This window comes from Miscanthus floridulus, chromosome 14 (assembly GCF_019320115.1).
Source record: "Miscanthus floridulus cultivar M001 chromosome 14, ASM1932011v1, whole genome shotgun sequence".
In the NCBI taxonomy this organism is placed as follows: domain Eukaryota; kingdom Viridiplantae; phylum Streptophyta; class Magnoliopsida; order Poales; family Poaceae; genus Miscanthus; species Miscanthus floridulus.
In genome coordinates this window covers 21,299,105-21,360,052 of record NC_089593.1, presented here as the reverse complement: position 1 = coordinate 21,360,052, position 60,948 = coordinate 21,299,105, and the positions used below count along the sequence as shown (strand labels likewise).

The following is a 60,948-nucleotide window of genomic DNA, read 5'->3' as shown; positions in this document are numbered from 1 at the left end:
CGGGGAAGCTTTCTCCTTCCGGCGCACGCCATCCCGCAAGTGCCTTGTTGTGGAGCACTCCCATGGCGACGAGGTCCTCGATGGTCTGCTCGTTGCTCCGCGACTTCCACCATTCCTTCGCCATGACCCCGCCTTTCTTCTAGGCGTCTCTCTTCGCCATTAGTTCGTCCTTACTAAGTGGGTGGATGCGGGAGACCGAGGGGATTGGCGATGATTTTTGGGGGAATAGGGTTTCGGCAGGAGGAAGAAGAAGGTTGTGGCGGCGGATGGCAATGGGGAACGGTGTGAGTAACTTACCAGATCTACATTATATAAAACAAAGAGCACCGTCGTTTCGTCCGCCCGAGAATATTGGGAGTCGTGCGCACGCGCCGCAGACGGTTGTTCACACAACCTCGAAATCTGCGCCAATAAACGCGCTCCTTCGTTAACAGTGTACGCGCCTCTTCATTGATTGTGTAAGAGGGCCCACACTGACACACCTCAATACAGGTGTCAACCGACTGTTTGCAAAAAAAAAAGACAGAATGACGTACTACACCTATTTACTTTTTTGACCAGACGTGTCAGACTGGACTTGGCAAAGAATAGAAAAATAAGTACACCAAATAATAGTACAAGCAGCGCAAGTGATCGTGGATTTGCCCAGACCACTACTGTGCTTGGATACTTCCCAGACCACTTTTGTGCTCAGGGACTGCTCCGACCACGGCCGCGCCCGGGAACTACTATGACCACCGCCGTGCTCGGGGACTCTCCCGACCACTTCTTATAGTTTTGCTCTCCTCAGCTACATGTGATTTGTACTCACATACAGTTAAGAGACATTTCTTTAGACCTTGCTACAAGGCTCATACATCGCCTTCCAGCAAGCTCGGGGACTAAGTGGGCACACTTCACCTTGCGGTGAATGTGTTTGTTTAAATCGACCCCTGTGCTCTGAATTATTATAAGGATTATTAATATGCTCGGGGACTGCCCCGACCACTGCTTGAATAATGGTTCTCCTTGGCTACATGTGATTTATACTCACATACAGTTAAGAGACATTTCTTTAGACCTTGCTACAAGGCTCATACCTCGCCTTCCAGCAAGCTCGAGGACTACATCGGTACGATGCACCTGTTGGTGCATTTCGTATCGCCTGTACGACGATTGGATTCTCAATTTAACTGGGAATTCTTTTTAGACCCTGGCACCACGTGCCTAAGTCACCTACTACCAGGCTCGGAGACTAAGTGGGCACACTTCACCTTGCGGTGAATGTGTTTGTTTTCCGACCCCTACGCTTCTGATGTTCAAGGACGTTATGCTTCAAGACCACTTACATTTCTTATCAGAAATACAAGTGGGCACACTTCTCAGGACAGAAATCTTTTTCTTTTTTCTTAAAGAGCACCATACATTCTTCGGACAACCTACTTCTCCGGTGATGACGGTGGTCGGAGGCGTCAAGGATTCAAGCCTCGTTTGTCGGAGAAGGTTAAAATGGCGTGTCGCAGCATAATACATGATGCTCGGGGACTAGCTGTGGGGGTATTAACCCCTATACCCTTACGGCTAAGCTTGGGCTGGCCCGGATCGATGGGTTCAGTCCACCCGAAAGGCGACGTGCGGCCCAGTTAACCTGATCGGAGTCCCGCACAAGGAATCAAGACGGATTTGGCGACCAAGCAGGATCCTGGTCGGTTAGAATAGGAATCCTTATCCGGCCATATATGGCAATTGTAACTGACTAGGATTAGTTTCCAGATCTGTAACCCTGCCCCCCGGACTATATAAGGCGGGCAGGGGACCCCTCTAAAAAACATCTCTCATTGACATACAGCAATAAAAATCAGACGCAGGACGTAGGTATTACGCCTTCTTGGCGGCCGAACCTGGATAAAACCTTCGTGTCTGTCTTGCGTCACCGTCTTGTTTGGGGCTTGCGCATCTGTCTGCCGATAATCTACTACCTTGGGCATACCCCTAGGTAGACTGCCGACCATATTTCGTCGACAGCTACAGTAGCCAAATTTCCAAATTTCGCGAACTAAACACAGCCTTATTTTCTTATTAGCTACTCCCTCCGTCCTAGAAAGAATGACATTATGGGGTGTGTGCCTATCAAACTTTCTTAAGTTATATTGAATTTATAGAAAATACTAGTAACATTTATATCTTCAAATATATTTTATAATTTATCTAATAATACTAATTATGCACTATAAATATTAATATTTTCTTATATACACTCCGTTAAAGTAAAAAATGTCTGACTTCACGGAAAGTGAGAATGACATTCTTTATGGGATGGAGGGAGTATTACTCAATAGATGTCTATCCACCATGAGTTTAAGGCACATTTGGTTCTAGCAACGCCTCGCCTCACCTGGCTAACACTGACAACCAGGTGCTCACCCAGCCCAGCAAACCAATTTCACTCTCTCGCACGAGCAAGCCAGATCTCGCTTGCTAAGGCTCCTAGGCACGCAGGGCAAAGACCCAAACATCTGAACTCACCCAATCCTTGAACCTTGATTGGCAAGGCCAAACAGTGCCGAGCAAAGTCCAAACGTGCCCTAAGATCTTTGGCCCCCACTGAGCTTGCCTACTCATTGTATTTTTCTCTAAAACTTTTGTTAAAAGGAATATAAATTTATAATAATTACCCCTTTCGACATTAAAACATGGACACACTTTTACGAATTACACAAGTACAGACGCAGACACTCAACACGCACGCACACTCACTCCTATAAACACACGTACGCAAATCTAACCCCTATGAGCACATCCGAAAGACTGTGCCGCACATCTCGAGATTGTCGCAGTCACCATATGTGCCTCGCTGTCGACGGGGACATCGCCTACCACTGAAAGCACAACGCCGTTAAATCCTAAAATAAATCTAAGAAAATGCGAACATCCATACCAAGTCAAAGTACTTGAATCCGAGTAGGTAGGTTTAAAAAAAAAAAACCAAACCATCTGAGGTAGGCTCAGTTAGCAACGTTGACACGCTTTTACTAAACTTTGAATTAGGCTCAGTTAGCAACGTGGACACGCTTTTACTAAACTTTGAATTGGCTAGCTTTACATCTGAATCGTTTGATGAAACCATAAAAAATCATACACCTATAATTAAGAAATAATCTACTATATAGGTCCATGTCCAAAGCAGTAGGCAGAGCACTGCATAAAAGTACTCCCATCTCAACAGGCCAAACCCAAATCACAGCTCACAGTCTCACACGAGCTCACCTCCCTCCCTCCCACTCCTTGGCATCGTACCGTTGACCAAGACCAGCCGGCGACGCCGAGGCAGCCGCAGGCTCCCCGGCTCCTCCTGCTGCAGCCACCATGTCCGGCAGCGGCAGCCGCAGCCGCGAGAAGAACTGCTGCGGCAGCTGCTGCACGCTGCTCGTCTCCCTAGGCGTCGTCGTGCTCATCTACTGGGCCATCTTCCAGCCGCACCAGATACGCGCCAGGGTGGACTACGCCGAGCTCTCCAACCTCACCGTCTCCAACTCCTCCTCCTCCGCCGCCGCTGTCGCGGTGTCCTACCACGTCGCAGTGAACCTGAGCCTGTACAACCCCAGCAAGCGCGTCAACATCTACTACGACACCCTGGACGCCGAGCTCCGGTACCGCGGCGCCGTCCTGAGCCCGGCCGCGACCGCGACCGCGGCTGCGTCCCCCGCCGAGTTCTACCAGCGCCGGAAGGCCGAGCAGGTGGTGAGCCTCGTGTTCGACGGGAAGGGCGTCGCCGTCCCCGGCGACGACGTCGGGAAGCAGCTGGAGCGCGAGGTGAAGGCCGGCGTGAAGCTGGACCTGGAGCTCCACGTCGACGCGCGGGTGAGGTACGTGTTCGGGAGCATCAAGATACGGCAGAAGCCGACGGTCTGGTGCGCGCTCAGCATCGCGGTGCCGTCGACGGCGGGCGGCATGGGCATTCTTGGCTCCGGCGACTGGTGCTGGGTCAAGTACCGGTGATGATTGGGTTGGGTTCGCTTGTTAATTGTTATGGTGGATTGTTCAGTGGCCGGTTTTTGTCTGATTTATTGTTCAGAGATTGATTGATACAGTATTGTTTTGGGTTAATTGTTGGTGTGTAAAGCTGATTGTGCTATTGCATTATTCATTTGTGAGTGGTTACAAATAAAAATCACATCAACAAGTGTCTGGTCTGCAATTCCAGCCTGAACATGGCTACTTCTACTGTCAGCTTCTTACAGCCCGCAACTGGGTCTTATAAAACTTGGGCCTCCTCTTGCATTTGCATTGATTGGAGGCTTAGGTCTCAGCAGCCAGGTGTTTAGCCTTGCGATTAGTATTAGTAGTTGGTTCATCCAGACCAGCAAATGCAGCTCACTCGGTTTCTTCCTCGGCTAGGCCACAGTTTGTGCGGCCGTTGACGTGAAATTTCTCTAGTCAACGGGCCGGACTGTGCTCGGTTCCTGTTGTTGCCAAGCCACGAGACGTCGACAACGACACGCCAGGCTGGCAAGGCCACACACGACACGAGTGCGCACTTCAGGGCCAGCCCGACCGGTCGTACATATGCGTCCCCGCGTGTGCTTTCTTGCAAATGACGGCGATGAGCTGTTCTGGATTTGAACGCGCGCGGCGCGGTAGCTGTTCTGGAGGAGCTCCCCAGGTGAATTTGTGCCAAACGGACCCAACCTCAACCAAACAGGATATAAGAACCGTCGCACCGTTGCTACTAATGAAACAGAGAAATTGAACATGTTAACATAAAAAAAACATATGAGCATAGATACATGAATAGTAGGAAAGTGTGCAGAGTTCAGCTGTTTCTAAAGAGCTATGTACTTAAGTTTTTTTTTATCATTTTTCCTCTTTCTTTCGGTATGAAATTAGATATGAGTTTACAAGTTGAAATATTTAATATAAGTTATCAGATCAGATTTGATATGATTAGCAACGTAAAATGGAGACAAAGTTAACATCAAAGTTGTAGTACTCGACAAGATTTATAAGTTTGCAGTTAACATAGTTAAAAGAATGGAGTCAACTATATATAGCCCAATCTGTTATGTAGCTCAGTTGGTAGGTGCACGCGTTTGAGGCAAATATGAAAATTGAGATCTCAAAAGTTTGAATCCGGGAAATCACATATTGATATTGATGGTCTTTTTGTGGTAAAGATAAGATAAAGATAAAGAATTTGGCATGACACTTTTTTCGGACCTACCCAAACCCGATCTACTCGGCGTATGATCAGGTCTACACAAAACCAATAGGATTTGCTGGCGCCCAGACGCCCGATGGGATAGGATTCCGTCGGATGGCGGCCCATTAGAAAATGCCATCGCGCAACCCCGGCTTCGGTCGCCAGCTCGTCCGCCCACGCCTGCCGATGCGCCGTTCGCTGCTGCACACGCGCGTCCATCCCCGTCCGCCTCGTCCCGCCCCCGTATGCCTCGCCCCGCCCCACGCCGCCGCTCCTTTCCCCTGACCCCCTCCTCTCTCTCTCTCTCTCATCTCTCTCTCTCTCTCTCTCTCTCTCTCTCTCTCTCTCTCTCTCTCTCTCTCTCTCTCTCCGCGTGGGCGGGACCCCGGAGCCGGGATGAGGATGAGCACGCCCCGTCCGCAGGACCCAAGCGCGCCGCACACCCCATTCGCCGGCTCTCGGCGCCCAGGCCATGCCCCCATGACTCTCTGAACATACCTCTTGAAACATAAAGCACTTAAAATGCAACATACGTATGAAAGTAGATGAAATATGTGGAACATGCACTTGCAACATGTGTGTGAAACATATGCAACATTCAGATAAACACTTGCAACAGGAAAACACTTATTGCAACATAAGACTAAAATAGGTAAAACATTTCGAACATACTCTTGCAACATTGTGTGAAACATGTGCGACGTCTATATTTAAAATGCTTGCAACATACGTCTGAAACATATGAAACATTTTGAACAAACGCTTGTAACATGCCTCTGAAACGCTTGCAACATATGCAACATCCCGATATACTTTGCAACGTCCATATGAAAACTTGCAACATACCTCTAATAACATCTGAAACACTTAAAACATACATTTACAACATAGGGGGAGAGAGAGGTCAGGGCCAGTTGATTCCAGCCTCGGAGTGGGAGCCGACGCCAAGCAGCCGTGCGCGAGCACCACCAGCACGGCCCATGCTCGCGGGTACCCTTGGCTCGGTGGGACCGACCCGAGGTGCGCGACAGCACCACTAGCACTAGCGGAGGTGGGCGGCATGCCCGACGACGCGGGTTGGACTGCGGGAGCAAGGAGCGAGAGCGCGCGGGTGAGGTGTGCGACAAGCAGGAGCAAGGAGCGAGCAGCGCAGGATGAGGGCGCACGAGGGGAGATGGGCGCTGCGGCGAATGTGGGTGGGATGGGCAGATGGCCGCACGGCGTTGTGAAGCGTGCGATGGGCCATACTATTTCAGCGAACGAATAATATTTTTTCTCTCATAACAAATCAGGAAACAGTACTTTCAGCCATGGCTTTTCAGCAAAGCCTCAGTAACCTCCATTTGCCATTTGTTGTGTGCTACTCATTGCATTGCTGCTAGCTGTTGATGACTGTGCCAAAGCTTGCACCATGTTCGCTTGAGCTACTTGTTAGCCATAAAACAATGTTTTTCTCTTATAATATTTTAGCATAAGCGTTAGCATAAGTCAAATTTCAGGATAATCGATCAGGGTGTTGATCAGTGGTATCCTTCTTTTCCACGTGATTGATAGCTGCTCGCTGTCCCATTTGTCATTTGAGATGGCACATGACAGGATGGCTTGCGGGCTTGCTGGCCCTTGTGGAAGCTAGGCCCCTGGTATAGCGCCCAAAGACCGAAGCCCTCGGTGGCCTGAGCCCGCATTGCCACCGTAGGACTAGGACCGAAAGCGATGCGAATCGATCAGGGTGTGTCGGTGTTTCTGTTTCGGCTGCACGGGCTCTGACTAGGCCAACTTTGGAGAAGAGCGCAACGAGACCCAGCTTGCATTGGGCTTGAAGCCTTGAACCAAGCTGCTGGCCCGGCCCATTTTATATTGCAGCGTTATATATGCGGCCTTGAAGAAGAGATCGAACTGCCACTGTTCCCAGGCATGCATCATGGAAAAAAAAAATTGTACGCGGCACTGTCGCATTGTAGACTGCCGTGCGACACGGCCTGGATGCCGTCCACGTACTGATCCTGAGAGCATCTCGCGGAAGCCCCGTACCCGCGTGATAAGCCTCCGCACTTTGATTCACATGCCAAATCGAAGAATGAGCCCCCCAGGCCCCAAAATCGATGGCCAAATTGATTCGGCAGTCGTCGCCAAAAGAACGTATGCACAGGCGCCTCTCCATGGACTCCATCCGGCTTCCTGCGTGCCTGAGCTCACCGCGTGACGCTGCCCAGGTCCGGCGCCTCGACGAGTTTGTCGAGCTCCGGCGCATCGTCGCACCATCATCCCCACCTTCTCCGCCGGCTGCAACAAGAACCATACTCGTCCAAATGGGCGGCCTGCTCCGTGCCCACCGCCTCACATCTAGACGCGAGATCCAACTTGTCCTCGTTTCCCTCTCTGAACTCCTACTGCACTTGCCATTAAACTTGATTAGTACAGAGTACTAGTACTAGCGATTAATTTTTTCGAAAGGACAAAAGCTTTGCAGCGAATTTTATTAGACGAAGAAAAAAAAAACGAGCAATTACAATTCACTATTTACATTGGCGTGACAGCTAAAATGGAGAAAATACGACCGGCAATTGACAGAACTGCAACAGGTCGGGAAAAGGAAAATCCAGGCTCGTGCACCACCGAAAAACATGAAAACCGTGACTACACGAAAACGAAACGAAGAAGGGTCTACTGCGAGATTGCCGTATTATGCTTTATAGCCGTCGTCAAAGAAAATTGATTGATATCATCTTTGCATAACATAGGCATTAATGTTCTTTAATTCAATTATATTGATCAGAACCTGAGCCTCCGGAGTTAGCACATTTAGAATACGTGCTCTTAGAATACATGTGATGTATATTTGTTATCTTATCTTACTATTACTAATTAGAGACCTCAACGGAGCCTCCACGTTCATCCTCACCAGATGCGCTAGAAAAAAGATAAATACTAGAAATTCTCATGTTAATCAGAAACATCTAGCCATTAATCAAAAGACTAACTATCCATAACCCTTGGATCTTATTTTGTTTTCTAAATAAATATCAACCCCACAGTTATATAGATAAAAAACATCTTAAAATCTCAATGTCCGGCGAAAAAGCCAACTTCGGCCCTACGGCGAGATTTCCCTAGGGCAAAAAAAAATCTTGATAGGCTGTACGACGTTCACAATTATTTATAACTAATAAAATATCTAACCGGGCTGCTCATCGCATTTACGGTTTGTTAATATATTAAAAAAAATCCGATCGACAGTGCCCATTCCCAGTTGGTTATCCATTTATTAATAAAAAATCAAATAGAGGTTAATCTATCTATTAATAAATCTTCGAATAGGTTATATCAACCCAACATTGCATCTATTTAGTTTTCTAAATAAATATCTAACTCTGCTGTTATAGATAAAAAAGAAATCTCAATGTCCGGTAAAAAACAATTTTAGCCCTACGGAAAAAAAAGTCTTGATAGATTGTACCGACGACGTTCACAGTTATTAACTGATATATCAAATATATATCAGATCGGGCCTGCTCATCACATTTACTGTTTGATACAGTAAAGATGTATCAAATTCGCAGTGCCCATTCGCCGTTGGTTATCTATTAATAAAAAATCAGATAGAGGTTAACGTTAATCTATTGATAGAACATCGAGTAGAATCCATCAGCATATATGCACGTGTGCCGGACTGCCGATATATAAATAAGTGCAAATAAATTGTTACATGTCTCATGTAATGCAATAGAAGATTTTGTGATGTGAAGTAAAAAGAGGAAGGTGAAATAATCACCTCATAAGCTAAAACTTTATACTATGAATCCCTATTATATATACTATTGTATGAGTTGTTGTTATGTGTAACACCCAGTTTTAAAGACAAAACCAGATTCGTTATATATGTGTCCAGGAAGTCCACATATACAACAACAGCATGTGAATAGTATCAGAAACAATGTTATTAGTAACGTACATATATAAATATCAACACTTACATCTAATCGGAGTATAGCGGAACGAATATTAATCTTCTCTTTATTCTTCATTCTTCACAGGGACGGCTGACTGAGGTAACATACGCCTAGCACTTCCGTTAATCTTCTAGGAACTCCTCCATGTCTTCTTAAATCTTCTGAGTAGCTTCTACTAGAGACTGGGGTGTGGAGGAAATAGCAAGGGTGAGCACATGTCGTACTTAGCAAATATAACATGGGGTTCATGAGGCTTAAAAGGTTGACACTGATTTACTGCGATTAACTTTAGTGAGTCATAATTTTAAGCAATTAAGTAGCAACAAATTTATCATAAGCCCATATAAACACATGATCAGGTAAACATGAATAATGAATAGCATAAACATAATTGTCATTAATGATCATCTATTCTATAAGAGTTCAAGGCCGCTCGTGACCGTGAACACAGCTGATATACCAGTTTTACACTCTGTTGAGGTTGTACACTTTCACCGTAAGTCGTGATTTACCCTTTTGCCCGAGGTCGCGAGCCTCTTGACCCACTACCAAGGAAGGTCGGCAGGGTTCACTATGAAGTCTTTCAGAAGTTCGTCTAACAAGTTAGGGCCGCTAGGTTTCCAATTGGTAAGGGGATATAGAGCCCCCTTCCGAATGGCATATTTCGCGTAGGCTATACACATAGGGATAGAGGCCGCACTATACTTAGCTTGGCAAGCCCCTTTTGCGCCCTTTCGGGTAACCACTAAAAAGCTAGAAAAGGTCTTCATACTGAACTAAAGCCAGAGACATGTAGCCCTCACGGTTGTACTGTAAGTCCTGGATGATCGCTTATAGATAAGTCCTTAAGGAGAGAAATTTAGAGCATCACAAAAACTATGCCCTAGCCCCCCTTAGTTTTCTGTTGCTAAAAATCATCTTTTAATGTTTATTGCATAATCTATTAACCAAGTTACAATATCATGGTCTTTAATTGAGCACTAACATCACTACCCAATGCAATAATCCCATAGGTGTCAAGGTACGAGTACAAAGCTAGGAAATCCTTAGTGATAATCAAGACACATGCACATGAATTAAATTGCATTAAGGGTTATTAGGAAAACAAGGATGGTCCCATGCTATACTTGCATTTCCACTCAAGGCAACCGCTTATAGAAATTCTTCAATCCTCTCTTCTGCAGCTTCTTGCCTTTAACGCTTATGTACGGTTCTCTTCTACTCATAGCAAACAGCAAGCACAAAGAAACATACAAAATAGACAAAGCAAAGACAGCTAAGCACATTACACCAATCATAGTAAAGTTTTGTAAACAACAGTGCTAAAACAGGGCTCATTGCTACGATCACGAGAACACAAGAAACGCCAAAAACAAAGCTACCATTACAAAGAACGGTTCATTTATAAAAGAGAAATAAAGACTATGTGCTTGGTTTCTTATAATTAAATAAAACCATACGAAGGTTATAACTCAGATTGGTTAAATTATATTTTAGTTCAAATCCAAGTTAAAACTAATCATATTTTATTTATAAATATGGTCATATAGATTAAGCAAGTTAAATTTTAACTTTGCAAAAGAAATAAACATACATGTGAGAGCATATAATTGAATTGTATATGACATGGGCAAAATAAAAAACATATTTATGTTGCTATTAATCAAGTTAACAGTGGTGCACAAAAAGATGATTGTTAATCTCCATGTTGTTTTTAATTTGGAAAGTAGTGTGAACAGAGATTAGTAAAAATAATATTTAAACTAAAAATTTAGAAAACATGAAGCGTGTTAAACTTCGTTGCCATACAGTAGACTACATCGATTCCGACGCGACACAGAAAGAATAGATTAAAGCAGGGCTAAAGCGATTAAGATATGATGGAAATAAGATAACGACAATGATGGACACATATAACTACAGAGACTGAGTGGCGGCCTGAGCAGCTCCACGACCTGAAAGGTACAATTTCTTGATTGAGGAATAAATAGAGAATGATGATTTATTATGCATGAATGACAAGGCATGACATCAGCACAATATTGGATCACTAAAATAATGGACAATGAGATGATGCTGACCTTTTATTAATCGGCCATTAGGAGTTTGCTAGTGATGTAAGCAACAACGTTGGTGCTGGTTCTGAGCAACGACGACTTGCAAGATTACAGCACAGATATAGCTCGGTTTGCAGGCGAGCGAGTCAAGACTTGTGGCCGCCGGCTTGTTTTGTTGGAGATGCATGGATCGACAAGCCGACAAGTTCAGAGCAACAACTATGATGATGGAGGGATGACATCTTTAGAGTATTCTGTGCATGATTTAGGGCACACAGTTTCTGAAGATTGAATACATGGGAAAAGAATAGTAACCTTGTGATTATTTTGGTTAAGGAAATATCCTGTTTGCTGACCCAGGCGATGACTACTTGCTCGCATGTGGACTGAAGGAGGATTTCGGCTTGTTCATGTACACGCACTACTACAAAAAGCATTTCTAGGAGCGGCTGGTAAGCCTTTCTAGGGGCGGTTTGGCCAGCCGCCCCTACCGAACCATTTCTACAAATCATGTATTTGTAGGGGCGGTTCCCAGGCCGTCCCTACAAATCGATTTGTAGGGGCGACTGTAGTACTAGTCGCCCCTACAAATAGGTATTTGTAGGGGCGGTTCAATCTAGAACTACCCCTATAGTACGTTTTTCCGTCAAAAAAAATTCAAATTTATAATTCAAAATCGCGTTGCCGAACGTCCCGCGACCAACATTCCGAACCACGTTTGCGTTGCCGAACGCCTCGCGACCAACGTTCCAAACCACGTTCGCATTGCCGAACACCCCGCGACCAACGTTCCGAACCGCGTTCGCGTTGCCGAACGCCCTGCGACCGCGACTACAAGCACAAGAGTATTCTATAAACTACAGTTACAAGTCCAATTCACAAGAATATATACAATCCATCATTAAATATACAAATTCCATACACATTGTTATCAACGTCCTAGAGCTAGCCTTTCAGTCTCACGAAGGTGTTGGTACTGAGGATTTCTACCTAAGTCAGACTCTCGGTCATGGTAGGCGCCTTTGACGTGTACAATCTAGTCCAATATGAAGTTGCAAAGGTCGCTGACGAGCTCTAAGAGTTGGTCATCCTTGTATGGGTCTCTTTTCAGTCATTTCTCTTCTTTCCACTACAAGAGAACAAGTTTTGGTTTAGTATTTCATACCATGTACGAAGTTTTTATACTACGGGTGAAGAGGTTCAAACTTACCCTTAAGGGGTGTCTCCTGTAGGCACCGGTGTTACTCATCATAGAACATATATAGTATCCATAATGTACACTCCTAGGCTCCTGCTTGGGGCACTGTGTGTTTTGCATATGAAAATATTAAGTAATGCTTTTGACAGCCATGTAACGGAGTACTAAAGAAGTAAGTTACACTTACCGCACATAGTGTTTTTATAGCCAGCTTTTCCTTCCTTGCTGGATCATGCCTTCCATGATGATTTGTGATATAGAACCTAAATGCCCTATTCGAATTATTTTAGCAAATACAACTTGTTAGTATCCAAAAGTGAACGTTACAAATATATATACAAACATATAAGCTAATGAGGATTGTCGATATGTATACGTCTTGAGAATCGATATGAAGTCTTTGGATGTTCAAATAGAGTCATTTGGATGTTGCAAAGGGTAGCCTCACACACATGCATAAATATAGTCTCACACACATACAAAAATATGTAGTCTTACACACGTACATAAATATATAATCTCACACACATGCATAAATGAAGTATTACAAACACACACTTACACAAACACTCCACGTTCAACAACAAGCTAGCCCGCTGTAACGACTTTCCCCTTGACACCTTTTCGTTCCTATGGCAATATGTCTTTGGGGAGGTTCTTTTCCACAACACTGATCTTCTTAGGAAAGTCTATGAATAGCAGCATCTAATCGTAGTTATTGTAAGCTTCAACATCATCTACGCCCACATGCTTTGTCTTATTCTTTGGGGGGAGGTTACTTTGTGGGGTCAGACATATAGAAAACTTGTGCGACACATGAAGCGAGCACCCAAGGGTCATCTTGGTAGCCTAGATTCTCGAGGTCCAGGACTCTCAATCCGATCTCGTTTAGTTGGTGTTGTTTGATCCAGCGGCATCAAAACAGGGCCACCGTTATATCCCTTCCATATTCAAGTTCCCATATATCTTCAATGATGCCAAAGTATTAGATCTTTTGCCCCAATCCATCAAGAGCCTCTATTCGAACGGCGCTGTTTTGGTTCACATATTTACTATCCTTTGCGTGGGTATAGTACGTATACCCATTGATGTCATAAGAATTCCAAGATGTCACCTGTCTCGATGGCCCCTCGGCCAACCTACTGATGGTAATAGAGTCTGTGGTTTCTCCAGGCGGTATGTTTTGGTCCTTCAACCATGTAGTTAGTCGTTGCTTGTGTTGTTTCATGACCCAATCATCCGAACGGCCATTTCTCTCCGCCATAATGATAGCCAAGTGTTCGTCAATGTACGGTTGCATCAGTTGTGTACTCTGCAAGACACTGTAATGCGCCTGACTCACCTCTTTGTAATCATGGTCGATGAACACTTTTCTACCACTAGTGTTCTTCCCAGTCAGCCTACCCTTGTGACGAGAATCGGGTTTACCAATCCCTTTCTGTACTTTTAGGTACTCTTGACAGCACTCGACGACTTCTTCAGTACTATAACCCTCTATCATGGAGCCCTCTGGGTATGCTCAATTATGCACGTATCGACTTAGAACCGACATGAACCACTCGTAGGACCATATTTCATACAAGTAGCAAGGGCCCAATGCCTGTATCTGATGAACCATGTGAATCATGAGATGTGGTATTATATCAAAAAAAGCAGGAGGTAAACACATCTCTAGTTGGTTTTGTGTCTCCATCACAAATTCATGTAGGTCACTCAGCTCTTGCTTGCCAATCGTCTTCTGTGAGATCTTCGAAAAGAAGTAGCACATGCGGGTGATAGCCATTTTCAAGAACTTTGGCTTTATAGCCCTGATTGCAATAGGTAGAAACACTGTCAGCATCATATGGCAATCGTGAGCCTCGCAGTGTGTTATTGACAAGTCCTTCATCGACACTAGCTTCTTAACATTTGTTAAAAACCCAGTCAGGACTTTGATCCCCCTCAGGAAAGTGCATATAGCTCTCTTCTCGTCTGGTGTTAGGTTGAAGGACGCCGCTGGCAGAGTGTATTTTCCATTAGCCTCATGTACCGGGTGAAGCTATGGCATCACGTTTAGCTGCACCATGTCTTTCCGTGCTTTTAGACCATCCTTTGACTTGCCTATGTCCATCAAGGTAGCAATGAGACTCTCAAAGACATTCTTCTGCATGTGCATAGCATCAATGGCATGGGGGACCTCCAAGTCTGGCCAATAAGGTAGATACTGAAAGAAGATCGATTGTTTCTTGAAAGGTACGCCTTCAATAGGAGGTGTGCTTCTATCTCTGTTTGTCCCATCCGGATTCTTCTTTCCATAGATGACGCGTATGTTTTTCACCATTTTGTACACGTGTTCTCCGTTATGACGTCTCTTCGGAGGGGGTTCAATCTCCGGGGCGTTGTCATAAAATCTAAAGAATAATTTGTTGAGATACTTGTGACTTGTCTTTAAAAAGCAACGGTCCTTAGGTAAACTATCTTCTTGGATGTATCCAGATACACCCATGTAGTACCATCCAAGCAAACCAAGCATCTCGTCTTTCCTTTGATCTGTCCAGACAAAACAAACAGCGTGGGGTAATCATCGGTAGTAACAAATATTATTGCTCTACATATGAAGTCCTCCTTTCGGAATGCATCGTACATCTGCTCCCTATGCCTCTATAGCCTCTCCATTTCTTGCATCAAAGGCTCGAGGAACACGTCTATATCAATGTCTGGTTGTTTAGAGCCAGAAATAAGAATAGTGAGGAGAAGGTACTTTCTCTTCTGACACAACCATGTTGGGATGTTGTACATGGTCAAGATCACTGGCTATGTGTTGTGGTCGCTCATCCTCTCATTGAAGGGATTCATTCCATCGGTGCTCAAGCCAAACCGTATATTTCTTGGATCATCGCTGAATTCTTTGTGCTTCTCATCAAACCTTTGCCACTGACTACAATCAGCTAGGTGTGCAATCTTATCATCATCCACCTTGCGCTCATCATCCCACCATGTCATGAGTGCGACTTTTTTAGGGTTTAGGAAGATACGTCTCAAGCGGTCGGTCATTGGCAGGTACCACATTACCAAGGCAGGAATTCTTCTCTACTTTGTATCGTTGCCTAATGGAGTGTCCTCTGGGGGCTGAGATTCTTGTACCACCTTTTTTGTACCCTTCTTATTCCTCTTTTTCCCTATGGAGGCTTCGTCCCCACCGTAAAGGTCATTGTTCTTGTATCGGCTGGCCCCACACCGAGGACATTTATCCAGTGACTTGAATGTTTCGCCATAAAAAAGTATACAGTGGTTGGGACATGCATGGATTTTTTTCAACCCCCATTATCAATGGACTTATGACCTTCTTCACTTGGTATGTGTTGGCGGGAACTGAGTTTGGTTGTGGCAGCACCCATGATAGGAGATACAATAGATCATTGAAACTACAGTCTGACTAGCCGTACTTAGCCTTCAGGATGAGCAGCTCAAGTACAAAACGTAGCAATGTCCAATGTGTCGGACAACCCTTTTCAACACCATACACAGTCTCCTTCGATGCTTTTGTCACCCTTTCCAAATTTTCTAGACCTTTCAGGCTATTTAGTAAACTCTCTGGTCCAAGGGCTCGAATCATGTCCTCCAAATCATCTTCATCCCCGACACGTGCTCCACCATCATTATTGGCACCATCTTTGTCGTTACCATCCCAACCACCAGCATCACCACCTTGTTCATTGCCAAACTCGAAATCCATTCGTGCATCAAGCTCAGCTGAATATTGGGACATTGATTCTATGGTTTCGTCATCGTATTCGTCCTCATCCTCGTCGTTAACAATAACCGTTTCACCATGATGAATCCACACTGTGTAGTCCTCAACAAATCCTCGCATAATCAAATATGATCTGATGATAGTCACATCTGTCCATGCCATACGGTTCTTGCAATCTTTACATGGGCTAATAATTGTATCCTTATTCTCTTTCAATGTCGTTCCATGCTTCTTTGCGGCTTCAATAAATTTATCCACCTCTCCACGAAAATCTGCCTTGAACCTTAATGAACCATACATCCAAGAGTTCCTATACTCCATCTTTTACAACAACAACAAAATAAACATTAAAGGACTACTTATTCAGATATATATAAAAATAAAACAAATTAATAATTACTTGAGAATAATTGTATATACTTCAGATATATATGAATATAAATCTAATATAATTACATGAAGCATACAAACACACCATGGTAGAGGAAAATTAATTAATGGCCCATTTATCCATAAATAATTAAAATACATATTTATTGATTACAATAAACAATTTCAAAGACAACAATTAGCAACAATTATACTTTACCCAATATCTTTCATACAAACCGTAGTCCAATTTCATCAAACATAAATTTACAAAAATGAAATTAATAAAAAAACCAAACCCTAGATCTAGATCCACATGCACATGAAACATCCATAAAACTAACTAATTGTTCACTAAAATCAAGAAACATGGACCAAATAAGAGTATGATCTTGTTCCCTCCCTAATTTACCCTAGTACATTTAAAATTTGGGTCTAATTGGCTTCATAAGTAGCTCAAGCACCATAAAAGAGAGAGAAAAACAAAACTCTAATTACTCACTAACCAACCATTAAAACTTAAAAAAAAAAGTGTGGAATAGCATTTTCTTACCTTCTACAACCTCTCCACCAAAGGATTTGAGACCAAAACCTTCCTCCCTTAGTAGAGCAATTTTTGGGAGGTGCCTAAGGCCTCCCCACCTTTCTTTCACGGGTTGGAGTGAGTGGCCCGAGGAGGAAGAAGGTGGTGCAGCTGTTTTATATGTCGGTCATTTGTAGGGGCGGCTGGTGATTGAGCCGCCCCTACAAATCAGACCCCATTTGTAGGGGCGCTCGTATCACCAGTCGCCCCTGCTGTTCCATTTGTAGAAGCGGCTGGTGTCTGGGCACCCAAGCACGTCACTGTAGGGGCGGCTCCACTACCAGCCGCCCTTACAAAAAATTTGAACCATTGCTAAAAATTATTTTTTACGTAGTGACGTAGACGTAGGCATGCATCACTACTGGACTCAGTGAATTTGCCGAGTGCCAGGGGCACTCGGCAAAGCCCAATTTGCACTCGGCAAAGGCTTTGCCGAGTGCTGCACTCGGCAAAGAGCACTCGGCAAAAAAAGAGTCGGCAAAGACGTCTTTGCCGAGTGTCTTTTGTCGGGCACTCGGCAAAGCCTTTGCCGAGTGCCGACACTCGGCAAAGTTGGAACCGAAAAAAAGCCGAAAAAATGGGAATTTTTACCCAAAAAAAATGAATTTTTTTTAATTGGTGGAGGCCCCCACCGGTCAGCGCCCATCCATCTCCGGCTTTTTTCGCGTAAATTTCACGGCTACGCGGCCGACGGGATTCGAACCCAAGACCTCCCGCTGCGCACAAACCTCCTCTATCACTACACCACACTATCACTTGTGTCTAGATTCCGTTTTAGTTCCCAATATATTATACTAAATCGAGTGTAAATTGCTTATTTGAGACCCTAAATGAATTCAAATCAAAAAGTGGTCAACTACAAAGTTTCATAACTTTTTGAGATCTACAATTTTCATTTAGTAAGTTTTTCCATCCGAGGTCGTTTGAAAAATTTGAATTTTAAATTTGAGAGATTCAAACGTAGTTTTGCATGATAAGATGATTTCAAATCAAAAAGTTGTCAACTACATAGTTTCATAACTTTTGGAGATCTACAATTTTCATTTAGGAAGTTTTTTCATCCGAGGTCGTTTGAAAAATTCAAATTTTAAAATTTTCAAATTCAAACGTCGTTTTTGCATGAAAAATGATTTCAAATCAAAATGTTGCCAACTACAAAATTTCATAACTTCTCAAGATCTACAAAGTTTATTTTGGTCATTTGTTCATCCGACATAGTGGTAGTAACATTGTTCACAAATCATATATATCTCTCTTCTATTTTCATGAAATTAATATGAGAGATGTATATTTTATGAACAACGTTATTGTCGCTTTGTCAAATGAAGAAATGACCAAAATAAACTTTGTAGATCTTGAGAAGTTATACAACTTTGTAGTTGAAAAGTTTTTCATTTGAATTCATTTAGGGCCTCAAAAATTGATTCGAAAAACTGATTTGCCGAGGGCCAAAAAAATGCACACGGCAAAATACCTCTTTGCCGAGTGCCAAAATATAGGCACTCGGCAAAATACGGCTTTGCCGAGTGCTAGAAAAAAGGCACTCGGCAAACTGAGAGTAAATTGCTTGTTTGAGGCCCTAAATGAATTCAAATCAAAAAGTGGTCAACTACAAAGTTTCATAACTTTTTGAGATCTACAATTTTCATTTAGTAAGTTTTTCCATCCGAGGTCGTTTGAAAAATTTGAATTTTAAATTTGAGAGATTCAAACATAGTTTTGCATGATAAGATGATTTCAAATCAAAAAGTTGTCAACTACATAGTTTCATAACTTTTGGAGATCTACAATTTTCATTTAGGAAGTTTTTTCATCCGAGGTCGTTTGAAAAATTCAAATTTTAAAATTTTCAAATTCAAACGTCGTTTTTGCATGACCAGATGATTTCAAATCAAAATGTTGCCAACTACAAAATTTCATAACTTATCAAGATCTATAAAGTTTATTTTGGTCATTTGTTCATCCGACGTAGTGGTAGTAACATTGTTCACAAATCTTATATATGTATCTTCTACTTTCATGAAATTAATATGAGAGATATGAGATATGTAGATTTTATGAACAACGTTATTGTCGCTTTGTCAAATGAAGAAATGACCAAAATAAACTTTGTAGATCTTGAGAAGTTATACAACTTTGTAGTTGAAAAGTTTTTCATTTGAATTCATTTAGGGCCTCAAAAATTGCTTCGAAAAAATGATTTGCCGAGGGCAAAAAAAAATGCACACGGCAAAAAGCTTCTTTGCCGAGTGCCAGAAAAAAAACACTCGGCAAAGACGTATTTTGCCGTGTGTTTTTGTTTGCCGAGTGTATTTTATTTGGCACTCGGCAAACACGGTATTTGCCGAGTGCCCGATAAAATACACTCGGCAAAGCCTCGGCACTCGGCAAATCGCCGGTTTCCGGTAGTGTTGCATGGGGCATGCAAGTTGGGTTGACGGCATGCCGGACACGAGAGCTCGCGAGTGGTGGCTGGTCTTGCGGAAGATGCAGGCTCGGCTTTCACGCGTGGGCAGCAAGCCCTGGTGGCGCGATCCTGCATGCGTGGATTGACCCCTGGGATGGTGTTGTAGTGCTGCTCAGGCGACGACCTCCTCGAGATGACGGTAGACGCGCGGATTGGATCTTCCAGCGGCGCTGGAGATGAGCTTCACGTGGACAGAGAACACTCCAACCGCAGATCGACGGCGGCACGGAGCTAGGATCGAGAGGCGGCGGCAGCAGCGAAAACTATGTTAGGGCAGAGCGGCACTTCGTTCTGTTGCGGAAAAGAAGAAAAGAAAACAAGGGAGATGACAAGGGCCTTTGGCATTCCATATATATGCAAGCTGACCCTTGATCTGGATGTTCTTTATTTAGAATTTGTGGTGCTGATCGAAATCGAGTTCAACTTGGCTCCCTAATCTGCTGCCGTGGAGTCCCATTTGGGACGAGATGTTGGACAGCTGGTATCTACGTGATGAGGACGTTCTCTGGCTGGCTGCGGCCGTGGCCGGTGGGTTTGAGCCCAAACGGGAGAGACGAGTCGATGATGATAGGCCGAGAGCAAGAATTGTATATTATAGAGTAAAAAGAAGTTTTAACAAAAGCATGAAAATCTCAGAGATAGATTGGAACCTGATGAACCCAAATAAATTATTTGGAGGAGAAGAAAGATTTTTGGGAAGCTCCAACAAAAAGGTTAAGCTTGGGAAAACATGGAGTCTGATTTCCAGAAAAGCTCGAGATAAATGATCATCTTGTAAAAGTGTTTTGAAAACTCCACACTCACAACACATAGTCAAGCAACAAGCAAACATCACATCAAACAAAAGTCTGTCAAATTAATTTACAAAATTTGAAAACCCAACTTTTTGTTTATCTAAATTTGCCGAAACTTAAACTAAACATGGAAAGTTTTATACAAATATTGAAAACATTTATTTTATTTAGTGTTTTCTATGCACAACCTAAAATTGAAAATTTTGGGGTGTGACACCATGCAACCCACAACCGTTCGTTTTGTTTTATGCACAAATTAAAAAATTAAGAGTTACTCTATGACAATTCAAAAGACAATCATTGTCACGTTGTCTGTTAGGTTGTCTTCAAATTACGTGGTACTATATGAAACCACCTATTAGATAACACTAATGTACTTGCTCTAAAGAGTCCAGACAATCTAAAAAACTAAGAATCCATATGTTCGATGTCCATCTAGAAGTTTTCAGCGTTCATCAACTGAAAGATGATTCAAAATAACCCCTAAATTAACGTCTACATTATCCATATTTGTCATTATGAAATATAATTCAAAATAATACTCTAAGTTTATCTCTTTCATTATGAAAGATGATCCAAAATAATAATGTTCTAAATTTATAATTAAACTATCCACCTCTTCCATTATGAAAGGTAAATAAAATAATTTTTTTATTTCTTTTATAAATTATCCACATCTAGCTACCATTTATGAAAGATGATGTATACTAACCCCTGTGCATTTAAATGCCCATATATGCCATTGTGAAAAAAATATAAAATAACACCTTTGAATCAAAGTTTGTCACTATAAAAAATAAATAAAAATATCTCTCAAATCTACATGCAAATACTGATATAATCTATCAAGGAAAATATCATGAAAAATAATCCAATAATTATAAAATATGCCATATATTTTTCTAAATACAAACTTCTACACTCTTAATAAAAAATAAGCATATGCTATGCTCTATCATGTAGACCAAGCAAACGTGTATATATTTGGATAAATGTATACATTTAGACTTGAAATTTATGTCATCAATATTTATAATTTAATTTTGAGCATTCTATATTCAAAAATAATATTATACACATAAGTTTTTGACTAACGAATTCAACATCTTAAGTGCCACATGCAAGCTAAAACACCTATTTGTGTCATTGTAAGAAGTAAAACAGTAGTCTAGGACCTAAAGTCCTTTTTAAAAAAAATTTAAAAGTGAAAATATTGAATGAAAGATATAATAAGCACTAGAAGTTTAACTTTACATGTGGACAAAAAATTGCAACAACTAGATTAAAAGTTGAAAGCTAAAATATTGGTTCATGATGTTATAGGTAGGGATACAACAAGAACTTATATAACTTAAGATCAAGTTTCAACTAAATATATATTATGCTAAAGGGTGATAAATCCTAGAACTTCTGATATAATATTCATTGGATCTATTCTATTTTTCTAAATAACTATACCCGCATTTGTGATTGTGTAAAACAACATAGCCTGTGTACCAAAATTTACATCTAATTGCGTACCTACTATAACGACAGACAATCTATCGTAACTTATTAAATCTGCATCTAAATTAACATTATGTCATTATTTTAAAAACTAAAGATCCCTATGAATCTACAGCTAAGTTATATCAACAACTTCGATTACAAAAAATATTAATTTAACCATGAAAAATATATATGTTTCTATGTGACCCAATTATATTAATATTAATATATTAGAATTTGATACAGTAAACATACATCCTATGTCATCATGTAGATTATGTTCACATGCATGCATGAGCAGTAAATATATATGTTGTGTTTCAGCAATCATGAAATATATTTTCTTAACAACTCAGATACTAACAATACTAAAAAATTATTTATAAGTATATTGTAAGAATGGGACATATAATTTATATAAGTTTTCACTTTAGACATTTAAATTAAAATGTTATGTATATTGATAATATAATCCTTCATATAATTTCTTGAGAAATAAATTTAACATCACAAGAAGTGGGTGTTAGTGCGGACCACATGGGGGTTTACTTTGGTGTAAAAAACATTATATTACTTAGATGTTCATATCCTCTTTAGTTTGTTCTACATCTCACTTCAAGCTCAACCATTGATTTTAAGTGATGTGGAAAATGTTTTAAATGTCTGTTCATGCTATTGTAGTACTTAAGAGTATAGTTTACGACATAAAATTGTTATTTAGAAATTACAAAAGGAAATGTAATAAAAGATATAAGACGAGTTTCAACTTAACTTTAGGGTAAAAACCATGTAGTAATCAATAAGAATTAAGAAAATCAAAATTTTATATTATTCATAGCATCATAAGATATAAGATGTGGGCTGCAACAAAAGCCACAATAGTTTAAGCTAATGTTTCAACTAAATACATAGGTGTGTCATACAAATTTTAAGGAAAAAACCTATGGATATAGATGAAAAACATACAGATTACTAATGATATGTTTGTCACAACTAGATAGAGATTACATAGTATCTTTTGTGTCTATTATATTAGAAAATGAACAAAGTGAAAAACATGTAATTATTATAAATTTTTATTAGTCAGAGTCATTAAAGAATAACTAATGCTTATGTTATCTAAGATTCTGCCCCGTGCGAGAGCACATATTGATGGACTAGTGTTGTTATAATTGGTTGTGATTACTATTTGAATTTGAATATGATCGGCAGGTTTAACAGTAATATGATGGGAAATATTTTAATTTTTAAAATATTTTGTATGGGTGGTTTATGGTACTAAGTTGTCTCTAGAAATTAATTAATAGAGGCACCTACGTTACATAAACTGTCATTGTAAAATGTTTACGCAGGCTGTTGGCTTTATGGTAATAAGTTATCTCTAGAAATTTGCTGTCAGTGTAGATCCATTTACGATACTAGCGACAATCTTAAACTAACATCTTGTGTAAATAGATTTATATATACGATTTTGAAGCTGACACCAATGAAAAACGGCTGTATTTTCACTGCTGACAGTTGTGAAAAGGTGTTAGCTTGACGTCTAGATAAACCTATTCACAAGAGGTTAGCTTAAAAAAGTGGCACCAGTTGAAAGTTTTGGTGTACTAGTGCAATCTGGAGTACCATATCCGCCGCCACCGTACCAGATATGCTAGTACTATACGAGACACGACCGTAGCAGCAGCAGAGTTAGCGCTGCACGTACACTGGCCGCAATTTATATTTGGCGCTCCCGGCTTCCGGCGGGTCCGGCGTCAGTGCTCCACGGCCCTCGCCACGCGATCACTAAGCCCGTAGCTACTAAAGGCTGGATAGCAGCGCCGCGCCGTGGGTACAATACAGTGCAGTTCGACGTACAGTATCATGTACCGACGTATACGTACATTAGTACATACCGTCTCCATCCACAAAATAACGTACTTCTCGTTTTTTGAGAAGTCACACAGAACAGTCATGGTACAAAATAAGTATCATTAGATTAGTTGTTGTAACACTCTAAAATTTACTCCTTTCGAAATAAATATAAATTAATTTAATTTTGTATTTTGTACTCATGAAAATAAAAATTTTCATTAAATTAAAATCCATCATAGGATGTAGCAATATTGTCATGCTAGTGCATTTGTTTCTTTATACTGTGTGGTTGTAAACTAAAGTTAAACCGATTCGAACTTCAATATGAAAATGACTATGAAAATTTCGAAGGAAAAAGAAACAAAGGAGTTTCCTCCTCTCCCTCTCCGTAGGTCTGCCGGTAACACATACTCTCTCTCTCTCTCACACACACAAGCCAGGCCCAGCCTCTAACCCGTGGCCCAGCGCAACCCTTCTCCCTTTCTCGGGCCCGGTGACCATGGGCTAACCCAGACGAAACGCAAGCCACGCGGGCGCCTTCTCTCTCCGTCTTTGTTTCACTGATAGCCCGTCCCCATCGTCCCTATGTTGTTGACGAGCCAGTCCCACGCATCAGCGTCGTCACCCACCTCCGTCATCCCCAATTGGAACACTGTCCGAGTCGGTTGCCGCCGCCGAGCCCGATTCTATGGGATTTTTGGCGTGCGAGCCAAGCCGAAACCCCTATAAATCGAACCCCCGTGTTCGTGCTGCCGCCCCACCAAACCCTAGCACAAGTCGCCGCCTCTACTCGAGCTCGCAGCACCACGTCCCAAACCCTAATCCGCCGCCACCTTCGATCTCCACCACGACAACCTCTTTGCCGACAGAGCTTCGCGTTAGGGTAAGAAAGCGGTCGATATCGCGCTTTTCCTCTCACTATCTCTATGTTGCCTCTACAAGCTCACCAGAGCAAGACCGGTGCAACCGAGCTGCCAATCAGAGCCCCGAGCAGCCACCGTGCCTTCGCCGCTAACCTCGACCCTCTCTTTACGTTCATCGTGCCCAGCGCTTGCTCTCTGTGCAAATCCCGCGGCCAATGATGCACGAAATCGCCATTCCAGTGAGATTCCAGCGTGGTCTCAAGTTTTCCGACCATGGCACCGTCGTCGGGTTCCTGTCCCGCCGACCCCCTCCCTTGTTTCTCGGCCATCGGAATTTAGATCAACGGCCCAGATATGTTGTTGACCGGAGTCAACCCGGTTAATACCAATCAATAGAGCCGCTTTTGCAAAAGAACCCTCCTCTTTTTTGGTTTTCTAACCCGCAGTCCTCCCGCCAGATTCAAAATATTGTTTTTATTTATTTTAATTCAAAATTCAGATCCCGATATTTATAGAACCGTCACTGATCTTGTTTTATGCATAAAATCTCCCTCTAGCTCCGTTTTGACCCGTTCAAGTTGCATTAGATTCATAACGACGTAATCTACACGTTAGTAACAATGTTTGCCATGTCACTATCTCTAGAACTTCATGATTTAAATCCTAACTTGAATAATGGTTGCGCAACATGGTTTATAAATAAAAACATGATTAATTTTACTTTAGTTTTCTAATTCAAATATAAATTTGACTTAATTCAATTTAGATATTTCTCTAAAATATCTTATCCATGCTTTTATATAGTTAAAATAAATGAAGCCTATAGTTTTCTTTTTCAAAGTAAATCCTTCGGTAGTTGCTTCTTATTTACTATAGCTCCGATTAGCGTGTTTTTCGCGTCTGCGTGTTCATAGCAATGTGTAGATTAGTTTCAAACATTTTCACTGTTTGATGTATTATTCTAATATAGTTATATTTGTATGTTATGCATGTTGGTGTTTGGTTTCTTGTGTGATGCTTTATGATCATATCCAGTTGGTGAACTTTACATGGTAATGAAGAAGCAATCCTTTAGAGGTTATGAATCAGAAGAAGATAAGAGTTTAAGGCAAGTATAGCATGGGACTATCCTTGTTTTTTTAATAACCCTGAATGCAATTTAATTCATGTGCATGTGTCTACCCTGTTACCCGTAAAGATATCCTAGCTGATGTTACCTTTATACCCGGGTTATATGCATTTGGTAGTATTTCTACCCCGTAAAGTTCAGCGGTATTCAGCGCCACTGCTCCAATTTTTTTGTGCCCTCCATGCCAATGCCGTCAGTCTGGGCTCTAACGCCGTCAAACTGCAGGTGTGAAAAGTTGAAAATACCCTTAAGTCTAAATATGTGATTAATTTTTTTTAGCATCTTAACGACTTCAAATGAAAAAATTTAAAACTAGAAAGTTGTAGATCTCGTCGAGATCTATAATTTTCATATAAAAATTATTTTTATTTAATTTTGCAAAAAAAAATATGATTTTTCTAAGATATATTAATCATATCAAATCATATTTTTATACTACTTGATTTCATCGACGTTCCTTCACTGTCGTCCTTGTCCGCCTCTCTCATAGCCGCATCTGTATATTCTCTACAAGGCTTCTAGAGGGTTACCCATGGCTTCTGGAGGGTTAACCATCTAGTATCTTTGTACTGCTTCTCATCGACGTTCCCTTCACTGTCCTCCTTGTCCGCCTCTCTCATATAGCCACATACGCCGGGTTATCACCCTTGTAGATGCACTTAAACAAATTCGGCACATATATAAGAAAACCTCGGGAGATCGAAAATTAACATCTGGTTATACAGTATGTATCTGATCGTCACAACATATCCCGACAGCCACAATCGACCGAATCTCACGTACAGGTTTAGTCCCTTCCTTCATTCCCTGCTACTGACTAGTGAGGCAAGACGACAGGCTCAATTACTTCTCCAGACAGATCGAGCCAGTACTCCTCCCCTGCGTTCCCTGCTGCGTTTCATGGGGATGTTTAGTTCCCCCAATTTCCAGAATTTGGCACTATGCAAAAAGAGATTCCTCGTCACATCAAATTTGTGGTACATGCATGGAGTACTAAATGTTGACGAAATCAAAAACTAATTACACAGTTTAGTTGTACTCTGCGAGACGAACGTTTTGAGCCTAATTAGTTAACGATTGAACAATTATTACCAAATAAAAAACAAATGATACTGTAGATACAGTGTACCTGTGTTTTCGGCGGCGCCGAATCGGCTGATGAACTAAACGCGGCCGGCGCCAGAAGGTCGAGCTACAGGTCTACAGCCAGGCGAAACAGGCCAGCGCCGTAAAATTCTGTAGACAACGACGACAGGGAATAATAAGGAGAGATGCGTAGCGGCGGCTGCGCGGTGCAGCAGGAGCTGGCGGGGGACGCGGTGGCCTTGAGCCCTTGATGCGGCACGCGGTGAGCCTGGCGCTGCGCTGGGGACACGCGCAGGTCACGCCGCTGCACGTCGCCAGCGCCGTGCTCTCGGACGCCAGGGGTCCACTCCGCGCAGCCTGCCTCCGGTCGTGGGCGGGCTCCCACCCGCTCCAGTACAAGGCGCTGGAGCTCTGCTTCAACGTCGCGCTCAACCGCCTCGCGACGGCGGGGGGGCTGGCCCCGCCGGCCATATTCCAGTTCCACGCTCACCACGCGGGGCACCGCTCGCCGCCGCGTTCAAGCGCGCGCGCGCTGGCGAACCAGCGCCGGGGCGTATCGGCCTCTGCCGCGGAGGGCCAGCGGCACGTCGCCGCCAAGGTCGAGCTTGAGCAACTCGTTATCTCCATCGTCGACGAGCCCAGCGTCGGCCGCGTCATGCGCGAGGCCGGCTTCTCGAGCGCCAAGGTAAAGGCCAACGTCGAGAAGGCCATCTTGTCGTCGGAGCAGTCGTCAAACATGGCAAGTAGTAGCACCGCTTCCCCGAATACTAGGGCCCATACAAATAACGCCAAGGAGTCCAAAGCCAGCGCCGTTCGCGTTCTCGACTGCATGGCCGTGGCGAGTGGGACGAACCGGTGCGTGGTGGTCCTCGGCGAGAGCGCCGCCGCCGCAAAGTGGGTGGTCAAGGCGGTGATGAGCATGGTGAGCAAGGGGGAGCTGCGGCGCCAGCACGAGCGCCTCAAGAACGCCCAGTTGGTGCCTTTCTCGGCTGCATCCTTCCAGCACATGCCGAGGGAGGAGGTTGAGGCCTGGGCCGGCGATCTATGCGCGGTCCTGCGCGAGTGCTACGCCGCCAGCAGAGGCGTGGTGCTTGTGCTTGAGGACCTCTGCTACGCAGCCGAGGCCTGGGCCGCCGACCCGTGGAAGAGAAGTGATGACCACCGCGCGCATGGCCGTGGCCTCTACTACTGCCCCGTCCAGCACGCGGTCATGGAGTTGAGCAGCATCGTGCGCGGCCGCGGAGGCCGAGACAAAGACAAGGACATGTTCTGGCTAAGTGGCTAGTGGCTACTGGGGTTCGGAGCCTACGCGTCCTATACGAGCTGCCGGTCGGGACTGCCTTCCCTGGAGACCGCCTTGGAACTACACCCCATCGTCGTGCCGGACGGCAGCCTCCCGTTGAGCCTCGCCGGCGACAGGTACGTACATCCTTGATCATCCTTCTTCAGTTGTGTCCGATGCATACGTCATCACTCATCAACGTGTGGCGTTCTTGATTTGTTGTTTTCAGTGAGATCACACACGGCGGAGCATCCCCCCATGGGTTCACCGTTGCCAAGGTCGTCCAGTCCTCACTGGATCGGAGCTCACACTGAGCTTCTCCTCTCCGGCCTCTTCCTCCCAATGTGGCTTTCACCAGCAAGAGCTCCGATCCATGGCATGATCTCATTGATCGGCGGCAAACGTTGCTGAACCGCCGGCACGATGGTCGAATGGCCAAGTCATACGATCAGCTGTCGCTCGCAAACCCTAATTCAGGATATATATATATATATATATATATATATATATATATATATATATATATATATATATATATATATATATATATATAGGGAGAGGCTATTCAGTAGCCGGCTACAAAATAAGTTATTCTGTAGCCACCTCCATTTACCATAATTTTATACACTAATTTACGATAATGTTAATACATATTTACGATAGTTGGGTTACTATAACACATGGAGATATTTACCGTAACGTTATAATAAACCACTTAGTAAATTAACATAGTAATTATCGTAACTCAAAGTGGCTACATAATAAGTTATTTTGTAGCCAGCTACAGGATAGTAGTTCTATATATATATATATATATATATATATATATATATATATATATATATATATATATATATATATATATATATATATATAGGGAGAGGCTATTCAGTAGCCGGCTACAAAATAAGTTATTCTGTAGCCACCTCCATTTACTATAATTTTATATACTAATTTACCATAATATAAATACATATTTACGATAGTTGGGTTACTATAACACATGGGGATATTTACCATAACGTTATATTAAACCACTTAGTAAGGAGTTACTATAATCTCGTAAAATAACATAGTAATTATCGTAACTCAAAGTGGCTACAGAATAATTTATTCTGTAGCCAGCTACAGAATAAGTTATTCTGTAGCCAGCTACAGGATAGTAGTTATATATATATATATATATATATATATATATATATATATATATATATATATATATATATATATATATATGTTGTTATAGAGAAACTAAATTAATTACCCTTGTATAATATCTATCAAGTCTTGATACTCCGTTTGAGGTTTTCTCAACGAGTCTAAGATTTTCAATCTACTATTGGCCATATCGATGACCATCAATATCCAGTGATTGCTGCATATATATATATATATATATATATGTGTGTGTGTGTGTGTGTGTGTGTGAGGTAACTAGCTAGTAAGGAAATATTGATGTCCCATATAAATGATCGACATTAATTACTTATAATAACACTCACTTAAAGTTGTAGGAGAAGAGTATCTCCTTGTCGCGTTGGTTCACTAAGAAATTCATGAGATTTCTCTCAGGTTGAGGCTTATAATCCTTTGGGAGGTTAGGGTGTTTGTATACGATATACGGATCAACGAACCCAACACCATTATCCTTTCTCTTTCTAAGTTATGTCATCTCATATCTGCATACATGAAAATTGTGAATATATATTGTGAATATATAATAAAGAAATTGTGAATATAGTAGAAAATAATCACACTTATAGACAATAGCAGCTAATGAGACTTTTGTCGAGAGAGTCCAGGTGGCATAGTTCGTGTAATTCTGCAAGCTCGACATAGATAATGTCATTGCCACGAAAGTAATGGTGGTTTCTAATTCCGACAGAAAGATAGATTTGTCCCGCATCAGACGCCGACATGTACCACCCGTTTAGCAGGTACATTTGCGTACCCAGTTCACCTAATTTCTCTGGGTTGTATAGACTCTGGCCTGGTACAAATTTCTTGTAAGGATTCACTTCCGGAGCAGATGGTCCTTCAGCGAGCACTTCGGTAAGGTTCAAACCAGTGTCCTCATAAAACCGAAGAAACGACTCATAGCCGCCTACCTCCTCCACTAAGTTTAAGTTTGAACCATATTCGTTAGGAACGACAAGGGGGGGATTGATTGTTGCGATTGTTGTCTGAGTTGTGCAACACCTTTCCCTACTCTCTTCTTTTTTTGCGCCGCCTCATATGACTTGGTGAGAGAGCAGTCATAGTCCGATATCGGTTGTTTCGCGGCGCTCTTAAGAGAATCCCGTTTTTTTTGTTCCAACTTCTTTCTTAGCTGATCTAGAGGTAGGAAGAAGTATGATGGCTCCAGGTTCTCCCTCGCTCGTCGTGCCTGTTTTGCACCTTCAAAGAAATCTGTCACTTCTTTTTGTACTGCATCCTTTAATTCCTATTCACTTTTCTTATAAGATAGTTTTTGGGGAATAACTGGATGAGTATTTGCTTTCTGCTTCTTTACCGACGGGCAGGGCAACAACTTTGTTTGCGGGGTGGACCTCTTAGGGGCTGGCTTCCTTGGAGGCGAGGGAGGCGTTGGAGACCGCCTTGGAGGCAGTGCAGACTTTGGAGGCGGCGGAGGCGTTGGAGACCTCAATGGAGGAGTTGTGGACTTCCTTGGAGGCGGCGGAGGAGTTGGAGATGGTGGGATGCAGCAGTGCCTTCGAAGGCGTCATCATTGCCCTGAGCACTATGATGGTCGGGAGAAGCAACAACTGGACTTTGGTTGGCGGAGGCCCTGCTTTGTGAGTACAAAAAATAATGAGATATAAGTAAATGCTTATTATTAGTCATGCCCATAGAAAATTATCAAAAAAATGTTTTGTTAACTTTTGTCCGCACCTAATATCTACTGGTGGTGGAGCAGACGCCCTAGGGATAATGATGTAGCACTTGCGTCATAGTATATATGCCTTCTCTGCTTCTCCTAGAGTCTTCTCTCCATCACCTCCAAGAATATCAAGAGCTAGATTCTCATAACCTTTGCTCACTTTATCCACTGTGACCCTAGCATATCCATGTTGTATTGGTGCCCCATGGATTCTTGGTGTCTTGGTAGGGTCTGGAGGAGTAAAAACACTGACAACAACCTTGATTGTGTCATTCCCCCTTGGAACATGTAGCTCAATTGATGTCATTGGAGTAGTGACATCATCCACGGGGAAGCACAGCGCTGCGTCATCTTGCTTTGGCAGCTTAGTGGAAGCGCAGCTGCTTTTCAACTAACCAGGGGGCTAATATTAACATTCATTCCTGGCTCTGATGCCTGCCTCTGGGCACTCATTGCTATCTGCACTTGCTTTCTGATTTCTTCCTGCATTCTTGCTTTCATTGCTTTTTCTCGCTCCTTTGCTTCAAGCACCATTTCCTCCAACATTGTCACCCACGCTGCTTTCTCCTCCTTGCTTCTCTGGCGGCTTCGGTAGGTTTCCCTGTCATTAGGGAAACCATGAACCCATGGAGTGTTGCATCCTAAGCCTCTGGTTCGGCTAGTGTGTTCAGCAGTCCCGATGGCATACGTCAGCTCATCCTTCTCTCTATTGGGCTTGAACACACCAATCTCTTTAGCTTTTATAGCAAAAGCCAATCGGCGTGCTGCTGTTTCGAGTTTTTGCCCATACACTGCCAGACCGGTCTATGGGTCGAGTCTTCCCCCATGACCGAAAAAGCAATTCTTTGAGTGTGGGGGCCACTTGGCTGATTCTGGTTCGATCCCCTTGGCAATAATGTCCGCTTCCATTTTTTGCCACTTCGGAATGGCAGTATCGTAGCCACCTGAACCCATGTCATGGTGGTATACCTTTTTTCGGGCATTCTCTTGGTTCCTTCTCACCCATGCCTCACCCTCTGCTGATGTCTTGTACTCTACGAAATCATTCCAATAGGGCCTCTGTTTCGAGATCGGGCCCGTAGCAGTATTGAAATTCGGCGTTTCGTTCTTCTTGATGTATGTGTTGTATAGGTGTTTCTTCTAAGTCTAGAATTGTGTGGCCATCTTCTTCATAGCCCACGATCGAACTAGCTCCTTCAATTCATCATCGTTGATATCATCATAATCATCCGCTTGCAACATGAAATGGGCAAGGATATCATTCTCGAGCAAATTCTTGTCAACATCAGAGACAAAACTAACATCAGGCGCGTTGATCTTTTTCTTCCATTCACAGATACTGATTAGAATTCTATCCCTTACAAGGTACCCATAGTGTTCCACGAATTTCCTTTTATGTGGACCAAGTGGTTCGCCTGTCTCGATGTTGAATTCCAATATTATGTACCGGCCCTCCAGTGGTTTCTTCGGTCCTCAAACATTTTTGCTCTTCGCCGTTGTGGTCGCCGATCTAGAGGGCTACATATAAAAAAATAATAAATAAATATCTTTTGTACATAGAAATATATACAATATTCACATATAATATATATTTAGTATATATATCTCGCCTGTATTTTCTTGCAAAACATTTTCTTGCTCATTTTCAAGAGCTAGGTATTGACTTCCGTCATCAACATCCTGCTCACCAGCATTGGCAATAATATTCATCATTTCTTCCTCCATGTTGTCTCCCGGGGCAGCCATATCTAACAAATTTAACAAAATTTAAGTCACATATATAAACAAGTCATATATATACAATAAGTCAAGTCACATATATAAACAAGTCATATAAACAATTCATATATGTAAACAATCATATATGCCAACAAGTCATATATGTAAACAAGTCATATAAACAAGTCATATATGTAAACAAGTCATATAAACGACGAATTCGCCCTAGCGAGAACGACGAATTCGCCCTAGCGAGAACGACAATTCGCTCTAGCGAGAACGACAGGGCGAATTCGTCGTTCTCGCTAGGGCGAATTCGTCATTCTCGCTAGGGCGAATCGTCGTTCTCGCTAGGGTATACAACAACGGGGCGGCATTGCTCCGCATATACAACAACGGGGTGGCGTTGCTCCGCATATACAACAACGGGGCGACGTTGCTCCACATACAACACAACGAGGCAGCGTTGCTCCGCATACAACACAACAAGGCGGCGTTGCTCCACATACAACACAATGACGGCGTTGCTCCGCATACAACACAACGAGGCGTTCCTCTGCATATATCACATACAAACACATATCGACGTACGTAGGGGTCGGCAGTGACGATCGACGTACGTAGGGATTGGCGGTGATGACGAGGCGACGAGGGGCGTGGCCGGCGGCCGAGGCTCCTCCTCCTCCCTTCTCCTTCTTCCTTCTCCCTTCTCCTTCTCCTCCCTTCTCCTTCTTCCTTCTCCCTTCTCTCCTCCACCTCCCTTCTCTCCTCTACTGCCCTGCTCCTCCTCTCTTCCAATCCGGCGGTTCAGGGGGTAGGGCACCAGTCCGGCGGCGGGGACGGCCGTGGCGGAGCGGGGCTGGGCCGGGGACGGCCGCGGCGGAGCAGGGCCAGGGCGGGGACGGCCGTGGCGGAGTGGGGACGGGCCGGGGTGGTCGGGGGGCGGCGCGTCAGCGAGCGCGCTTAGTCGGGGCGTGCGACATCGGGGAGGAGGAAGAAGAGGGGCCGGGGCGGGCGCAGAGGCTATATAAGGGAGAGGACCTTTAGTCTCGGGCGCCACCACCAGCCGGGACTAAAGGCCCTTTAGTCCCGGGCCCTGTTAACACCTTTAGTCCCGGCTGGTGGTGGCGCCCGGGACTAAAGGTTTTTGGTGGGCGGCCAAACGGCAGTTTCGCTGCCCGCCAATTCATTAGGATTTTAATATATTTCTTTTTCACAAATGATAAAAGGATAGTTAATTGCATAGAAAATTAAATAAAAGACATAAAAATATTTTTAAAAAATATAGATTCTATTTTGCTTTATTGCACACAGGAAAATTATGTGACCTAAAGTTTTAATTTTTTTAACAAGTTTTAAAACACAATATAGTGTTTAAATTACTATTTCGATAATGCAAAAATATAGTGTTTAATTAAATTCAGAAAAACTCTTGTGTTTCGACTAGAAATTTATTTTCACATCATTTGAACGTGACATAATCCCACCATCAAACATAAATTTGTTTTCACATCATTTCAACATGACATAATCCCAACATCAAACATAAATTTGATTTCACATCATTTCAATGTGACATAATTCAATATCAAATATAAATTCACAATTATTACATAATATCTCTAATACACACTATTGAACATCAATATATATATATCAAGTGGGCACAATAATGAACTTCTTCTTGACATATGTCCCTTGGTTATGATCGCGCCGTAACCATGGAGTGTCCTCATCATTTAGCTGGATGCTAAGGTCTTTGTTCACTATGAAGGGTGAAATTCGGTCATCCTTTTCATAATCTTCTGATATGTCTAACTTGTCTTCGATTCCGATGATGTTTCTTTTTCCTGAAAGAACTATGTGGCGCTTTGGCTCATCATTGATTGGGTGGTTATCATTTTTCCCTCTCTTTGGTTTTGTAGACATGTCCTTAACATAGAACACCTGAGTCACATCCTTTGCAAGGACAAACAGTTCGCCTTTGTACCCAATATTATTGAGGTCCACTGTTGTCATTCCATACTGGTTGTCGACTGCTACGCCGCCTCCAATCGTCTTTACCCACTAGCACTTGAACAAAGGTACCTTAAAATGAGATGCATAGTCTAGTTTCCATATCTCCTCTATGCGGCCATAGTATGTTTGCTTGTTCCCACTAGGGTCGGTGGCATCTATGCGGACACCACTGTTCTGGTTGGTGCTCCTTTTATCTTGTGCTACTGTGTAAAATGTATTCCCATTTATCTCGTACCCTTTGTATGTGAGGATATGCCACGATGGCTGCTTAGCCAACAAATACAGCTCCTCATCAATACTCTCATCACCCTAACATTCTTTTCGCAACCAGTCGCTAAAAGTTTCCATGTGCTGACGCGTAATCCATGCTTCAGACTTCCCTGAGAACTCAGATCAGAGGAGGTTCTTGTGTGTCTCGATATACGGATCTACCAAGGAGGAGTTCTATAGAACTGTGTAGTGTGCTTTATTGAAATAATCATCACCCTTACCAATATATGTTTTCTTCCCTAGTGTCCCCTTTCCACTTAGTCTCCCCCCGTGTCATGATTTAGGAACACCAATCAGGTTAATATCGGGAATGAAGTCAACACAGAACTCAATGACCTCCTCTGTTCCGTAGCCCTTGGCGATGCTTCCTTCTTGCCGAGCACGGTTGTGAACATATTTCTTTAGGATTCCCATAAACCTCTCAAAGGGGAACATGTTGTGTAGGAACATAGGACCAAGAATAGTAATCTCCTTGACTAGATGAACTAGGAGGTGTGTCATGATATCAAAGAAGGAAGGAGGGAACACCAACTCAAAGCTGACAAGACCTTGAACCACATCATTCTATAGTTTCGCTAGATCCGTTGGATCGATTGCCTTCTGAGAAATTGCATTGAGGAATGCACATAGCTTCACGGTGGCTAGACGTACATTTGGCGGTAGAATTCCTCTTAATGCAACTAGAAGCAATTGAGTCATGAGCACGTGGCAGTCATGGGACTTTAAGTGTCCAAATTTCTTCTCTGGCATATTTATTATACACTTTATATTCGAGGAGAATCCAGACAGTACCTTAATGCTATCTAGGCATTCAAACAAGCTGTCCTTCTCTTCTTTGCTAAGAGTGTAGCTGGTAGGACTTAAGTACTGGCATCCATCATCTGTCTTCTCTAGATGCAGGTTGTCTCATTCTTTCAAACACCGTAGGTCCTGTCGTGCTTCAATTGTGTCCTTAGGCTTCCCATATATGCCCATGAAGCCTAGCAGGTTCACACAAAGATTGTTTATCAGGTGCATCACGTCGATCACACTACGGACCTCTAGGACTTGCCAATAGGGTAGCTCCCAAAATATGGACTTCTTCTTCCACATGGGTGCGTGACCGTTGGCGTCCTTCGAAATAGGTTGGTTGCCAGGTCGCTTTCCAAATATTACTTTCACATCATTGACCATATCGAGGATGTCCTCACCAGTTCGGTTGCGAGGCTTGGTCTGGTGGTCTGCCTTACCTTTAAAATGCTTGCCTTTCTTTCTTACGGGGTGATTTGTAGGAAGAAATCATCGATGCCCAAGGTACACGACCTTGCGACACTTTTTCAAGAATATACCTTTCATGTCACCGAAACAGTGTGTGCATGCATTATATCCCTTGTTTGATTGTCCTGAAAGATTACTTAGAGCTGGCCAATCATTGATTGTTACGAACAACAATGCTCGCAGGTCAAAGTGCTCCTGCTTGTGCTCATCCCACACGTGTACACCTGGCTTGTTCCACAAAAGTAGAAGTTCTTCAACTAGTGGCCTTAGGTACACATCGATGTCGTTGCCAGGTTGCTTTGGGCCTTGGATGAGCACCGGCATCATAATAAACTTACGCTTCATGCATAACCAGGGAGGAAGGTTGTAGATACATAGAGTAATAGGCTAAGTGCTATGACTACTGCTCTGCTCCCCAAAAGGATTCATACCATCCGTACTTAAAGCAAACCTTAAGTTTCTTGCGTCACTTGCAAACTCGGGGAATTCTCTATCGATTGCTCTCCACTGGGACCCATCAGCAGGGTGTCTCAACATATTATCTACCTTACGGTCTTCTTTGTGCCATCGCAACAACTTTGCATGGTCTCTGTTTCTAAAAAGACATTTCAAGCGTGGTATTATAGGAGCATACCACATAACCTTAGTAGGGATTTTCTTCTTGGGACGTTCACCCTCAACATCACCAGGGTCATCTCGCCTGATCTTATACCATGACGTGTGACATACATGGCATGCATCCAATAGTGAGCTTCAAACCTCTATTGGTATACCGAGACACAGCAGGTTGACGGTGGAAGAAAGAAATGAGGAAAACGAGCGAAGTGCACAGAGATAGCAACACAACTGCAAAACCATGACACTTGCCGCATGCAATGAGTGGGAGGCCCGACCTAAGTTGCTTTGGAAACCCATGAGAGGCCGAGGACCCGGAAGGAGTTGCCATCTACTCTCTATACTCATTTTTTAATACACTATAAATTTCTCATTTTATAAACAAATAAAATTAAAAAAACTCTAAAATTCTCTATATCTCTAAACAATGAAGTGTGCTATGCATGCTACAAATGAACGGTGAATACTAGTTTTTAATAGCTACTTTAACCTTCCTTCATGTAAATATGCAAGCTTGAAGTGATTTTGAGCTCAAATTGCTTACAAATGAAAAAAACCACAATAAAGAACCATATATATATAGTGAACAAAATGAGATAAGACAATGGTGAAACATGAGAGTATGAAGTTGGTAACCTTTAGAACCAAAGAATCGATGGAGGAATCAAAGAATGGATGGAGAAAGAGCAAGAACACTGCTTAAATTTGAACTGGAGCTCTCGGGAGGGCTCGGGGAGGAAGAAGACGGCCAGCAGGATTTATAGCTCAAAAACATATTTCAATAAATAACCATCCGTACTAGTTGACCTTGCTTACGTGATCATCTCGGCGAGCATTTCTCCACCAGACGACACCGTACTTGGTCAAGGAAGAGCTCCGATTCTATGAGGAAAGGAACACGGTCTTCCATGACCGTTGCCGCTCTCCCTCGTAGAATCAAAGCTCCTCCTTGATGTCTGTTACCGCTCGGCAGAGAACATGCTCGCCGAGCTGAACACGGTCCGCAAGTTTAACTAGTACGGATTTTCTATAATTTTCTAACTATTTTCTAAGTTTTTCATTTCATAAAAAGTTAAAATAACATGTTTAGTCGCAGAGTCCATAGAAATGACCATATTTTGACCTAGCAACGCATTGTCAATTGTCATTGCATTGCATTGCACCCCAGACCGGACTCCGGACAATAAAATACTATGGTCGATCGATGCCGTTCTTTATCGTACAGTCGCACGACGACGGCCGACGGACCCATTCAACCACCAAATCTGTCAGGCCCGGCTGTTCGGGCATATCATCAAAAGAGAATGGATTTGCTTCCTATTGCACAGCCTTGCATTGCATCTGTCATACCAGTCGGAGGCACTAGTCCTCGGTGTGCTTCAAACCTCTACTGGTATACCGAGACGCAGCAGGTTGACGGTGGAAGAAAGAAATGAGGAAAACGAGCGAAGTGCACAGAGACAGCAACGCAACTGCAAAACCATGACACTTGCCGCATGCAATGAGTGGGAGGCCCGGCCTAAGTCACTTTGGAAACCCATGAGAGGCTGAGGACCCGGAAGCAGTTGCCATCTACTCTCTATACTCATTTTTTAATACACTATAAATTTCTCATTTTATAAACAAATAAAATTAAAAAACTCTAAAATTCTCTATATCTCTAAACAATGAAATGTGCTATGCATGCTACAAATGAATGGTGAATACTAGTTTTTAATAGCTACTTTAACATTCCTTCATGTAAATATGCAAGCTTGAAGTGATTTTGAGCTCAAATTGCTTACAAATGAAAAAAAACACAATAAAGAACCATATATATATAGTGAACAAAATGAGATAAGATAATGGTGAAACATGAGAGTATGAAGTTGGTAACCTTTAGAACCGAAGAATCAATGGAGAAATCGAAGAAATTGAAGAATGGATGGAGAAAGAGCAAGAACACTGCTTAAATTTGAACTGAATCTCTCGGGTGGGTTCGGGGAGGAAGAAGACGGCCAATAGGATTTATAGGGGGGACCTTTAGTCCCAGTTGGTGGATCTAACCAGGACTAAAGGTCACTTTCCAGTCCCGGGCCACGCCACTAGCCAAGACAAGAGCTTTACTCCCGGTTGGAGCCACCAACCGGGAGTAAAGGTCGACCTTTAGTCCCGGTTGGTGGCTCCAACCAGGACTAAAGGTCCCCTGCCACAACGGCCTAGCGCAGGAGCCGTTGGGCAGGGACCTTTAGTCCCGGTTGGAGCCACCAACCGGGACTAAAGGTCTCTCTAGTCCCGGTCACAATATTTCCCGGGACTAGAGCCTGGTTTGGCCCTTGGATCAAAGGTCTATTCTCTACTAGTGATAACAAATATTATAAACCGGTCAATATAACTTGTATAAGAGCATGAATATAATTACCAACATAGGTTTAGGGGTTCAAACTAACAAATTCCATGAGTTTTGGAGAATCTGTATTTTCTGCAAGGTTTATTTAGAAAACCGTCAAGGTGGACGTAGATGTTAGAATTAATCGCGCTTAATCATCGCATAAACAACTCTAGAAGGTTCTAGATGACACCAGAGGACACCACACCATAGCGGAGGGTGAGGGGCCGCCACCTATAGGCCGGCCGGTCTAGGGCCCCACCTGTCAGCCTCTGTCTCATTATGTCGGTTCTCCACCGCCTCATAGATTGCATCTACGCTGTTTATTCAAGTCGGTTTGATCCGAGGACACAGGATTGACGCTCTAGTTTATATATACCAGCCCTTGCCACTCCAAAGGGAGAACTCAGTCATCAAGTCATTTGAGAAGATAGAAACCCTAATCATCCTCAGAGCTCCACCATATTTTAGGGCATAGCTAGTTAGGCTAGGTCTAGAGGGAAGCAAGCTTCACTTGGATTTCTGATTGTGTCAAGAGCGTGGCTTGGTATAGCATTTGTACCCCCCTCTCTTTTATATTTCTCATTACTTTTATATGTTTGCTATAATTGTTATGACACTGTTCCTCATATTAATCATGTTTCTAGTTATAATGTTCGTCGCCTACTTTGATTATATGCTTAGTATAGTTAGATTATCAATATGTTCATGCATAAGTTCGTATAGCGCTCACTCTTTGGATCCAGGGGTGAGTGGTCGACATTGTGTAAGTGAGGTGCTTTTACGTTATTTACCTACGGATACACCCTATATTCTGGTCATGTAGTAGATCGTGGATGTGACACTCCCGTTGAGTACTTTGTAGTCCACTCCCTGAATATAGGACAAGTAGGATCTAGTTACGAAGGAAGACAAGCTATGTTCTTAATTTTCCTTAGTAATATCCCTTATGTATAGATATGAAGTCGATCTTAACCATGATTACTAAGTCTAATTGCACTAATCAACGTATGCTTTGTGTCGGTGTAGAAAGTGACCAACTAGTGAATATTTGTAGTTTTGCCATACGTTGTGATCGGAGGTGGCCTAGCACTCAATGACACAGGGTTTATACTGGTTCAGGCAACGTGCCCTACGTAATGTTTGAGTTGGTCAGTGACTTTATTCCTAAGCCTAGGTGCTCGAAGTTTGCAGTGGGGTTACAAATGAGAAGAAGAAAGATAGGGTGTGCAAGAGGTCCGGTCGGCTCCGGTCGGAAGGGCCAAGAGCGATAGGAGCTCCGCTATGATCTAAGTGTTCAAGCGTGTGCGTCAGGTCCGAACCTGGCGGTTCTATGGTTGTGAGCTAGTGAACTTGATCGATCTGGATTAACTGAGTCTCTTGGGAGAGAGCGCATCCCCTTTTATAGATGAAGGGGATGGCCTTACAAGTGAGAGGGAGAGAGTACGTATGCTTCTAAACCTTGTTGCCCACGCTGGTAGGTATAGGATGATGGTAGATTCCCACAACACTATTGGATGTCGGATGCACGTGAGAGGCTGCGTCGTTTTGTTCGGGTATGGTAGATGTCGGTACCTGCCATACTGTTGATGCCTAGAGGCATGTGAGGTGTTTTACCATGTTCACTCAGTATGGTAAATCTCGACGCCCACAACACTATCGATGCTCAGAGGCATGTGGGGTGCCTTACCGTATGAGAGTTAATGGCGCCCACAATACTATAGGGGAAAATGTTAGTGCCTACAACACTGTTTGTGTCAGGGAGGCTGTAGAGTACTATTTCTACAGGTGTACAGGGTATGGTCCCTAGTATCATGGTTTGACTTGTGCGCCTGGCCTTGCTTTCTCCATCTGTTCCCTGGTCTTTTTCGAGCGAGCATCCCGGTCGGTTGGTCCCAGTCGGCTCTGGTTGCACTAGTCGGAGAAGAGCAGTGAGCTGGGTCTTTGCATACCCCAGTTGGAGACGTGGGGTTGGAGTCAGAAGTAGTGCTTTGGCTAGGCCTTCTAGTCGGAGAGGCCGTCTGGAGGCGGGCTCAAGATTGAAGCGAGCGCTTCGGTCGGAGAGGTGGGCCGAAGTTAGAAAGCGGGGCCGTTCCTCCTCGGCCAGATCTTCTAGTTGGTGATTGGATCATCCTTATGGCCCATCATTATGATACCTAGGCTGGCTCGTGAGTAGTGTGCTGTCTGCTTGGGCTGGGTCTTTTGTTGGGAAGCCGGTCTGTGAGGGACCCTGGGTTTATGAACCCGACAGGAGCCCCCAAGCCCTTGGGCGATTCAGGCAGAATCGTCTAGGGGATTTTTGCCTCGATGGCGGGTGCGCATGAGTGCACCCATGGGTGTAGCCCCTGAGCCCTCGGGCGGTTTGGGTAGAACCGTCTGGGAGGGTTTTTCGTTTTGCCAGTGGGGAGGTTTTCGTTTCATCAGTGGGTGCGCGCGAGCGCACCCGCGGGTGTAGCCCCCGAGCCCCTAGGCGGTTCGGGCAGAACTGTCTAGGGGGTGTTTGTTAGCAGGCGTGTGTGCGTGTTTTTCAGTCGAGACAGACTTGTTTAACCAAGACGTCGTTGTGCAGCCAAGGTCGATTAGTTGTTTTTTAGGGATCGGGTGAGACAGAGCTCGTGGATCCTGGCATCGATGCGCGCCGTGGGATCGGGTGAGGTAGTTAGTCTTTTAGGGATCGGACGAGACAAAGCTCATGGATCCTAGCATTGGTGCACGCCGTGGGATCGGGCGAGTCAGAGTCGTGGATCCTGGCCTCAGTACGCCCCACGAAACTGAGGCAGTTAGTTTAGTTAGTTTGGGATCGGACGAGCTAGAGCTCATAGATCCTGATGGGGTGAATTCAGGGTCGCAGACCCAGGTGTTTTTGAAGTGCAGTCGAAGCATAGCCGGATGGGGCGAGTTCGGGGTCGCAGACCCAGGTAGTTTTGGAGCAAAGTTGAAGCGTAGCAGGATTGGGTGAGTTCAGGGTCACAGACCCAGGTAGTTTTGGAGCACAGTCGGATGAGGCGAGTTCGAGGTCATAGACCCAGGCGTTTTGTGTCTTGAGCCCCCAAGCCCCATTGGGCGTTAGTAGGGGTCGGCGTGAGTTGTGTGTGTTACCTCGTTCTCGGTTCCTCACAACCGGAGGGGCTGACTTTTGTCACTTGTCCCGATCGCTCGGGCTCGAGTGACGCGCTCGTTGAGTTCGCTAACAGGTATGATCGAGTGGAATCTGGGTCCGTCATTCATGATGGGGTTGGAATAGCCCTCTTGTGACATTCCACTACTCCTTTACCTGCAACCCAGTAGATGCTTGGGTTGTTCCGGAGACCGACCTAGGTGGCCTAATGGCCTCCCCTCGATGGAGATTCTGTGGGCTTGGCAGAGGCTTAGGATCAAATGAGAAGGTTGAGATGACCCTATCTGCCAGACTAGGCGAGAGCCGCACGGGGCTCATCTGTGTTTTTCTCCCCTGGCTCTATCCTTGCTCATGTCAAATGAGGCAACTACTGCTTTGTGACACAACACGAAGCATTGTGATGCATTTCACTGCACGTGCGATGCTTAGTTCCCGGGCCCTCAGGCAGTTCAGGGCCCGAATCATCCAAGGGGCATGAGCGTATGGAATGAATGCGTGTATGGATGTATGAAATGATTTATAAAGAAATAGTGGGGGTTGGTAGCGTTACCTTGATGACTCGAGTGACGGGGTTTGGAGAGTTTTAGTCAGAAATGTCCGACTGGGACTCATGCTTGTCGTTCATGATGGAGTCGGCATGGCCTACATGGCGCTCCCTTCGCTCCCTACCTGTCTCTCGGTGTGTTTTTCTGAGCCGTTCTATCGACTTAAGAAGCTCGACGGTCTCTCCTGGCGGAGATCTCGTTTTGGGGTTTTTTCCAAGTCCTGCGTGGGGATGCGGAGAGCTGCCTATGTGTGGTGGTGCTTTGGTTCTTGTGCCCAGCGTGCGGTAGTGGCTGGCGTGCGGTAGTGGTGGCCCATACCTAGGCCACATCCTGTCTGATCAGGAGCCAATCCGTCGAGCAGGGCACGTCTCATCGGTCAGGGCACGTCTCATCTGCATTAAATGGGAAAGAGAGAGGGTTTTTTGCTCCGCCATTTCGTCTTTCCTGATCGGCGCGCCCTCCCCTAATTGTTGTACCCTTTTCCTTAAGTAGGAGAAGGGAGAAGGTTTTTGCCCTATTCTTTCACCTATTCCTCATCTACCGCCTCCTTTCCTTTTCCTTCTTCGCTGAGAGCGTTCTTGAGAGCCACGGTGGTTTCTAGGAAAGAAAAGGGGGAGAGCGGGGGAGAAAAAAAAAAGAAAGTCACAAATCCTTTTGCGATCTCAGAGCAAAATGTTGGACTAGAGGTCGTCCACCATGAGGGAGTCGATGTTGAAGGCCTTCGTCATGAAGGGGTTCCTGCCGCTGAAGGAGGTGGCGCACTAGAGGGCTCCCAGGAGGGAGGAGTTCCCACAACCTCGGCATGACAAGGTGGTGTCCTTTCTCACCTTCCACAAGCGCGGGTAAGGGTACCCCATGCACTGGTTCCTGCGTGGGCTCCTCAATGAGTGGGGTCTGGAGCTGCAGCACCTTAATCTGACGGGGGTGCTGCACATCATCGGCTTTGTCACCATCTGTGAGGCTTTCCTCGGGGTGGAGCCGCATGTGGACTTCTTCTAGCGGCTATTCTCTGGGAGAGCCTTGACTATGGGGAATCCGACCATGATCGCGCCGGTGGGAGGTTTTGCCCTGTAGAGGAAACCGAGCGCGGGAGGCTCATATCCCATGTACATCCCCTGTGACTCCAACCCGGGATGGCATGGGGAGTGGTTTTACATCAGGAATCCGGTGGAGGCGCCATTCTTAGCGTTCACCGGTGGGAGGCCGGAGAAGCAGGACAGTTGGTCATGGGGTTGTGCCCATAAGGAGAAGAAGAAGGTGGAGATCATCGAGGAGGAGCTCTAGAAGATCGTGCGGTGCGGCCTTGATGGGGTACAGGTGTTCCACACCCTTTATCGCCGTCGGGTTATGCCGTTGGTGGAGAGGACACGGCCGATGTGGATGTACAGCGGCCCGTCGGACCCGAACTGTGCGTCGCCGGAGGAGCTACTGGACGACAAGGTCTGAAGTCACCTTGGCCGGGTGCTGTAGCTGAAGCCCAAAGAGAGGGTTGAAGGGAAGCCCGCACCTTTCAACTCCGCGATCGTGTCCAGACTAGTATGCTGCTTTCCATTTAGTCAGTGCTTCTTCCTCTGCTTTCCTATTTTTTGATTTCGAGCCACCTATTCTATAGGGGCTTGGAGTTTACAAGTTCTAGCCACACCTTCCCAAGGGACCGGAGGGTGCGACCCGACAGGCTGCCTAGAAGGAGGTGACAGACACCAGGAAGAAGAAGAGAACCAGGGAGGTTCGGTGGAAGCAAGAGAAGGAGCAGGAGATCGCCTAGCGCATGAAGGCCGAGGAATGTAGGAGCGACGTTGAGTTGGAATTCGCATCAGAGGATCCCATAGATGTGGATGACATGGTTTTCTCCAAGGAGGAGGAAAGTCGGGAGGTCGTTGTGACCTTGGTGGAACATCGTGACCCTGCGGCGATGTCCACTGGTGATGAGCAGGAGGCAGAGCAGCACGCGGTGGTTCCCATGCCGAGGAAGCGTGCGGCGAGTGAGGACGCCGTCGGTGAACAGTTGGCAAAGCGGACGCGGTCACCGCGCCCTTGGCGGCATCGCTGGTCCCATCGCTGCCTGTCGCAGACGCAGCCGAGCAAGCCGAGCGGTCCAAGGAGTGGACTAGTACTTGTATGTTGCCGGGACCGGTGCCAACACACGACTCGTAGCCAGAGGAAGCCCCGCCTGCCGCGGACACAGTCGAGCAAGCCAGGTGGTCCAAGGAGCGGACTAGCACCCGTGCGTCACGCGACTCATAGCCAGAGGGAGCCTCGCCCATTGCTCCGGTCGGGAAGTCCCGAGCCGAGGGTCATAGTGACCCGTAGGCCGGGCAAGAGCCGGTTGGGATGACTCCGCCCCCAGCTGAAGTGAGGGGGCGTGGGTCATAGCCTAGGGGCGGTCCTTGCCCTGTAGGCCCATCGACATCGGGTCTTGCCTTCAGAGTCGTACCACTCACCACCCGATACGTTTTTCTTTGTTTGTTTTTTATCTTTTGCTATTTAGTCTTTTTGGAGTGTGACTTACCTGCACTTTTTGTCAGTGGCCGGGCGATGACAGGATTGAGCATCGCCCCAACTCCCATGCAGGAGGCTTGGAGGCCCACCCTACAGTGTGTCGCAGCAAGCGATGGGGGGAACAGGGTGGCGGCAGCGAACCCTTCCCTTCTGGGGGTGGTGCCCCCTGGGTCAGTTGCTGGTATGGTGGCAGCGATCCAGGTGCTAACGGTGGAGGTCGCGTCAAAGGTAACTCTTGCGGCCCCTCCTCCACCAGCTGTGGTAGAAGAGGAGAGGGAAACTGAGCTCCCTGCCTCACCGGGTGGAGGGCTACAATGCTCACCCTTGCGGTCGGTGCCGAAGGCGCTGGGGGGAGACGTGGCTGGGATGGAGTCAGAACGCCGGGCGGCGGCCCATGCAATTGAGGTGGTGGAGATCCCGTCCGATGATGAGGTGGATGACATAGTGGAGCTGGCGGTGGTTCAGTCGGAGGCAGGGCTCTCTGGTGGGCTCCTAAAGGGTGACCTAGAGTGGCCCTGCCCTAAGGACCCGATAAAGGTGCGGTTCGTTCTTTAGGATTCATAGGAGCATCAGCTCTAGGACATCCTTGTGGAGCAAGGACCTGCCGCGATGTCCGAACTCGCCAACCTATCCATGAAGCTCAAAGACGCCTAGGAGCGGGTTAAGTCTACCCAGCAGTTAGTCGAGGTCGACCTACAGCTTGCCACAGAGTTGATTTTCCCATACTTGTCCTTGACCTCTGAATCTTTTGTTGGTTGCCATAGCATGCTTGTTTTGCATAGAGTTTGAAGGGGATGTCATCCTGCAAGTCTCGCTTCCTCCAAATGGAGCATGCCCGGGTGGCTGAGCTTGAGCGTTAGCTAGAGTCTGCTCACCGCGAGTCCTAGGACTGGGTGGCCGAGGCAACCATGGCATGGGCAGAGGGGCAGCATGCAGTAGAGTGGGCGACCGCCACCGAGCGAGGGCTCAAGGCGGCGAAGGCCTGCCAGGCAGAGACCGAGGCATTGTTGCGGACATCCCTAGCGGACACTAAGATGGTGCTCTAGAAATCCCTAGAGACCCTTGAGTTGGAGGAGAGCGCCTTGGTGTCGGAGCGGAAGGCCCTGGAGTTGGCATGGAAGGCCCTGGATTCAGAGCGTAAGGCCCGGTCAGAGACAAACTAGGAGGTGCTCGTGCTTCAGGGCCAGGTGATGGGGATGGAGGAGGCGAATGCCCGGTTGTGCGTGCAGGCGGCTCGACAGGCAGAGGAATTCTCTGTCCTTGAGAACTTTCGCCTCGGTACATACCTTTGCTATTTTTCATTGTGTTGGTTTCTTCCTTTTTAGCTTATTTCTGAGCTTGTCGCCCTTCTTGCAGAGCTGGGTGGAAGGGTGAAGTCATTGGAGCGGGACGTAGAGACGATCAAGATGACTTTTGGCTAGAATGCAGAGGAGCTAGCCAAGTCCCATGAAGAGCGATGTGCTCTCGAGGGGGAACTTGACCAGATCTGCAATGTTGCCCAGCTTGTTCTCTCGAAGGTCTTTGGGTCGGCGCCAAGTACCAGTGCGCCTGCCGTCCAGCTGGTGGAGGTCCCGGATGCGGTCCGGGACCTTATCATGAGTGGGTTGTTCTACGGAGCGTTGGGGGTGTTGACTTCGGTGGCGATGCACCATCCAAACCTAGACTTTGCCACTATCTGCAGTGGGTACGCTGAAGGCTTGAGCACGGAGAACATCCAATCAATCGGGGAGTGCTTGCTGCCGCACGCAAGGTCGGTGGCAGAGCAAGTCTCTGCTCAGTGGGTGATGGACGTCTGCCATGAAGACATGGCCAGAAGCATGCGTTGGGAGGACGTTGCCTAGCCTATGGATGGCACGGAGCCTGGGTTGGAGGTGGACATTGCCCCGGCTTTGACCGAGCCGAATGTTGTGCTATCGAGGAGTGAGCCGCCTACGCCTTTGCCGGTCGCACCGATAGCAGATGCCGCTGAGCCACCCCAATAGCTTGTAAGGTATAAGTAGTTTAGTAAGCGTAAAAAGTTTAAGTTCGTGGGGGAGCCCCCGTGTAAACGTTCTTGTGTACTTAATGACTATAGTCGGTTTTATTTTCTGTGATGGAGTCACTCTGTTTGGGGAAGCTTGTTAGTTTTGTTCCTTAGTTTTCCCTTAGCATAATTTTGTTTTTTATTCTTTCTTTCTCGTACCTACCCATTTGTCCCATAGGCCGCAACCTTGGGAGCCTGGGACGTGGCCCGCGAGGCTCAGCTGCTCATAACTGTAGGAAAAGGTGGGGTGCGATCGGTTAGAATGTTTTAAAGCAAAGCTACGTAAGGCAAATTAAAGGAATGAACTACCCTTTTGGTTGGGTAGGAAGGAGTTTCACCATATGATAGTAAACAAAAAAGAGAGGTAGTAGTGTACCCTAGTGGTGCCCCCGAGTGCCCTGGGTCAAAAAGTGTTCGGGTCAGGGTGCTCTTATAGGAGCAAACGCTAAGTAAACAATGGTAAGACTGAAATTTAGGGGAAGAAAAAATGACATAGCTATTCCAAGCATTCGGTGAGAATGTTGTCGTTGTTGTCCTTCAGTTAGTAGGCATCCGGTCTGATCAATTCAACCTTCAATCATCCGGATCCCTACCTGCTATGCCCCCTTTCTTGGTCGCTGCTTCTTCGCCTTTTTCTTCCTTTGGCCCACCGGCCTGTCGTAGAAGGCGCTTGAGGAGCTGGCAGTCCTTGTAGAGGTTTTTGATGGGGTAGTCATGGTGGTTCATGGGCTCTCCATGAGCACATGGAAGTGGCTCGGAGGGTCCTACTGGGGCTACGTGCCCGTGTGATCAGCTGTGGCAACCAACGCGGAGCTAGCCAGTTGGCGGTGATCTTTTCTGTTCTTTTTCCCCTCTACGTGGAGGGGCCCTCATCCTGATCCTAGCACTTGGCCTTGCCTTTGCCTCGGCATTCGTTGGAGCACGGTAGGAGTGGCACTCGTTGTAAGTGTTGGACAAAGGTCTGTGGTCCCGGGCCGTCACGGCTAGGACTCCAGTCGCTGCTGCATGTGTCTTGGTTTAGCCCAAGCCACACGTATACAGGCAGTGGGCATAGAGCGGTCGTCGACTCAAGATGAGGCGCCAATGCGGCCTCTTGTGCCGCGCTTAGCGGTTGTAGTGGTGAGCGAGTGGAGCGACCCATCTATTGTGTCCCTATTCCCCTGGTGGGGAGTGAGGCCGCGAGTTGGCATCGCGATACAGAGCTCTCCGCTTGTTGAACGGCGGCGGTCTCCACTAGTGCCCAGAGGTTCCGGTGGATCACTTGTTCATGAGGGTCATTCGGCTCGGACAGGCCTCGCAGAAGCATTGTCGTGGTGGCGATGTTCTGATTGGCCCAAGCAAACTGTGGGGGATCATTCCCCCTATCCATGGTGTTATGCTGGACCCGACGGGCATCACCCCGGGCGCCGCTCGCTGGTCTACGCGCATAGGGTGGAGTGTGGTGCGCCGAGCGTGCTGGCACAGTCGGTGGTTGGTGCTGCCACTATTGTTGTGGTTCCTCACCATGCTCCCGTGCGAGCTCGGGGGTCTCCGTATGAGGATCCAGAGGGGCGTGAGTCTGTGAGGACTATGTTACCGCCGGTGGCTGTCCCAGAGCATCTGTCATAGCGCACTCCCAAGACGGTCGGTGGCTAGGCACCACATCACCGATGCTGGAGACGTCACTCTCAACATCATCATCCATGAGGTCAAGGAAACAAGTGGGAGCATAGCTCGCCATCCCCATGAATTTGGACGTGAGAGGGGGCGGCGCCGGCATCCTTCGGAGCCCCCGGGTGTACGCGTCCGTGGGAGACGCGAGGCCATAGGGAAACCGGTCATACGGTCGTCACGACGGAGACAACTTAAACAAGTGATAAGTTTATAAATACCAACAAGCATTTCTAGCGCTGTTGCTGGGGAAGGTATCTAGGCAAGAAGAAAATATTGATAAACTTATACTTATTGATGTGATTGAGATAACCATTGGCCCCTCCTCAAGCAGGATTACCCTTGTTCTGTCTACTTTTGTATCTTATGCAGGGTAATGTATGACTAGTTTTGACCTTTCGACAAACTACATTGAAGATCCAGAAGTATTAATCAGGAGAACTAGAGCCAAACTCAAGAAAGTCTTAGCTTTAGAATCATAAGACGACTAGACCAGGTAGAGCTTAACACCAGTTTTTGAAGCCATGGCTGACAAGACTCTCTGTGAGTTCTCTACTCCAATTATGGCCAATATCCGTACTAGGCCAACAGTCAATGTGGGAGACAATGGATTTGAGCTGAAGCCAGCTCTCGTCAACATGGTGCAAGCCAGCCAATTTTGTGAAAAGACACATGAAGATGCGAGTGCTCATCTCCAACACTTCCTGGAGATCTATAGCACTTTCACCATCAAGGGAGTTTCCAAAGATGCCATACTACTTCGCCTCTTCCCATTCTCACTCTTGGGGAAGGTGAACCAATGGTTCTATGCTAACAAAGATAGAAACACTACATGGGATAACTGCTCCACTGCCTTTCTAGCCAAGTTTTTTTCCATAGGCAAGACTAATGCTCTGCGTGGAAGAATTTTAAGCTTTCAATAGCAACATGATGAATCTGTCCCTGAGGCAGGGGAACACTTTTAAGATTATATATCAGAATGTCCTCATCAAGGGATGAAGAATTGGCTACTCATGTAGACTTTCTGCCACAGGTTGACCAACAGTACCCGTGAGAACATCGATGCTGCTGCTAGAGGTGCTTTCCTATCACTCACAGTCCTAGGTGCAACAACCCTCATAGAGAAGATGGCTTCCAACCAAGGTTGGAATGAAGAACGTTTTTAGACCCACGAGAGAGGTGGAGGTATGCATCAACTCAAGGAGGTAGACTTGTTGTCTGCCAAGATGGACCTGCTCATAAAAAGCTTGAAGACCGCTAATGAGAAGCAAGAAGTCATGCACATTCAGGATTCCCGCATGACATGTGAAGAGTGTAGAAACACTAGGCATACAGGGAATAACTACCCTAAAACCCATGAGGATGTGAACTTTGTCAACAACTACTACTTTCATCCTCAATAGAATCAAGGATGGAATCAACAACAAAGGCCAAACTACCAAGGTAACTATCAAGGTAATAATTATAATAATTTTAATAATCAACCACTCTTGAGAGAATTGATTTCTGGCCAAGCTAAAATTATGGAGGGCTTATCTAGAAAACTAGCTTCCAATGATAAGATCTTGAAAAACATAAATAATAGAATGGATAGCTTCTCCTCTGCTATTAAGAACCAGCATAGCTTTAATAAAATGATAGAATAACAAATAACTCAGCTAGCGGCTCCTGTTATGAAATGATCCCGATTTTTATAGTCCAGGAGATCGAGCCATCACATTATCAAATAATAGCTGATACCACAATTCATACATAGCGAAAGTACAAGTTTATAGGGTATTACAACACTTGGTTACACACCTAAATAAATCGTTATACTAGCGGAAACACGCACAGGGCTTCATGAGAGTAGACATGGCACGTTGGTGGGTGAAGGCTCCTCCATCACAGACTATCATCAGAGTTGATGTGGAGCGTCGACAGGTGAAGGAACCTCCTTCACGAGCAATCATCAGAGTAGGTGTAGAACAACAGTGGGCATAGACTTCATCTTCATCTCCTCAACCAAACTTGAGCACAGGCACGAGACCATCTAATCCTTCTAATCTCTGTTGTCATCGTCATAGATGACATCCAAAACCTGCCAAATATCTTTTAGTACGATTTGTACTGGCCACTGGCTCCCACCCTATGCTTTGCGTATGCTTTGTGGTAAGTGGAATGCAAGGGTAGAGCAAAAGGCATATATATGGTTGTAGGTTTCCTATGCAAGTTCATCCATATTTTATAATAGTTCATCAAGTTTTAACCCATCTCATCCACACGTTCACCCTTCCCATCACACACATCTCACCACACTCTCACTCTCTACACGGCAAGGGCAACTCCCACTTGTACCTTGCCTCAACGGCCCAAGCCAGAAACCAACACCAAACCCAGGGGGGAGAAGAAGAAAGGATACCTCTCACTAATCAAGGGAAGCGTAGGTCATAGGAATGTCCATATCTGAGGATGCGGCTATATGTATAGATCGATCAACTCTACAGAGCATGTACACCTAGAACCACAAGATCACCATCATCGACGGTGGCCACCATCTAGGCTGATACCAGGCTACCCTCCAACCGGTGTGATGCCACCCTACCACTCAACCCTAGGCCACCTCGGAGTCCACCGAAACGCTAAGACTGCGAGACATAGTATCGAGCCCCTAGAGGTCACTACGCTGTCTTAGGAGGGTGTGGGTCCCATGCCCGTACCTCCCTACACTATCCACTAACAATCTAGCAGCAGTGGCACCATCCTAGCTAGTCAGCATCCATCCCCCGCCCATTCAGGAACGAGTGGCGTGCATGTAGGGTCCTATGATCTTGTTCTCTCGACATACTAGTCCTTATGGGGACCAGATAGGATATCTTCTCAAAGGGAATAACCAACACCCCATGCCTCGATGGCACCTCCATCCCGGGGCTTCATCCCACAAAGACACTCCACCTCAGGGCCTCCTCATCTGACATGTACTCGCTAGAGGTACCTCTCATAGGGAATGCCTAGGTCACATCCCCCTAGCAAGACTTGTCCAAAGACTTGTCGTAGAATCTTGTCCAGTCGACTCAACCCTCACCATACACCCAAGACATACGCCAAGATCTCCCCAAGTTGTTACTAGTTTTAGCAGCACCATGTGCCTTAGCCACTCACCAACAATTCTCCACCAAGCATCACATCATAGATATAATGTGTAGTAGAAGCAAGTAGTAAGTAGTATGTGATCATCTATCCTAACAGCGGGTGTGCAAGGGTAAAGGTTACATCAAGGTAATGGCTATCAAGCAATTCTACCATGCAACCTATCACATATCATTACCATGAAAGTAAAGCACTAGCAGCTACATTATTGCATGTCTAATAGGATTCTATGAGGTTGGGTGGGATGTGGCACCTGTTGACTAGTCATCTCTGAGATCCTTAGTGCACTCATAGCCGTTCTCCTCAAGGTCCTGGTGTTGTTCGTGTTTCCTTCCTCCAATGGGTTCTGGTCTAATCAACATTATCCTCAATATAACTACCTTGATAGAGTGGCAACAAGGTAAAAGAACAATCAATCCACTAAACCTATAAAGACTGCAAACAAAAGAGGCAACAAGACATAGAAGATCAAAAAACACCAAAAGAACACCAAGGGAAGATGACTTAGCCCTCTCGGCGGAAGTCCGCTCCCTAGACCAAAAGAAACTGAAGTGGTTGTTTGCTAAGCACAAGCATACGTCTTAGCCTAGCCAGTACTTCCCGGGTCAATCATGTCGACCTGTATGGCTTCAATAAAAATGGCATAGACCCTAGCTCATCTTAGGCGAACACCATGGCTTGCGGTCTTTCAATCCAGGCATCATGGAGATTGATGGGTTCCGAAAAGAGTGCTAAGGGGGAAAAGAAGCAGTTCCGGTCTCTCTCAATCCATCCACCATTATAATTGACGGGAACCAAGAGAGGGTGGAATGGAGGAGAGAAGAGAAGGGAGGTGGTCTACTCCTTCCAATCCACGCGCCATGGAAAGGGACAGAGCATTGAAAAGGAGCGACACAGAAGAGAACACGGGTGCCCAAACTACTTGTTGGGTACCATGACCTAGGTGCACTAAATGCACTAAGACATCCCTAGGGTTCTTAGCGGTGTGGTTGTCACCGTAAGAACCAAAGAAATGCTATGGTCTAAACAGTGTTATCCTAAACGCTAAACGGTAAACAGTCGGTCACCTACCGTTTAGCCCATTATTCGGGCAAAACGGGTGTTTAAACGGGAAAAACGGCCGTTTAAACGGTCAAAACAACCAATTAAACGGAAACGGTGTGCCACCGTGTAGCGTTTAAACGGTGTGTAAACGGGCTAAACGGCTGTTTAGGCGAACAGTGGGTCTAAATAGGTACAAGCATACAAGGGCTTAAGCATGATAGAACCAAAAGAGGAGGACATGGGATTCACCTTCCTTTGATCCACTCGCCATAGCAAACGACAGAAATCAAAGGAATGGAATCAAGAGAGAAATAAACACCAAACAACAAAGGGCTCAATCCACATCTTACTGGATCGACGAGGATTGAGAACAAGAGAGGAGAGAAGAATGGAATCCATACTCTTTCAACCAACTCGTCATGGAATGGACGAAGGTTGGAAGAAAGGGGACACAATCCCACAATCCAAACCAACTCATAGGGTACCATGACCGTGCAACTAAATCAGCACAAGGCTATCCCTAAGGCCTATAGTGATGCGGTTGTCACCGCTAGATCCGAAGGAACGCTATGGTCATTGTGGTACAAGCATACAAGGTGGTTAGGATAAACAAGTGAGCAAAAGAGGTAAAGCCCGATGGTTATGGTGAAGCAACTCGCGGCCATAAGCTTCACCTAAACGAGTTGGCTTCCGTAAGTGAAATGTCCTAATATGGCTAGAGGCGGGTGAATAGCCTATTTAAAAACCTACAAATCAACTAGAGCAATTTGATTAATATAACAAATAGTGAAATACAAATAACTTGCTCTAGCTCTACAAGGGTTGCAAGCCACCTATCCAACAATTCTAGTTGCTATGATCTCTAGACACACAATTTTCTATGTCACTACTCACTAAGAGCTCTCACACTTGCTACACTAAAGAGCTCCACTAGATGAACTTAAAATAACAAAGCAAGCTCTCAATTCTAATTACACTAAAGAGCTTGCTACAACTAGTTTGCAAAAATATAAATAAGTGAGTAGAATGATTATACCATCATGTAGAGGAGTGAACCAATCACAAGATGAATACTAAATCAATCACTGGGAGAATACCAAAGGGCAAGAGACAACCAATTTTTCTCCCGAGGTTCACGTGCTTGCCGACACACTAGTCCCTATTGTGTCGACCAACACTTGGTGGTTCGATGGCTAAGAGGTGTTGTACGAACCTCGTCCACACAATTGGACACCGCAAGAACCTACCCACAAGTGAGGTAACTCAATGACATGAGCAATCCACTAGAGTTACCTTTTGGCGCTCCACTAGGGAAGGCACAAGACCCCTCACAATCACTGCGATCGGAGCTAGAGACAATCACCAACCTTAGCTCAATGATCCTCACTGCTCCAAGTAGTCTAGGTGGTGGCAACCACCAAGAGTAACAAGTGAATCCCACAGTGAAACATGAATACCAAGTGCTACTAGATGCAATCACTCAAGCAATGCACTTGGATTCTCTCCCAATCTCACAATGATGATGAATCAATGATGGAGATGAGTGGGAGGGCTTTGGCTAAGCTCGCAAGGTTGTTATGTCAATGCAAATGGCCAAGAGAGTGAGCTTGAGCCAGCCATGGGGCTTAAGTAGAAACCCCCACAAAATAGAGCCGTTGGCTCCTCAGTCCACTGAAAAATGAGGCGACCGGACGGGCCGATCAGATCGACCGGACACTGGACCTCAACATTCGGTCGCACGATGTGTGCCACATATCCCCTGCTTCAAACATTGATAACCCGATCTCAACGGTCATCAGTGCGTTTAAGTTGTGACCGGATGCGCTGCTTCGAAGTGACCGGACATAGAACCCCAACGTTCGGTCGTTTCTAGTAAGCATCCATTCACAAAAATCCATGCCCGACCAGACTCACCCAGTGTTTGGTCACTCAGGGTCTCCTCTGTGCGCTACCGCATCAGCAGGATCGGACGCACCCCGTCAGTGTCTGGTCACTGAGTGCCCTAGCATCTGATCGAAGACCGATGCCAACGTCTTCACTCTTCCACTGACCGAACACGCTAGTCCTACCGAGACCAGCGTCCGGTCACTTACAGTGACCTCTGTCTTTTCTATATAGTGCATCGGTGGCACCATCGGACTGTCCACACTCTACAGGCGGACACTCTATCGGTGAAGTTTCTAACCCTTGCTCAAATGTGTCAACCACCAAGTGTATCACCTTATGCACAAGTGTTAGCATATTTTCATAAACATTTTCAAGGGTGTTAGCACTCCACTAGATCCTAAATGCATATGCAATGAGTTAGAGCATCTAGTGGCACTTTGATAACCGTATTTCAATACGAGTTTCACCTCTCTTAATAGTACGGCTATCGATCCTAAATGTGATCACACTCACTAAGTGTCTCGATCACTAAAACAAAATAGCTCCTACTATTTATACCTTTGCCTTGAGCCTTTTGTTTTTCTCTTTCTTCTTTTCTAGGTTCAAGCATTTGATCATCACCATGCCTTCACCATCATCATGATCTTCACCATTGCTTCATTACTTGGAGTAGTGCTACCTATCTCATAATCACCTTGATAAACTAGGTTAGCACTTAGGGTTTCATCAATTAACCAAAACCAAACTAGAGGTTTCAATCTCCCCCTTTTTGGTAATTGATGATCATGAATGGTTAATGATGATGAACACAGATGATACTGATGATGAAGATGCTCACTAATGATTACTGTTTATGATGTTCATTATTCATGTTTACCTGATCATGTGTTTATGGGCTTGTGATAAACTTGTTGCCACCCAATTGCTAAAAGATGACTCATTAAAAGCTAATCACAGTTAAACCAGTGTCAGCCTTTTAAGCCTCATAAACCCCATGTTATATTTGTTGAGTACGACATGTACTTACGCTTGCTTTACTTTTCAAATATTTGGATGAAAATCCCGGATGGGTACCAGATTGCTAGAGTATGGAGGAATTAGGCTTGTGATCAACCAGTCAGTTGTCTCTATGGATTTAGAGTCTTCGCCTAAAGATTGAAGTTGTTTTTCCGCTGTCCATACTCTGAGGTTATATTCTTTATACTAATACGTTATGTATTCAAGCATTGTCTATTGATATTGCCCTTATTTGTAGCTATATGTGAGATTTGACTTCCTGGGCTCACATATGGTGTGCATCTGGTTTTATTCTTAAAACCAGGCGTGACACCCGCATGGTGAAAGACAGCGGCATGAAGGCCGGTCTTAGCATGACAGCGATGGAAAGAGAGAAGGACAAGATCTTGGCCCTTGGGAGCTCACCGGAGGTAGAGGAGATGGTGCTCCGATGAGGTGGTGTTGCTGTTCTCCGGTGAGGTGGTCGGCGCCATGGTCAGCAGCTCCGGTTCCCAGCTCCGGGTGGTGGCGAGCAGGGGTGGCTTCCCGGTGGGTCATCGATGAGGAAGTGGTGCTGGCCATAGACATAGTGGAGGAGGGTGAGGTGGTGTTGACCGTGGTGGTTGGAGGTCACGACGAAGTAGGAGGTCAGCATGTAGGTAGGTGGGTTCCTAGGCGTCAGTGCTCGGCTCCTCGGTGCATTCACGTAGCGAGGTGGCACTGAGGACGAGCTAGGCAGGGCACAGCATCAAGGTGGCCGGGCTCGATGGTTTGCTGCTTGGCAAGGAAGAGGTGCTGGTGACGTCTTGGTCCATAGAAGGGAGACGATGGTGTCGTGGCCACGATCGTGGTAGAGGACGAGCTCGATGCTGGCGTGGCGAGGAGGAGCACAACAAAGCTTGCTGCTCCAAGTCACAGTGCAACTCAGTGGCTAGGGAAAGGCGCCAACGGCATCATGGTCCACGGAGAAGACGACGGCACCATGATGGCTTGGCGATGTGGCATGGCGAGGTCATGGATGCAACGTGGAGGAGGTAGCGCGGCTTGATGGGGTGCCGATGGCGAGGATAGCTTGGCAAGGAGGGGAAGCTAGAGAGGTGGTGACGTGGCCAGTTGAGGCGGAGGCGAGGAGCGAAGCAGAGCATGGCGTGATCGGTGGTGGTGGCGCGGCCGAGGGCGGTTGGTTATGGTGTCTGCGTGGTCGGCTGTGGCTGGTGTCATTGGCAGCAGAGAGTGGAGAGCGAGGAGAGGAGGAAGAGAGAGTATGGCGGTAGATTAGGAGTAGTAGAAAGAGCAGCGATGGCTGATGTTCTTATAGCAAGCGGTGGCTAGGGTTGGAGACACTCAGAAGATCGCCGTCGTCCGTGCCATGGATGGGACACATGGCACGCATCCCTTGGTGCATGGTACGGACGTTGAGGCAGGGGCATGGCATGGGTGCGTGCTTATCGGCGGTGCCGACGGCTCGGGAGCAGGGCACATTAGGGTTTAGGTCAGGCGTGCCGCCATTTTGGGCCCACGGGGGCTGTGACTGGGCTGGTGGGCTCACATCGTGGACGGGCCTGTGGGGGCCGGCGCTACACTGGCAAGCCTACAGGGGCCATGGTGCAAAGCTGGGCCACGGGCAGTGCACGTGTGGGCCATCACGGGAGCAAGCACGAGGCAGGCCTAGCGAGGGCGCTGCAGGGCCGAAGGGAGGCTGAGGCCTGGCGATGGTTTGGGCCAAGGGCCTGATCGGCTTACACAAGAAGGGAGGAAGGGAGGAGTTTTGGCCCAAAAGAAAAGAAAAGAGTTTTCCTATTTTGCAATTTATGGAATTTGAGATTGAGTCAAAGAAATTTGAAAGGGGAATTCAAAGAAGATTTGAGAAGAACTCAAAGGGGAGTTTGAGAAGGGATTCTTGCTACGGATTTGTGCACTCCAAACTCTAATGAGACTCAAACATAGAACAAACTCGAGAGCACCGACACACTTCTACAAACAAATCTAAATGGATGCAATGATTTGTTAGTGGGTTAGACTACGGTTTGTCCTAGAAGCTACATGCTTCACACAATTGCAGGAAAATTTTTGAAAAAAAGCTTGCATTTTTGGATGCTCGAAAACTCGGGTTGTTACATGTTCCTTCGACTGACAAAGGTAAAATTCTGGGACAACCGGAAGATCTAGAAACTACAAATCTTGTCAATATTAATAATGCAGTATACTACTGTATACAACCATTGACGGGAAGGTGGATAGATTATTCCTTGTCTGAAAAGAAGAGCGATCTAGGGAGACCTATCATCCACATCGCCATTAGACCTCATATTTTCCAAGAATCTATCTCTGACTTCGGAGTAAGTGTCAACATTATGCCTAAGGTAATTTATGATCAAATTAATGGAGATACTTTATTGTACACAAATATGAGTTTGCAGCTTGCAAATCAGTCACTCTGCTACCCCAAGGGAGTTCTTGAAGATGTCATTGTTCGAGTGGAACAATCATATGTTCCTATAGACTTTGTGGTTTTGGAAACAGATGGAGATGTAAGGGCACCCATTATTTTGGGCCGACCTTTCTTGAGCACCACAAAAGACATCATCTACGCGGACAATGCCAAAACCTGCTTCACAATCAAGGATAAAAAGGAGAAGTTTTCTTTCAAGAATCATATCTTGCAATCTCCTAGACATCCACAAACGTTGTACCTGCTCGAAGAGACAACAGTGAGTAAGAAGAAAAACAACAGGAGAAGAAGGAAGAACAAAGCCAAGCAGTCACCAGAAGAGTTAGTCAACATGATCAACACACTCCGATCACAGTATGACCACCTCCTCGCTTCACCATATCTTACCAAGATGGATGATCTAGGCGTACCTACGATCGAGTGTACCATTGGACAAAGAATATTCCACAAGACCTTCTACGACATTGGATCGGGTGTCAATATAATGTCCAAGATGGTAGATCAATCAATATGATTTTTGGAGGGAATAGCCAAAGATGTCATAGTGAGAATACATGATCAATATGCCCCTGCCGACTTCATGGTTCTGTACATGGGAGAAGAAGAAGATGGCACACCCATTATCCTTGGAAGACCGTTCCTCAACATTACTAATACAATTATCTATGTCGGATCTAGATAAGTCCACTTTCAATTCCCTAGAGAAAAGGTACGCTGCTATTTCAATAATTATACCACTTATGAGCAGCCAAAGAAGACCCTCTCCAGGAGGACACGCTGATCATCTGAACACCAGAAGAATCAATTCCCAAAGAATAGATGGGAAGCAGATGAAGAACTTAAAGAAGTTGTCAAAGATGAACCTACTCTACCAAAGTTAAGTCCACAGACCAAGCAAGTATGGAAGGAAAAAGTGACATCATTGGAGTCACCATCACAAGAGATGCAACCATCAAGGTCTCCATCTCCGAGACAAGATTGGTGGATCTGGGCTTTTTCTTTTTTTTTCTTTTTTTCTGATTAATCGAGGTGGGCAGGCAACCGCCTCGGTTAAGGCCACGATTAACCGTGACCTTTCGGCCGAGGTAGTTGCGAAAACCGCCTCATTTAACCCGAAATGCCCTCAACAGTAAAAATTCCTGTAGTAGTGACACAAACCATTAGCAAGACAAATCAAGGTAACATATTGCTGATTCTTTATGAAAAAAGAACTCAGTTTTGACATATATCAGTTGTTGTACAATCAGAGTGAGGAGGAGCACCGCCGCTGCAGCCAGATCGGGCTGCTACAGTGGAGGCGGGGTGGCGGCAAGGCAAACACAAACTTGAAGAAATAGCACAAGACAGTTAAGAAATAGAGTACAGCCGGGTTTCCAGATACAGACGTCCAGCAGCGCATCCGGACGCCCCGCGCCTACTGCCCGCCCCGTGTCCGGCTTTCCCGCGCAGTGCCCGTGCGTGCTCCTTCCCCTATGCCTCTGCCGCTGGGTCCTGATTTGACCGTGCACACTTGGGGGGGGGGGTCATCGCGCCTGCTGCCATGGGAAGCAACACCGATGGCCCATGCCTGGCCGCGCACTTCTGTTGCCCCGCATGCTGCTGTTGGCGCGTGGTGCTGCTGTTGACCACATCCAGCTGGAATAAGGAGAGAGAGAGAGAGAGAGAGAGCAGCCAAGCATGGATGCAGCTTCGTGCTCCACGCCCATGGATACATCTTTTGTGTTCCGCGCCTGTTGTCGCGCCCGCTTGGCTTCCCGTGCGCACGCGGCGACCGCTACGCCCGAGGGGACCACCTCCTTGCACCCCTTGCCGCGCCTGCTGATGAAACACTTGCAACATAAATTATTTGCTGTAACATATGTCCGAAATAGATAAAATATTACAACATATGTTTGCAACATATGTGTATGGGCACTGCAACATATACAAGATCCAGATAAAACACTTGCAACATACGTTTAAAACATTTGAAACATACGCTTGCAACATATGTGTATAGCCAATGCAACATTCAGATAAAACACTTCCACATACATTTAAAACAGCTGAAACATTTGAAACATACACTTCAAACATATGTGTATAATCATTTCAATATATGCAACACCAAATCTACTTTTACAACATCTAGATGAAACATATGCAACATACATCTGAAACGCATGAAACATACGGTTGTCACATGTGCTTATCTACTTGTTGCACCACAATGGAAGCTTGTTCACGGTTGACAGGTGGATGGATCACGAGCGGATGGATCGCAGCACGGCGGGAGGTACGAGGCACAGGCGAGGGTGCGCGGTGAGAGGCATGAGGCGAGGTGCAGGGGGCAGGCGCGTCCGTCGCGTCCTTTGGTGCGAGGCATGAGGCGCGAGGTCGTGCAACGGGAGGCGTGGGGGCAGGCGCGTCCATCCCGTGCTTTGGCACGAGGCACAAGGCGC

The 60,948-nt window shown here is 45.4% G+C and overlaps 1 protein-coding gene, 1 non-coding gene and 1 pseudogene across 2 annotated transcripts; 2 read left to right on the top strand and 1 right to left on the bottom strand.

Annotated features, from left to right (window-relative positions):
- The first annotated feature begins 3,189 nt into the window (after window positions 1-3,189).
- Window positions 3,190-4,172, top strand: LOC136505751 (NDR1/HIN1-like protein 10). Its single transcript, XM_066500900.1, has one exon. The coding sequence runs from the start codon at window positions 3,346-3,348 to the stop codon at window positions 3,976-3,978; it is 633 nt and encodes a 210-aa protein (XP_066356997.1). The 5' UTR covers window positions 3,190-3,345; the 3' UTR covers window positions 3,979-4,172.
- Window positions 4,173-26,938: 22,766 nt separating this feature from the next.
- On the top strand, window positions 26,939-28,517 carry LOC136503165 (protein SMAX1-LIKE 3-like; annotated as a pseudogene).
- Window positions 28,518-49,887: 21,370 nt separating this feature from the next.
- LOC136506235 (small nucleolar RNA R71) lies at window positions 49,888-49,996 on the bottom strand. The gene has a single exon (XR_010771458.1). It is a non-coding gene; the product is annotated as a small nucleolar RNA R71 (small nucleolar RNA).
- Window positions 49,997-60,948: the final 10,952 nt, after the last annotated feature.

Coding starts and splice junctions, on each gene's coding strand:
- LOC136505751 (XM_066500900.1), top strand. CDS start 3,346: ATGTCCGGCAGCGGCAGCCGCAGCCGCGAGAAGAACTGCTGCGGCAGC.